Consider the following 72,089-nt stretch of genomic DNA (forward strand, 5'->3'; position numbering starts at 1 on the left):
GGCTGTGTCTCCTATGGCTTGTATGCTGTGAATCCGGTCAGATAATTCGTAGCTGGCACAGATCTTCCAGTGTTTGAATACTATTAGCCTAAGCCCAACCCAAGTGATGCAAGGATCACGTAGTGCGCTGATGTCACTGGACACGTGACGCTGAAGCAGGACAGCTTTGTTTGCCAAGGAAAGGCAACAGAGACTGGTGTAAAGAACCTGCAGAATATTGTGGACATTGTGGGTGTTCCGACTTGGATTGCACAGCCCATCGACTTACACATGTGTGTACCTTTAAACCATTCACGTCTGTAAGTGGTTTTTAACTGTTTCTCTTGTTGAATTAAAAAAACAGGCTTCGCTATGTGCTTTGCGCTTTCTTCCTTTTTCCTTTTCTCTTAGCATTTATCCGGACCTTTAGATTGGATCCTGTGAAGAGAGCTGCATCGCCCAATTTTTACCATTGTTTTGGTTCCATTTAGACATTATATTTACTGTATGCTGGACTTTATTTATTCATTGTGATGTTTTCTATGTGCGGGTAATCTATTTTGTACTTTGATAAATACGTTTACTATCAGTATATTCTATTTATATTTATTATACCCACCAGCGCATGAGCGATTGCTGATTTATTATATTAATTCACATGCTCTAGGGGTCCTTACCCCACACTTTGAGCATTTAACAATTTTATAATTTCCATCAACAGTTTGTGATCTTACAAAAACAAATATATCAAACTTTGTAATATACAAGTTTTTACATGCGGGTCCCCGGCTTCCTCCTGGCTGGGGTAGGGGGTGACAAAGTCCCGGGGGCAGTGTGCAAGGTGATCTCTAGAACGGTCCAGGCTGAGTACCTCCCTGGATCAAAGATCCCCTGCGACTGCTATCAAGCAGGTTTTTAAAGGCCTAATAATGAGGCAGGTGAGGAGATCAATTATGGCACCCTGCTTTAGAATTAACCTCCTCAGTGCTGTAGCAGGTTATGTAAGCAGGTTTCCCTATCTTACTTTGTTATGGGGATCCACCCTGTTACAGAGGATTTATTATTGCAGAGAACCTGACGGTTTGATTCTTTATCTAAACTGCGTTTACATTCCTGTTGATTACGGACTTTAGCTATTGAGCTTATACTCTGCTTTGATTGCACATGTAACTTGATTACTGGGTGTTGCTCTGGTGGTTGGGGATACAGGGTCAAGGGAAATATCTTGTCCGCACGGACCTGAGGGAACGGGCCTGAGGAAGGGGTCTTTTCCACAAAACTTTGCCCCTCTGACTACCCTCCCCCCATCGCATTTGTACCCCCCCATACCTTGTTTATTGTCTCCCCCACTTCCTGTCCCTGTGTTCCTTTTCCCTTATCACCTCTGTGAAGGGTCCATTATTATTTATCCGCTTGCCCTGCATCACTCTAAGTTTATTTGTATTATCTTGTGCTTGCATTAAATTATTAACTTTTTGACTTATACCCTGTTTTGATCATTTTTTCCGTAGTCAGTGAGTGCTGGAACTGTAGTTGATATTTGGATATTGATTTGGGGGGAATTTGGGCCCCCCCCCCTGTTCCTTGTGCACCTGCGCATTATTATTGTACTTATTTATTGAGTGCTGTCTATCATTTTTGTTCTGTCCTACTGTATTAAGTGGAAGGAGACAAATGAATCTGGGAAAGGATTGAGGATGCTACAATTGTAGCACTAACGAAGTGAAGAAAGTTGCTTAGCTCCATTTCGCAATGGCAGACCTGCTTTTTAAGAGGGTACTGCATATCACAAACTCTTTTAAATGTCATTGACTCCCATGTGTGATTTACAGATGCAGCGGCCATTATTTTAACAAATCACGGTGCCGTTTTCGTGTGCGCTGCTGTACTTCACGCGACATGAACACGGCCAATCGCCCCAGGCACACGTGTTTATCGTGGTTGCTTTGTTTGAATTTCATGGATTGTGTGCAATTAAATGCAATTAAATGAATGAATTGCAATGTGTACAGTACAGTGCTACTGTGTCAATTTCAGGTGTTTAACAGCCAGAACACTAAAATGACATTTTATGCACTTGCCTGAACTCGCTTCTTAAGGCTGTATGGTTGGAAGACATCCCGTGCCATGACATGGGTATTCCGAGGTATACACCGTGTGATTTGTTAAAACAATGGCCGCTGCATCTGTATATCATGTTAAAAAAAATGTCAGTACTGACTTACGGTAATTTTTTTATTACCATGATATTACAATCATATTGGTACTGTATATTGTCCAAGTCTACTTCAATGCAATGGAGACCTACTAGACATACAGTATTTCAGTGGCGGTCTGGTTGGGCTAATTGGTGCTGAAAGGGTTCAAATTAAATAAAAATTCTAATTAACTCTTCTGGAATAGAAAAAACTTCTGACTAATCCACAGCAACTTCCCCTCAGGTTGACCATGTAAGAGACGTGCAGACACACAACCAGGGAGACATATTTGGGGAAAATAACCCATAGCCTTTATTCAACCCCTTAGCTTTAAGAAATACAGTTTAAGGAAACACACAAATAAAATAAACAAGTTTATCCCTGCGTAAGAACACTCACTTTCCCAGTCCCTATCTGCAGGGCTGGGAGGATAGGCCTCTTGCCAACCTATGACCCCAAAGTCCAAAGAGGTACTTGTAATCAGGAGGCTCTTTCTGTCAGTTTCTGGGTTGTGTCCATTCGGGGGCCACCCTCTGGTGGATTCCAGAGTCCGATACCCCCTAGATATAGAGGATCTGTTTTTTTTTTTATATTTTGCTGGCAGCATAGTCCTTCTGTGCTCAAGAATACTGTTACTGTGAGTCTCTTGCTGGCAACACAGTCACTCTGTGCTCAAGAGATCCCCTGCAGTTCAAGCAGGAGACTTTTCTACCTGTCTGATGAGCCAGGGTGAAACTGGTTAATTGTCTGTAGCTGTAATTAACCAGCTCCCTGTTGTATTTCTTATGCCAATACATGCTTTCTATTGCAGCCCTTAGACAGTGGTTAAGGCCCTGTCACAGACCCATAACAAATGGACACAAGTGTCTCCCACCTCCAGATGGAGTCAGAGATACAAGAAGTCCCCAAATTGGATGCCCTCAGTCACCTTTAATGTAGTAATACAGCAAATAGTTATATAAATCATAGTAGTAGGAGCTCAGTCTCATGAATACTCTATTGCAGGGCATGTCAACAATAACAGAAAAAGTAGGAAGCGCAGTCAATAAGGGGTTGTGATCAAACTCAATATCTTTATTAAATAAACTTGTCCCAGGGAAAACCCTCTAGGACAACAACAATATAAAAATCAATACATGAATGGTAATTGAAGATAGTGCAGATGAAGTTGATGTGCGGTTACACTTAATGGGTCTCCAGGGGGTTAAAAACGGGAGTAGCCCGATGGATAGTCTCATCCTGCAAGCTGTGCACTGCCCGGGCAGGTTTAAGTGAAGAGCGGTACCCCAGGGTTGAGACAATGCTCGATACGCTCACCCTTACTCCACTGTTGATCCGTGGCGGTCCTGCAGTCCCTCAGGTCACGAAATCTGCTCCGGTGCAAACTGCTTGGATGTGCTGTAGCACGCGATACCACGTAGCCCTCCGGGTGTCCGGGACTGATGTCACTTCCGGCTGTGACGCACAGACCCTTCCCGGTAGTCTCTGGGCTTCGTCTCTCAGTGCTCCTCCTCCTGATGGTTGTCAATGACCATGTAAACAGGTATAACAGGTTTGATCAGCTGGAGCCCAGCGTGTGATGTTATCCGCTCCTCTCCACCGCACTGATAGAAAGCAAACACCCTATTGCTCCTCCTCCTACGCGTTTCACCAAAAGGCTTCGTCAGGGATATCGTTACACCATGTGCCATGATGTTTTATAGCAAAATTAATTGCAATAGCTCAATTACTCAATTAGTGTCATATTCAACTTTGATAATGGTCAAATAAATCCATTATCCAAACGGACTGGTGCAAATGATATACATGACTGGTTCATGTCACAAAAAGAAAAAACAAAAGGAAAAAACAATGATTGTACAAGAAACTAAATGTCATAAAAATTGATTACAATGTATTAAAAATATTGAGAAAATTATTTTAAAATTAGTGTTTTACAAAAAATAAATACATTCCTTTATAAATTGATTGAAGGTAGTCATTATTAAACAATTAAATTTATTGGTATGTGGTATTTATTTTTAATTTAGATAAATAATTGGAACACATTTTATAACCCACAAACATTTTTAAATGAATAGCTTGCTAACTTAATTACAAAAAATCAATACATAAAGTATATTCCTTCATACGTTGATTGGTGTTGGTCATTCTTAAACATTTGAATTCATTGGTATGTATTGTTCATTATTGATTCAGCTAAACAGTAAACACATTCTTAACCAACAAACATTTTCAAATGAATAGCTAACTAACTCAATTACGAAAAATCAATACTGTACATAAAATAGATAGTATATTAAACAATCGAAAAAAGAAGATTTAAACCATATAAAATCTGATAGAGAATAAGAATGATATCAACCTTTAATCAATTAAATGTATGGGTGTCAATTATTGGAAAGCTAAAAGATCCAACTCCTCATTTAGACCCACTGGACTCATCGTTTGTAATTTGAATATCCAGTAGGTCTCCTGTTTCCTAAGTTTTAAAAGTCTGTCACCCCTCATGGTTGTTTGACTAATGTGTTCAATGCCCACAATGGATAATCCTCCTACATCTTTATTATGGGCTGATAAAATATGGCGTGAAACCCCATGTCCAAGGAAACCTCTCAAAATGTTTCTCCTATGCTCAGTAAAACGTTCCTTTAAACTTCTCTTTGTGCGGCCTATATAATAAAGGCCGCATGGACAACTGAGCAGATAGACAACGTATGTTGTATTACAGTTAATGAACTGTTTTATTCTAAATTTTTCTCCTGTTACGTTAGATATAAACTCAGTACACTTATTTTTAATGTGTTTGCAGGTTAAACAATTAGTACGTCCACATTTATAACAGCCACCTGGGCATGACGGTAACCATGTGGTTTGGTCAGGTCCTGTTGCATTAAATCTGATTTTATTTTGTTTTAAAATAGTGGGGGCTAAAACATTCTTCAGGTTTCTCGCTCTTCTAAAAACAATCCCTGGTCTGTTTTGTAATGTTTTACCTATGATTGGATCATTTAATATGATCCCCCAATGTTTCGTGAGAATCTTTTTGATATCATTACAGGCCCCATTGTATTTAGTAATGAATAAACAGTTGTCTCCATCTTTGTGATCTGTGCTAACTAACTGGTCTGTTTGTTTAGGGATTTGTTTGTCTTGTATCAAGCACAGTCTATTTTGTCCCTTCACCTCTAAAAGTGCTGCATCTAGTCTATCCTTGCTATACCCTTTTGCTAAAAATTTCTTGTAAAGTGCGTCTGCTTGTTCAGTAAAATCCGACTCTTTTGAGCAGATCCTAAAAATTCTTAAAAATTGCCCATAGGGTATATTCTTGATCCAAGCCTTTGAGTGATTGCTAGTCCGCTCTAGATAACTGTTGGCATCAACTTTTTAAAAAAATGTTTTGGTTAAAATTTTGTCCCCCTCACTAAATAAAACAAGATCTAAAAAATTGATGGTGACTGGATGATGCTCATGGGCGAACTGTAGGTTTAATTCATTATTATTCAAATAGTTATAAAATTCTAAAAGCTCTTCTTGTGTGTCCTTCCATATTATTAAAAGGTCATCTATGAACCGTTTGTAAAAATAGATGTTATTAAAAAAAGGATTGTTCTGCCAAATGTTCTCTATCTCCTATTTGCCCATAAAAAGATTGGCAAAACTGGGGACAAATTTTGTCCCCATAGCTGTTCCGATTCTCTGAATATAAAATTTATCATCAAATAAAAAATAATTATTTTTTAAAATAAAATCTATACTTTTAATTATGAACGATCGTTGCTCATTACTCATAAAGGGGTCTTTTCTTAAAAAATAGTCAACTGCTTCTATTCCCTTCTCATGGATAATGCTTGTATAAAGTGCAGTGACATCACAGGTTACCCATATAAGATTGTCAGCCTATTTCATGTTCCCCAATAAATCTAAAATGTGTTTGGTGTCCCTTGTGTAAGATTTCAAGTTTTTACATGTATCTGAAGGAACGAATCAACAAATTCGGACAAATTTGAAGTAAGAGAGTTTATCCCTGAAAGAATCGGGCGACCTGGCAGGTTGATGAGGCTCTTATGAATCTTGGGTGGGTGGTACATTATTGGTGTACTAGGATTTTCCACATAAAGGAATTTGAACTCTGATTGATTCAGTACACCTTGCTGTTTCCCATCTTTTAATAAATGCATGAGGTTTTTTTGGAAGATAATCAGCGGGTCTGTTTTGAGAGTGGAGTATGACTCCTCATCCCCCAAAATTCTAGAGGCTTCAGACACATAATCAATTCTATCCTGTATTACTATCCCTCCACCTTTATCGGCTTGACGGATAATAATATTTTGATTATTTTTCAAATCAGCAACAGCTTTCACCTCTATTGATGTTAGGTTAGGTCTTGTTTTAGGGGGGTGCTCACAGAGGGTCTCCAAATCTTTCAAAACAAGATCAAAAAATACCTCTATATTCGGACCTTTAGATTGAGTTGGGTTAAAATTAGACCTAGGTTTTTTTTTTTTTTTTTTTTTTTTAACCCTGCTTCATTGCCCATATTCTTAGTAACATCCCATTTGGCGCTTTTACATTTTTTGTTTTTTCTTGTATATTGCAGGGCATGTGCCTGCGCTGCCTCCTCTTGCTCTCCTACTCTGCATGCTCCTCCACTTGTGCGCATCAGAAGATGACTGCGTGGCACCCTCAAAGTAAGATTTGGCAGAGGAGGGTTCTTGTGGAGGAGGAGGGCAAGAGGGGGGATATTGTGGGAAAGGGAAAATGTGGGGCTATTGAGGGGGGAGGGGGTAAGTTTGGGGAATATTGTGGGGGAGGATGGGCAGGTGGGGGGCTATTGTGGGGTGGGGCCTATGGTGGGGGAGGGGACATGTGGGGGCTTTTGTGGGGCTATTCTAGAGGAGGGGGCTGGTGTAGGACAGCAGGGAATTGTGGGGCTTATGTGGGATAGGGGGTATTGTGGGGGAGAGACAGAAGAAGGGATTGGGAGAGAGAGAGAAGGAATATAGAGAGAGAAAGATAGAAGGAATAGAGAAAAGGGAGAAGAGAGAGAGAAGGGTTTGGCGGGAGAGAGAAGTGTTTGGGGGTAGACTGAAAGGGTTTGAGGGGAGAGAAGGCAGTGGGGGGGGTAGATAGATATATGTGTGGGGAGAGAGAAAGAAGGATGGTGGGGAGAGAGAAAGGATGGGTGAGAGAGAGAAGAAAGGGGGTGAGAAGGAGAAGGGCCGTGGGAGAGAGAGAAGGGATGGGCTAGAGGAAGAAGGGATGGGGGGAGTGAGAGAGGGGATGGAGGGAGTGAGAGAAGGGATGGGGGAGAGAGTGATGGGATGGGAGAGAGAGAGAAGGGATGTGGGAGAAAGAAGTGTTGGGAAGGGGAGAGAGAGAGAAGGGATTGGGGAGAAGAGGGATGGGAAAGGGAGATAATGGATGGGGAAGAGAGGTAGATACAGTAAAGGTGAGATGGGGATGTAAGGTGGCCAGAGCCTGAATATGTCAACTGGGGCTTTATTTGCAGTTCTGGTATTAGAGCGGGTATCACCAACAGTTATCTCCTTTTGTGGAGATTGACCCCTTTTGAAGCACTTTAGTCTTTCCCTCATGACACACATACAGCTACACAGAGCTCTGTAAGACGACCATTACCTTACCTATTCAGGTGTTCATATTCAGGGTCTGGTCAGCTTACATCTAAGTGCTCCTTGCTTTGAACTACTGTTAATAACTATAACTTGGCCTATTATTGGTTATATGTTCTCATTGCTGCTCACCAGCATGGTTGCTGTGAGGTATCACTACTCCATTTATTTTATCTTATTTGGTACTAATAAAAGTGTTTTTAAAGTTTGATCAATCCATTTCACTATGTGTTTTCAGTGTAGCTCTTCCAATTGAGTATTCATGAAACTGAGCTCCTACTGTACTACAAGAATTAAACGACATTATAGGTGACTGAGTGCATCCAATTTGGGTACTTGTAACTCTCCCTCCACCTGGAGATGGGAGACACTTGTATATGTTTGCATTTACCTTTCCACTAGTACTCCCAACTACCATTCATATTATGTGTGCAGGTATCTCTGCTTCTGTTGTCCATAAAAATGCAAAAATCAGAATAACTCCCCCCCCCCCCCTTCCCGCACCCCAGAAACCTTTACAAATCTTCAGTAAGGTTTAGTCCATAGGCCCGATAGCCATCTTCAATCCATGTTTCTTGGTGACAGATCCTCAAAGTTGACTTCAGAAATAGATCATCTATTTCTTAAAGGTCAGTAATCTGTCTTCATTTCTTTAATCTTCTGTCTTCATTTTTTTAAGTTTAACGTGAGAGAAACATTTTCAGACATGAAGGGGTGTGGGCCCACTCAAAACCCCCCAACCCATTCTCACGACAGGTTGAAGCTGGAAACTGAGGGAGCAACAGCTCCCATATAGAAATGAAGAAGAGAAGAAAGAAGACGGATGGAAAAAGTTTGAAATATAAAGACAGATTACTGACCTTCAAGCAACAGATGATCCATTTCTGCAATTAACATTGAGGATGGCTCACCAAGGGACAGTGGTTTAGTGAGTATGTGAAGTAAATATATATGTGAGACATATTCATATTCAAGTCACAGTTGCACCTACCTGTATTGATAATTATCTATTAAAATACATTATTATTTTTCAATATTACAATCAGTATGATTTAGTTGATCATTCCCTAACCCCTGTCCTTTCCTTATACAGTATGTGAGACAAACAGCAAGCAGAGAACATTTACCTTCTGGAGAATTATACCTGCCTTACAAAACCTTTTCTACGCGAAAGAGCTTGACAATGGATCTAATAGGTCTAAAAAGCTGAAGATTTTATTTCACTTCAGCATTTACTGATTTTCCTCCACTGTTTACATGTTGATGTTTCTTGTTAAGATGAATTGCTTTGCAACTGCAGTATATTTTTTGTCACATTATACCTGAAGCAACTACGAATGTTATGCGCTTCTTTGTCTTCCTCCAATCTAAAGCTAACAATAAACCAAAATCTCACATTATTTCCAGTTTAATCCTACCCCGATCTTCACCGGTTTGTAAATGACACACAACTGTATGAATCCACACCAAACTTCCGATATGCAGCATAGTCCTAGGCGTCCAACCGTTTTATAGCAATCTTATTCTTGATGGCTGCTTAATATTTAAAAAAACAAAACTTTTCATAATCTCATCTAAATCAAACCCTTTAACATCACAGTCAATCCATCCAGTACTCCAAGCCCATCATTTAGGTGTCATATTTAACTCTTCTCTTTTATTCTGTCCTCACCTTGTAGCTATTATAGATCGTGTCATTTATTTACATAATGTATAACTTTGCTAAAATACAACCTCTTTCTTTTTCTCTGCTTCTAAAATGTAATTGCATACCCTCATTCTCTCCCATCTAGACTACTCCAACCTTCTCCTTAATGGTCTCCCAGTCTCACAGCTTTCTACCCATCATTCAATTTACTACTGTTTTAACCAGTCTTTAAATGTATATAGAAATATAAATATAGCTATCTTTAAAGTTACCAAAATGATTCGTTTTATTAATGCAAATAAGGCTCAGTAGAAAATAAATAATACGAATGAATCAATATGTTTAACATATCATATGTTCAACTCGGCAATGACCTATAAAATGAACATGAGAAATCCTGTGTATGTCAAATAAGTATTAAGTGCACTTTAATACTGGGATGCACCTTGATCTTCCCCAGCCTTTTTATACAGTATTAGTATTCTTTTTTTTTAAAGATCATAATTCAGATGTCGAAAAAAGAAACAAATTGTTCAATTCAGGTGATAAGCAGTGCAGGCCCCAATGAGATTGCAATATTGTTTTGTAATTACCTTAGGTGTGTCTCTGCAATAGATCCAAGTAACAGTTGCAGAGTGCCCACACCAACTTTTATTGTATATTGCTCTAGCTCTGAAAATAAATGCATTCATTTTCCTCTGACTTTGCACAAGTTCTTATAATGACGCAGGCAGTTACCTAGAAAAAACCCACAGCAGCGGGATGTGTTGTAGCAATAACAAGACTTAGTGTATCTAACTATACCAGAAAGACAGGAACCCAAAGTGTGGGCTGTCCTTGTCGCTCTGGCCCACAGGTACAGTACACAGCTCCTACAGAATCTTGTGGTGCTTGGAATTCAGTTTGCAAAGCTACAGATTTCTACAGCTCTCACTGCATGCAGGGGGTCTCTGCAACTTTGGCCAAGATCCACATAAGGGTGCTAGGCTTTAACATGCCTTTACTCCCAAATAAATGGGAGTAAAAGACTAGCGCCATGTTGTGGATCTTGGTTTTTGTATTCTTCCAGTGCAGACAGCAGTTCCTTAGTTGTCTGCATTTCAATAGAAAGCAGCTCATGGCTCTCTCACTTGGGCAAGGATTAAGAGACTGCATGCCTCTATCCTTTTCTATTATACCCAGTTGTCCTCTCCATTTTGTTACAATCACTTTCACTGGTTTAAGCAGGACGTGGGAAATCTCCAACCCATGATGTTTCCATGCAATCCCTCTGACGAGGATAATTAATCAATTTCATGAATGGGCAAATTCTTCTGAGTATGTTCACACAAGCTAGGTTCCAGGGGGATACTTTGAACAGGACACACCCTGGGTCTACTAATGAAAACCGCTTTCCAGGAAAATGACAGTGTCCCTTATGTACCCCTACATTAGCAAGGTAGGGGCTCCAATGTTACATGTTTTGTCTTGATGTATTTATCCTATCTATGTTATTGCACTATATTGTATTGTTCATAAAAATGGTAAAGCCCTAAATACATTGTTGGAACTATAAAACTATATTTATAAATATGTCTACAATATAAACATATTCCAATGTTCATTCTGTAAATAACTAAATACATGGCGAAAAGTATTTAAATTGTAACCTGCATACATATTAACACAATGTAAATATTTAACAACATGCACTTATTTAAAGGGATTATAGCTTCCTAACTGGAATATTCAATTAATCATACATAAATCAAGGTAAAAGCAACTGTAATTGCAACTTTTCCACTGTAAAATTGCATTTTTGATGTTGTACAAGATTAAACTATTGGCGTGGCAATTAACTTAAAACACCAGCATAACTGATGATATCACAAGGGGTGTAATACTATCTTCTCCCACTTTCCATTACTAGTTCTTTTACTACTGTACCAGACACGTTATCCGGTCCACACTTGACAATGGTTATTTTTAAAGTGACAAAGGTTGAGAAAGACTCATAGTCAAAAGCTTTCACAATTATTTTGCTACCTCAGGTATGCAGAAATATGGTATACAGTATATATTATAACTTTTTATCTTAACTTGGTCTCTTCACGATTTACTGAAGTGCTATCCCTCTGGTTACCTATACTCTTGTGATTATCTTTGAACAACGTACAAGGAAAACACTGACTGAGATGCTGTACTACAAAGCCGACTGCTATTCAGTAAGCCCCGATAAACTGGCCATAAGAGAAAAAATCCCCCGGGTTTTTTTGCCGGGAAAAAAACCCTGCCTAACGTGCGGCGATAAGCCACTTAGCTCTTAATACCGCTAAGGTAATGAAGGGGTTAATCCCTCCCGCTACCCACCCGGTAGGCCTAAACACCCATCCTTGGGGCTAATACCCCCTTCCCCAACCACAAAACAAAATACACACAACAGCCCTAATACCCACCTCCTAGGCCGCAAAAAAACATGGCAATTGAGATGTACAATGGGTACAAAAATGTCAATGCTGACTATAATAGCCAAATCATAATCCACTTTCTGGCTAACGGTGAGATATAAATGTATTATATATATTTCTCCTACTTCATATTTAACATTGATATGCTATAACCATTCTGCAATTGTGTTTTTGTAAGTACTTTGAGAAGCAGTAGGTTGTTTGATCTATGTAGCGATCAAAGGTCACGTTCACATAGTACCTAAAGTGAAGCTCCAATTGGAGCAGGGTTGCTATAATAACCTTGGACGCTACTAAGGCAGCCCCTGCTACTCCTATCACTCATCTGCCCCTGACAAACCTCTGTGCTGTACTCTGTATACTGAGGCTCGCGCAAGGTTGTATCCGGCTGGCTTAATGCACCGCTGTGTGCATGATTACTTCCATGTGTTACATTTGTTACATCTGGGTACTAAAATAAGGTTGAATAGAGCTGTATAGTGCAACTTATCTGCAACACAATAACATTGCGGAATGTCTGACAGTATAGTGTTCTATCTGGGTGATTATCTACCATATATTGTGTACATGTATTCTCTCACTTAACCTATAGATTATTCAACATATTGTCAGCCCTGTGTTATATTATGCCAATAGTTGTAGCCTAAGTGGGTCAGTTGCACAGAATCAATCCAACATACCACTCATCATTCATTGTTTTGTGTTTTACACTCCAGTGCAGTGCACTGCAAACTTTACTTACAGCTACTAGTGTTATTGTATTCCAAATAGACAAGAGTAAAATTATACAGTGATGTTAGAACTGTCCTATGACAGTGGTACCATTCCTGTATTTAAAAAAACAAAAACATGGCCAACATTTCAATAAATACACCTCCCCCCCACCAAACACATATCATACTGTAATGTGTAAAATAACTATTATCCATATATGGATAATAGATTATTTGCCCATTATTAAACACAACATAAGCCAGCCAGCATAATTAAAAAACGTTCTACTTACCCCTGCTAACATGAAGGTCATCCTCATCAGCATACTGCAGTGCCATGTCCTTCGATGCCAGCAATAATACATAAAAAATACAATCTAATGGCCCCTAACCCCTTAATCACCTTAGCGGTTAATAACCGCTAGAGTAATTAAGGGGTTAACCCACCCTGCCCCAGTACCCACCGGGAGGCCTAACCACCCATCCTGGTCCCACTATACCCATCCTGTACCCATTGAGTGGCATAGTAGTACATCATACCCATATAATATGGGCATGATAAGCTACTATAGCAGTCAATGGTCAACCTAATACATACAAAAGAATGAATGTCAAAAATACACAATAATAAAACAGATACAACAGGCACCTAAACACCTGGAAACAAAAATTAAAAGCACTAGCCAACCAAGAAATTAACTAAATAAAACCACTAGCCAGTCAATTAAAGAAATAAAACCACTAGGCAATCAATACAATAATTAAAACCACTATGCAATCAATTACATAAATCATACCACTAGCCAAAAAAACATGTAATACCTAAAAGCAGTAACCAACACAATAATTAATTCATACAACCACTAGGCAACACATTAATTAAAACCAGTAGTCACCAAAATACATCACTAAATAAAATCGCTAACCCATCTGTAAAAAGAAAATTCAGGCATCACAATTCAAATCAATTGAATCTAAACAATAAAAAGACATAGAAAATAAAACAGTCAATAGAACAAATGCATTTGCCAAAAAATGCATTGGCTCCCACTGTATTCATCTGCACCATAAACAGGCAGAGATTAATACTTTAAAAATAAAAGTACATACATTCAATATTTATCTCACCTTTAGAAGCGTTGGCCCTCCGAATCCTGAGGAATCAGCAAGCTATCGTACCGTGATGCCATTGAACACAACCCAACGCCATCCACAGTGAATATCTAGGACAGGTAACAAAATTCCATCATCTTCTTCCAACCACCTGAGGGCCCCCAAACACCCACGGGGATGACCTGGGACCCCCATAAACGCACAGGGACCAACCGTGGACACCATTGGGGACCACAGACACCCGCGAGGACCACCTGGAGGCCCATGGGGCCTAGCAAGGAACACTGAGGGCCCCCAGACACCCATGGGAACCCCCTAGGGAGCCCTGTGGGGCCTGCAGACATGTGTGGGGCCCACTCAGGGACCCCCACCGGCCTGTGGTATTAATCCTGTGTGTAAAAAAATAAATAATGGTTTTATGTGGGGGCACAGGGAGTGGATTGTGTATTGGTGGTTATTACATATTTTATTACTAGTGTATAAAATCACGTGACCGGGACATTTCAATGCATAGGAGATACCGGCACCCCATAACGGGGCCTCTATCTCGGGAAGCAGGGGCCCCCGGACATGAAAACAATGCTGTTCTGCTCCGGAGACCCCCTGCTCATCTACACAAGTAATAAGATTTTAATTAAAATATGTTTATTTCGGGTGAAATTATGCACAGAGAGAGGCGGCTCTCTCTCTCTGCAGCAGAAAGAACTCACCGGGTGAGCCCTTTTTGGATGGCAGATCATCTCGGCGCTGGCTACTCGCCATTTGTTGAAATGTTGCTATCACTGATATTCGGGGCTTTCTGCGTACCGTGATAGCGATGCTGTCCAAAATAGCACTTTAAAAACCCTGGTGATTTTATCGGACTTTACTGTATGAGGCCCTATATGAGATATTTGACTCACCTAATAAGAGACCTGGGTATAATTGCTTTATTTATTGCTGATGAAGAAATCTCTGTTCAGTACCCAGCACTTTTTATGATGAATTTCTAACCATAGGATGATGTTTGAAAAGACCCGTAGCACTGATTTTTCTTATTACTTATGCAGAAATATTGCTTAACTTCTCTGGCAATTGTGCTAAAAAATATATGTATTATTGCTCCATATATTGATCTCATGCCAAAATAAAATGTGAACTGCAACATTTTTTCATGTGTATCACTCTTTATAACTGGATACATTGTGGTCTATTATTTTTATTTTTTATTTTAGGTAGTTTATAAATTCTTTTTTTTTTTGCAGTTTGATATGTACATTCTTTAAATACCAGGTTCAGATATGTTATAACTTCTGAAAGAGGTACACTATGGCACAGAGGCTAGCTACAATGTAATCAATCATAATTGTTTATTTAATTTGAGATATTCTGCTCAGACCATCTTAACAAATGGTTAATTGAAGGAAGTTCTTTAAAAGGAATTGTAATAGGAGAATATGTATATTTCTAGGTAAGCTCTCACGACTTCAGTGGATATAGTGTTCAGTCCCTTATGCAGAAGCAATTTGTGCTTCCCATCTAGCATCAAATTTCTCATCATGATAGGTTTACATCCTATCATTTATTTTAGCATATATTTGTCAAAGGCAGGATTAAAAGATCATATGCACTATTATGAGCAGTATTTCATCAAAAGTACTTTTTCCATGCTATTTTCCAAGTAATTCTATTTAATTTTTTTAATAATAACATACATTGACCCCTGATGTCTTAATTTTCAACTACCATGAACGTTGCGCTGTCTTTTACCTACAGTATAAAATGGATATCATATAATTAACAGCAGTATAACATTCCAGGCACTGCCACAAGTCATTTTGTGGGAGAAAATTGATTGGGTCTCTATTCCAGAATAAAAAACGAGCAGTGTGCCTTGAATGTTGACAGGCAGTGCGATATGAATCCAGTCTTATCTCTGTGTTATTGCTCTTGCCAGTCACTATCTCACTATTAAGATAAAGCAAGTTACCTTACCGTGTTAAGCCGTTGATTGAAAGCCTGATAATGGCTTCTGGATTTTTCACAACAAATGCAATATTGTGCTGGCTACAGAAGAAGATGGATTAGTGTAATGGAAATTGATTTTTTTGGGGCTAGAAATAGTAAAACTGTTTTTATGCTTATCAGATCAAAATCTTACTGCACTCGTAAAATATTCTAGTAAAAGTATGTTTATTATTTTTTATTTGCCTTGATTCCAATTGTGTTTACTGTTTCATTTTGCATAGAGGCTTTTGCCTGTCTCTGTAATGTCTTTAACTACCCCATTCACTTAAGGTTGTTTATGTTATAAAAATGCACACATGTGGCTGCACTTAGCTTTTTCTATTTTTTTTAGAACTGCTACACCCAGCCTTGGAAGGACAGTCACTCTATTAAAACCCACAATAACATATTGGAGTTGAAGAAACACCTCTTTATCACACAGATAAATACAGGGTTAAAAAAATGGTGCTTCACTACACCTGTTTTCCACGGGAGACTGCTACACCTACTTTAACTTTGGGACCATCCCAGGATAGACTTCACGCATTTTGGATGGGTATGTTCGATGATGGCAACTTTCGAAGAAGAAAGAGAATGAATAGTAGACTTTCCTAAATCCATCCCTCCAATCTATCCCCACTCAATTACCTGCTCCAAGCAGAGTACTTACCCTAATACCATTACCAGTACGGACCAACCAACACTGAAAACAAGATGTACCTATATCCCAAGTACCTGCTTCCACCCAAGCACCTGCTCCAAACCAAGTACCTGCCTCCACCTGAATACCTGCCCCAATACCATCCAGTATGCACCAACCAACTCCGAAAACAAGATGAACCTATATCCCAACTACATGATTAACTTGAACATCAATGCACAGCACACTCCTTGCATCAACAGTGGTTCGCTGCCACCCAATTTTCAGGCCATGTACTGCACCGACACACTTTATTCGAGCAAATACCCAGTATGTACCTGGCAGATACCTGGAATGCGCCGCTCCTCACCTCTGACAAGCCCCGTTGCGTTTGCCTTCCCAGCCTGGGTTCATGCCTGGCTGACGGGCGGCTGATCTGTTAAATGATAATGATTAGGATTTATTAGGCTGCAATGCTTCGCATGTCTACCAGATGGCATAAATTCATGAATTGTAATGCAGTATATATATATATACTGTGCAGTATTTCAGCCAGCGGGAATAAAATGCTTCAATCCCTGCCTTGAAAATAACCCAATGCACTCGGGCAGAAAACAGTCACAAACCTCAATACACCCGGGTATACCCGAATTCGTGGGACTAGCCGAGCTCGAATAAAGTGTGTCGCCAGTGTATTATCAAGGTAAATATAAGTTGACAAAAGTTTACATACAGTAGTATACAGTACATTAGAAACTGTTATTCCCAAATAACCCGCATATGCATTACATAGACTATGCATGTGCTTACATAAAAAGATCTGTATATGTGGTCCATAGACCGCGTATGCATCTACTGTTGCGGTAGACTTTATTCTAACAAATCACAGGTTTGTCCCTGGCTTGTTCCTGGAATGCGACGCTGTTTACCCAGAGCATGCCGCGTTCCCAGCCAGGGGTCATGCCCGGCTGACGCGCGGTTGATATGTTAATTGATAATGGTTCAGGATTTAATAGGCTGCAATGCTTCGCGTGTCCGCCAGATGGCATAAATTCATGAATTGTAATGCAGTATATATATATATATATATATATATTTTTTTTTTTCTGTATAACAACAACCCCTATAACCCCTAACATACATTACTGTACACATACAGTACTGTATATGCACATCAATGATACTATAGGCCGGCGGGGGCGACATGTGTTTGCAGCAGAGAGAGATCCGCTGCTCTCTCTGCGCAAACATCGGCACATTAAAAATTATTTAAAATACATTTTTATTCATAGTGTAGATGTGCAGGGGGTCTCCGGAGCTGAACCGCATTGGTTTCAGGTCGGGGGGACCCCCTACTTCCCGAGATACAGCCCCCTTTATGAGGTGCCGGTATCCCTCTGCATTTAAAGGTCCCGATCACGTGACCGCGGCATGTAAACCAAGCAGAGGGATACCGGCACCCCCTAAAGGGGCCTGTATCTCGGGGAGCAGGGGGTCCCTGGACATAAAACCACAGCGGTTCAGCTCCGGAGACCCTCTGCACATCTACAGTATAAATAAAACACACACATCAATAAAGAATCGTTCCTTACCTTTGCGGCTATGTGCTATGGTAACGAAGCAGCATGAATGTATTTTTTAATAATATTGTACAGTGAGCAGGGGGTTTCCTGAGCCACAAATCAAAGCTCCTGCACAATATTATTAAAATACAGAAATGCTGCTTCATTACCATAGCTGATAGCCGCTAAGGCAATGAAGGGGTTAACCCACCGTGCCCGCTTTATTGTGGGTAGCGGGGGCGAGTGAAGGGGGTATTTGGCCCGTGGTGTGAGTTTAGGACTTGTGGGGGGGTTGCGGGTGCACTTAACCCCTTCACGACCGTAGCAGTTAATACCGCTACGGTCATGAAGGGGTTAACTCCTCCCGCTACCACCCGCAAGCCCTAAACAACCACCGCTGGGGCTAATACCCCCTACACCCACCCCCGCTACCCACAATAAAAAATTCACACACAGCAGCCGCCCAAAAAATAAATAAATAAATCTAAATAAATAAAGAAATACATGAATATAAATAAATAAATGTAAAATACATTTTTATTCACAGTGTACATGTGCAGGGGGTCTCCGGAGCTGAACCGCATTGGTTTCAGGTCAGGGGACACCCTGCTTCCTGAGATACAGACCCCTTTATGAGGTGCCGGTATCCCTCTGCATTTAAAGGTCCCGATCACGTGACCGCGGCATGTAAACAAAGCAGAGGGATACTGGCACCCCATAAAGGGGCCTGTATCTCTTGAAGCAGGGGGTCCCCGGACCTAAAACCACAGCGGTTCAGCTCCGGAGACCCTCTGCACATCTACAGTATAAATAAAACACACACATCAATAAAGAATCGTTCCTTACCTTTGTGGCTATATGCTACGGTAACAAAGCAGCATGAATGTATTTTTAATAATATTGTACAGAGAGCAGGGGGTTCCCTGAGCCAGAAATCAAAGCTCCTGCACAATATTATTAAAATACAGAAATGCTGCTTCATTACCATAGCTGATAGCCGCTAAGGCAATGAAGTGTTAAGGCAGAATAGCTTGTTTATTAGGGACATTTGTCCCCAATAAACATTGCAATAAACAACATACAGTACACCCCCTGTGTATTTAAAATACATAAACAACAATAAATACATTAAATACATATTTTTAATGTGTCTGTTAAACCTCCCTGCCTTGACTGTAATCTATGTAAGGCCCCCTCCCCCTAATGTGTCTGTTACACAGATTACAGTCAAGGCAGGAAAGTTTAAGCCCCCCTCCCCCTATTGTGTCTGTTAAATTTCCCTGCCGTGACTGTAATCTGTGTAAAGCCCCCTCCCCCTAATGTGTCTGTTTAATCTCCCTGGCCTGTGTTTCTGTGAGTGCAGTGTATGTAAATGTGGGGAGGGGGAGGGGGAGGGGGAGGGGGAGGGGGATCCCGTGTAAATATAATGCAGCGCCTCACTGCAAATGGCCCACCCCGTGAGGCCTAACCACCCACACTAACTACCCACTACCCACCTGCCCATGGCCCCTCCGCTACTGCAAAACAGGGACAAAAATTAAAACATCCAAAGTAATGTCCCTAACCCCTCAATCACCGCTACAGTCATTAAGGGGTTAACCCACCCTCACCCACCACTCGGGATGCCTACATACCCTCCCACACTAACCCCCCACCCCGTGAGGCCTAACCACCCTCACCCACTTCCCACAAGGGAGGCCTACCCACATACCGTTGGGGAACCCCCCCCACCCCCAGTACCCACAATAAAAATAATATAGTGACCCACAATAAACATCATTATATTTATTAAATACATTACCCACCCCCTGTGCCCCCCCATAAATACAAGATTTATCCTTTAACAAAAAGGGTTCATAACGCAGCCCCACGTGAGTCCCCGGTGAGCTGGCGGGGCACCTGCCAGACCTACAGGGTACCAGCAGCCCATTTCAAACAGGTTCTGGAGGCCTGCTGGTGGGTCCCGCCAGCACCATGGCACCCAGGTGGTCTCCTTGGGTCACCGTGGGCCACAATTGGGTCACCACGGTAGGCCCAAGGATGTCTGGGAGCCCCAGGTCAGACCCACAGGTGTCTGCGGGGCCTCGGGTGGTTCCCACAGGGGTCTGGGGAACTCACGGGTGCTCACTATGGGTCGGCGGTGCCCCCACAGAAGTGGGACCACACAGCTTCATCCCCGCAGACTACGGGTTATACAACTACCTTTGCTCCACCTCTGACTCCAATTGTAATCTATCACTGATGGATCATCAACAGGTATTATATGATACCCTAAAACCTGGTTTGAATAATTCGTGTAGCAAATTGTTTGCTTACCATAGATAAAAGAGGTTAATTGGGTGGGTAGTTTCAGTGTCATCAGTACTCTCCAATTCTTGAGATTTTTTAATTAAATTTTGGTTTATATTGCTAATCATGTTTTGTTAAAAATATTAGCAATAGATAATGGTTGATTCATTCTAGATAGTAAATAACTTGCTATTTTAATTTTTAAACATACATTTGTTTAGTATCACATGTTGTTCTAATAAATCAATTAATTTTCTCGAATTACTGTTCAAATAGGTACATCCATTATAACATAATTATATTACATTTATATCTTCTTTTAATACCATATGAGTTCTAAAATTCGCCAGAAATACAGTGCGGTCCTCATAACTTGTCCATTGTGTAGCACTAGTCATTGAATCATTGAATTGAATCATTGGACTAGTTCAAAGTGTGTCATTAATGTTTTAATTGTTTTATTATTTTTAATTATATATGCAAATGAACCTTTGCTATAAATACTGTGGGGATACAACCAATGGGAAACCCCTGAAGAAGTCATCATAGATCAGAGGAGGCACTATTCCCACTGAGAGCACTATTGTGGATTGAGAGGAACGCAGATTGTGAGAGGCTCAGCGAAACAGAACAGTGGATACATCTCTGGCTCCCTTGGTGGTGCAGCAGCTAGTAGCAGGCAAGCGAGGGCTCGGTTTCCTGAAGGGACTTCCGTTTTGCAGGACACCAGACCGGGTGAACGTCACTTCCGGTAGAAGGACACCGTGCACGAGAGGACACCATTGCTGGCTCGAACGCTACCACTGGCTTATGAGGGCCTATCTCATAACTGCATTTTAAAACCGTTATACTTGTGAGTGGGCATTTGTCTGTTTTTAATGTTCCATAAAATCATTGTTATACTTTAATGCACTAGGTGTGCGCCTGTTTTTTTCTCTTTTCTTTCATAGGTATCCTTAGGGAGTTGTGATCCCTTGCAAACGGGCTGCCTATACCTGGATGCATTCATCTGTGACTTTTAAGGTTTTAAAGGTTTTTTTTTTTTTTTACCATTTTGGAACATTTTTTACTATCATATATTTTTTCATATATACTGTATATATTTTTTTCTATTAATATCTTTGTCATGTATATTTGTATTAAAATCATTATTGTTATTATCTGTTTAATCTTAAAGCTACATAGGGTCTTTTTTATATGTTCGTACCTTAGCCACCCCATAGGTTGTATTAACACAGTTGACTACATACTCACGGTTAGGCAGGTTATTCCATTAGGCGCTCCTTTATTATTTCTGTTTTGTTTTGTCATATATATATATATATATATATATATATATATATATATATATATATATATATATATATATATATATATATACATATACACACACATGATGAACCAATATACAAATAAATGTAGAAGGGTTATCAAAACCAAACTGTACTACAAATAACACTTCTCCATACAGACACACTACATTTCAATGAATTTCCTTTAATAATCCTAACTGATCTTACAATCTAAATCATCAAATGCCAATGAAAAACCTCACATTCCAATCAATACATTGCATTTACATTGTATAAATGATGCATAAAATATATGCAACATATATATTCTGCAAATGAATGTTAACAATATCATTGCAAGCAAAATACAAATACCTCCAAACAAGTAAACTATTTTAACCAATCAAGTAAACAAAAATCAATTAGCAATCATTATTTACATCCCTAAACAATTAACAGTCCATCCTAAACAATGAAACAATTAACTAATTCACGCCTGGAGAAGAACAATTTAGCATGTGAAAAAATATAAGTACCAACCAGAATACAAACGTTAAAACCAAGGCTAATTCTGAACACAAGCACACAATACAATATCAACAATTACATCTATCTAATTTTAAAATACTTTAAACACACAATAAAGCATAGCAGCATAGACAAATTAATTTAAAACACATCAAATCAAGCTTTTAAAACAACATCATTTCTTACCCTGTATGTATATATCTCTCTAGACATATATACATACATTCATACAGTTGCAAGAAATTATATACCACAAAAAAAAAAATACACATGTTAAAAAAGCTTTTAAAAAAATTAACAAGTAAAATAAAATACTGTACATTTCTTGAGTTCACTTACCATTACTTGGCCCCACCGACTCCCGTTGCGCACCTTACTCATGAACCAATACACCAGGCACAGGAACCCATAAAATAATAAACCATAAAAAAATAAACATTACACTAAAAATCCAAATCAATCCACGGGTCTTCTACTTGTAATCCATCTTCATCTGTATTCTTCTTTCTTCTATCTTCTTCTGGGCGGGGTCGTCTTTCCTTCTTCGGCCACACCCTGGCCTTCTTCTTCTGTGGGAGGTCCTTCCTCCTCGGCGTCTGGCTTCAAAATGAGACGACATAGGCTTTTAAAGGCCTATGACGTCACATTTTCGTCATATGGTTCCCACGGCCCTGATTGGGCCATGAAAACCATGTGTTTTGGCCGATAAAAATAAAAATGATGACGTCACTTAAAGGCAATAAAAGCACAGCCAATCATAATGGCTTTGCTTTAATTGCCTTTAAGATGACGTCATTAAAAGAAACATGGCCGGCCTCACATGGTATGGTAGCCAATCAGAGCGTGGGAACTCCATCCCTACTCTGATTGGCTCTAGTATACCATGTGACAGAGGCTTGGGGGAGAAAGGATGTGACGTCATTGAAAGCCTGTCACAGGGTACTACAGCCAATCAGAGTAGGGATGGAGTCCACAGAAGAAAAAGGTGTGCGCTGTCCCAAGAAAAATCCTATAGTATTCAAAAACGATGGTATCCCTCTGCTGCTTCCACTGTTCCGTGATCAGCGGGGTTGAACCGGAACACATACAAAATGTCTGACTGATGAGGATGCCGATCTGTTGAACATTTCGCTGACCTGGATACTCATTTATTCTTACTTACATGTAAGTTATTTTATTGCCTTATTGTTTAATACATTTACAATGTTTCCTTACCTTGGTGCGCTCCTGTGCTTCTTTTCTTGGTCATTCTGTTCGCCGCCGGGGTCTTCCACCGGAGTTCGTTTTTTGGAGTGAGGGGATACACTTCAAGCCATAGGAGCAGCAAGAGGAGGGAGAAGAATTCATTTCTGCAACACTAGGAAGCAAGAGCGCGGACTGAACTTTCTTTGACCCATATTATATAGGCATGATGTACCCACTGTACCAATGAATTGGTGAAGGGTGGAGGTAGTTGCCTGGGGAGGATGGTTAGGTCTCCTGTGCTGGTTATTAACCACTGAGGTGATTAAGGGGCTAGGGAACATTAGAATGTATATTGCTATGTATTCTTTCTGGCAACGGAGGACATGGACCTGCAGTAAGCTGACGATGATGCCCTTCATATTGCAGGTGTAAGTAGAACGTTTTTTATTTACTTTATTTATGCTTCAGGCATAATGTTGTGTTTTATAATGGGCAAATAATCTATTATCCATATCTGGATAATAGTTCTTTTGCCCATTATTGTACTGTATGTGTTTTGGTTGGGGGGGTGTATTTATTGAAATGTAGGACATATTTTATTTTTTTACATACAGAAATGGTACAGCAGGCCAGCGGGTACCCACAAGGCCCACCCTAGGACCCCCGAATGCCCACGGGGACGAACCTGGGGCCCAACAGTGGTGGGGGCCCTGGGGACACGCAAGGACCACCTGCGGGCCCCTCAGACCCCTATGGGAACCATCCAAGGGCCCACATACACCCATGGGGATGACCAGGGGACCCCTAGACACCCACGGGGTTCACCTGGAGGCCACAGAGCCTAGCTGGGACCAGCATTGGGGATGCCATACACCCGTGGATACCCCCCGGGCTGCACTGTTGGACTTGTGGACACCCATGGGGACAACCCGGGGATCCCCATTGGCCTGTGGTATTAAGCCTGTGTGTAAAAAAATATTGGTTTTATGTGGGGACACAGGTGGGGTGTGTTGTGTCTTTGTATTTATTAAATATTTTAATGGTTTATTGGGGGCCTAGGAGGTGGGTAGTGGGGCTGTTGTGTGAATATTTTTTATTGTGGGTAGCGGGGGTGGGTGAAGGGGGTATTATCCCCAAGGATGGGTGTTTAGGCCTACCGGGTGGGTAGTGGGGGAGGGTGGGTTAACCCGTGTGGGTTAACCCCTTAATTACTATAGCGGTTACTAACCACTAAGGTGATTAAGGGGTTAGGGGACATTAGATTGTATTTGTTATTGTACTGCATTGTTTGTGGCAACGGAGGACATGGACGGTGTTAAGGGTGAGGACGGCCTTCATCGTGGCAGCCTGGCAGGGGTGAGTGCAAGATTTATTTACTTTATTTATGCTGCTTAATGTTGTATTTTAAATGGGCAAATGCGCTATTATCCATATCTGGATAATAGTAATTTTTGCCCATTACTGTACTGTAAGTCTTACGGGGGAGGGGGATGGATTTATGTTAAAGTATTGCTTATTTTTTGGGGGCACACCATTGGTACCGCAGGCCAGCGGGGACACCCAGACTCCCACGGGGATCACAGAGGGCCCCGGACTCCCACGGGTGTGACCCGGGGACAAACGTCGGCCTGTTGTATTAATGGTGTGTCGGAAAAAAGGTTAACAAATATTTTTTGATTGTGTTCACTTCTTTTGCACCTGCATTTAGCTGGTGCATTTTTCTGGCGTGTTTTTAAAGAACGATTGAGTTATCGCCGCTTAGAGAATCCCGTTGACTGGCAAAAAAACGCGCGTTTTGACGGTTTTTGCCTGATCAGACGTGTTTTGCTCACAGGCTGGAAAAATGCCTTTTAAGGCTGATAAAGCGCTGTTATCACTGCTTGTGAATCGAGGATCAGCCTGTATCAACCATAAAAGCCACTTTGCGCTCTTAAAAGCAGTTATCACAGCTTAGTGCATAACCCCCATTATGTCAGTTTTCAACAATTTTCCCAGTGGTACAAACAAGTGAACTTTGACGGCTCAAGGAGGAAGAGTGCGACACCCATAAATTTGAGGAGAGCTATTGTACACGAATTGAAGAAGACGTTTAAAATCCCTACTGCACAATTCAAGACCATCATAGATAGCATCAATGCACTTTTGCGGTATTGCAGGACTCTGGGCTGGAGTCTTCCGAGTGAAGAAGATGAATTTATGAACTAAATAAATAATACTTTACAGAAAATGTTTTTAATCTAATAAATACAGGTTTTCAGAAAATAATTTTAATTGAATACTTTATTGTAGTCATTGAATAATTCTTGTTTTCATTCTTGTATTGTAGGTTTGAAAGGCTGATGAAAACACGTGTTCATGCAGGAAACACATCAAGCGATACTGTCAGGTAATGAGCTATACTGTAATTAATGCACCCACAGTATTTTCTTCTCTAAATAACATTCTCACAATTATTTAACATTTGAAAGTAAAATAAACAGCATTAAGAAGATGTCAGTTGTCAGTTGAAGACATTTTTTATTATTTCAAAAATTACTATTGTTGTCATTGTTTAATTCTTGTTTTCCTTCATGTTTTGCAGGTTTGGCGGCGGATGAGCATCAAGCCTTGTTCATGTAGGAAACACATCCAGCGATATTGTAAATTCCTGCATCTATTTTTTACGGGCAATACCTGTAATACCCATACTGTGCATTCATTCAATACAGTTCTTACATACTCCTTACCTTGCATATGCAGCAATTCAGTTACACGGATATGCATTTCAACAAGGATCAATAGAAACATGCATGCACAGAAATTCAATTACACGCATATGCATTTCAGCGAGGATCAATAGAAACACGCATGCACAGAAATTCAATGACACACATATGCGTTACAACCAGGTTCCATTGAAAAGCACACGTACTATACAACACAATGTAATTCATGCACTACCCTACTGTATTTCTTCTTGATTATTAATATATCATTCTTATTTTACGGGTTAAAGTGACCAAGAGATAGCCCGAAGAAAATGCCTGTTGAGGAAGGCTGTACATTTGGAACAAGATTGAAGACATTTAAATACAGTATATGGGATATCATGTCATATCATACAAAATGATAGGTAATAAGGGACATGTTACAGTACATTGCATTTAGATTTGAAGACACTAGCGCCCCCTATATTCCTGTGGAGTATTGCAACCAACGCTAAAACTCAATTTTCCCACCCGTGACGCACTTGTGAGTCAGTTGTTAGCATCCAAAAAAACATTGGGGGACGCAGACGCAAACCACGAGACCCAGGCAAAAGTAAATGACCCTATATCTATATCTTAATTAGTAGCTGGAAACCACCACCTACTCACATAACCATTTATACAAAAATTAGCAACACTTTCCATAGCAAAACATCTCTCTAATACTGTGTTTACATGGTTGATTACCAGTACTTTAATGTTGTATAAGGAAATTATAGTCTCACTATTCCCTTTTGCATAGTGAAGTAACAATTGACATGCTATATACTATTAAACACAATTTTTTAGGTTTCTACTAATAGGATCATCATGAAAGTGAACTTTTCGGTAAGGCAGTTAGTGCTGTTTCATTCATTATATAATTAATTTCACTTTGGGATTTTTATAATCCGGAAGAGGTGGATATATTGTAGATTTTTTCCCATGCATTTATACCATAATTGTAACTTTTGCAGACGTTTTCTGGCTTTGGCTATAATGTATAAGCAAGTACTAAAACAATCAAACTTTCACTCTCTGACAATGTCCCCTCTGGTGGTAGTTAAAATGATTGAAAATGTTAGCTAAAACTGGAGTGTAAATTATGTGAATTTGTGGTGGATTTATATTCAGTTATCCAACATGTAGATACCTGAAATATGATTAACAAACTCATGTACAGAAGGCTCTCTAGCTAGATGACAAGACATTCACTGAGAAACCCAATTATGTGTAAACAGAAACTCTTGAATTTTCCCCTCTGGATTTGTGCTTCTGTTAGCTATGGATTTTCTTTCTCTTTTATTTTTTTCAACTTTAATATTTAATACATCTAAAGGTTGCTTTTTTATTGGGGAGTGCAGTCATTATCATCTCTTGGGATGCCCCTTTGATAGCATGCAATAGATTGTAAATTAAATTTATTGACAGTTTGTTATTCTTTGATCTGTTCTTTAAATTAATTAGATTGTTGTAATTCATAGAAAATATTATTTTCATAATCATTTCTCATTTGTGGTGCATATGTGTTATCATGCTGCAGTTTAAATTGTCACATTTTGTAAAGTAAACCTGTCGTGATAATAATATAAGACATATAACTAATAGTTATGTATATGCAGACATGTCAAGGATCTGAAACTCCAAGGGGTGAGACTGGGCACCATGCATGTGTGAGATCTGCGAGAGACTCTTCCTTGTCTTAGAGCAGAGGATCCATTTACGAGAAGAGGAGGGAACTATCTACCTCGGGTTGGGTAGTGATGTTTGTTGGTATGTAAATGATGTATGTGGGTGGGGCAATAACGTAAAAAGTAGAGTAATGACAAAAAGTAACTGAGTTGGAACTGTGTCGCTCTCTTTTCAGCACAATTTAGGACCAAAAAAAGAGTAGTAAAGATTAATATAAAATTGTCTTATGACTAGAGATAACATTTTATATGTTAATAATGTTGAAGATTGTGATTTTCTAGTACTCAAAGACTAATAATATATATATATATATATTTCATATATCAAGAGGCTAGGCAAAATATAAATAATAGTGCAGCAATGTGAACCTACCTAAATAAACATGTACGAACAACACTGAAGGGGCAACACAGAACAACAAGCACTGGGAAAATAAGGGAAGAGAAAGGAAAAAACAATAGGGAAATTGTGCCAAGTAAAAAAAATTAATAATAATTAAACCAAATAAATGATGATACGCTGGTGACTCCAAGCAGCTCTTCTCAGGGAAAACCAACTCCTTCAACGATCTACAAAACAAAAATAGAAAGCACGGGCTCCATAGCATAAATATGTAGAATAGGTTTAATGGTGAACAACAATAAAATGCAACTCACAAAAGTCGTTAGAAATTGCGCATGGATGAAACTGTCGCAAGGATCCTCAGTAATGTGGAAGCCAGTGCCTGTGTAATGGAGCCGGGTCCTCGTGGAGCTGCTGATGATGTTGTTCCTGCCTCCGGGTACGCATCAAGGTTCCCCCAGGCAATGGTGCTTGTAATACTTGTGGACATCACGGCTCCCTGTACTGCTCACAAAGAGATACTGTAAGGAATCCTTTGCGACGTGTTCCCTCCTTATCTGTTTTACCTCAGACCTCCACTCTGGCACCAGCGCGTGTGCGCACCCCCGCTCTGCTTACAGAGCGCGCACGCAGCTCTTCTAGAGTGCCACGGAGCTTAGCTCCACCCCCTCATATGCATTGTGCTTCTCTCTCACGCGGCGCGCACGTGTGACGACGTGCACCGTTCCCCATCTGCGTGGCAAGTACTTGGTTAGCCCACTTGTCTCCTGCAGTCAATCCTTGCCTCCACGGAGGCCACGCCTCCGCTCCGCCTCCTTTGCTACTGGTTCCTGTGTGCTACTTAAATGCTGCAGTTCAGCATAACCTTGCTGAGCATAACTTCTTGTAGCCTTGAGCTCCTACATCTGTTGTGCCTTGCTCCTTGTCCTGTGTTTTCTTGCAGTTAACCCTTCGTGTACCGACCCGGCTTGTCTTTGGAATCTCTCTGGCTTTTGACCTCGGAATACCCTTGACTCTGCTGATCTCTCCAACCCAGACCACGGCTATACGGACTTCAACGTTTCTGATCTCTCCAACCCCAGACCACGGGTAACGGACTTTGACTATTCTGAACTCTATATTCCAAGACCTCGGCAAGTATCGACTAACCCACTCTCTTCAACCCAGACCTGGCTACATTTGACAATCCGCCTGCCAGGCACGCTTATGCTCCCCATCTCAGTAGCGGGGTCCTGTCTTGCTCATGGACAGCGCAAGTGATACAGATACCTGGCACACAGCCCTCCAGCAAAAAAGACCCTACGCGTTTCGTCACATAGGCGTAGTGTGACTTTTTCAGGGATTAGATTGTGCAATAATCTTTATATAGTCCGTGGTTAATTACCAAACATTAATCCTTAATGGGATGGTGATCACATGAAAGTTGCAAAACATATGTCAAGGGGAGACTCCTGGAGCAGGTCGGATCTCTGTGTCCAGAACAGCGGGAGCAGGCAAAGGTTGTTGGGGTCATGGGCTGAGGTCGGTGGCAGACAGCAGACAGGAATGTCGTGGTCACACACAGAGGTTGGAGGCAGGCAGCAAGCAGGAACGTCGGGGTCACAAGCGGGGTTCGGCAAGAGGAAGGCAGTAGCAGGACAGGGGAGCAAGAACTGAGACTAGGGACTTAGACTAGGGAGCAATCAGGGACAAGTCAGATACACAAGCAATGGCCTTTAATTGCAAGGACAAGAACAGGAACAATAATCAAGAACAGACTGTGGCAGAGAAGTCCAGGGACACAAAACAAAGCAAAGGCAAGGGACAAACAGGAAACAGGAAACTATAAGGACAGAGGACAGAAGCAACAAGGAGACAGACAGAGCACACAGAAAACAGCAGCACACCCGGTGGACAGAAAAAGGAACTGGGAGGAGAGGGAGAACTAGGAAAACATATGTCAGGGCTATTTCCTGAAAACATGGCACACAAACGGGGGGAGAAAATAAAATGGAACAAAAAATGCACATAATATTAAAAAGATACATTACAGAGCTAAAACTTCAAGGAGCATGAATACAATACTGATATTGCCTAATGAATAAATACAAACAATAAAGGACAATAATATAGTGACCACATTATAAAATTCACATAATTATGCTAACTTGAAAATAAAAGACATCAATAGTACTAGCAATATTAAAGTTAAAATTAGATCAAATACATTAAGAGAAATATTAGCATGGCAGTATATTTATGTACATACATGCATATCCCATATGACTCACTACAGGGAGGAGATGATAACAACTAATAAATGCATAAACACAAATATAAGAAATATTTAAAGTGCTAAATGCATCAATAGTAATACATTAAATCCATTCAAATGGATACAGAAATATCATAATACAATTCACATGAACTTGTATGAATATATGAACAAAATAACATGTTATATATATAGGAAAAATAGGGAACACGATATGGAATCCTCATTAGTGACCCAATCTTGTACATTAATACAAAAAAATATATAATTAATTAGTTAGTCAGATTCTAATAGGAATATGAACAATAATATAAAATAGATGAATAAATGTAATGATCATTAGTTAATGTGTGTACAGAAATGTATACCTTTACATATGTATTAAATATATACAGTATGTGTACAAAATCTAATTATAATGTATTGTGTGACTAAAAATCAATTGATGTATTTAAATGTATGTATGATAAAGTAAATTGTAGAAAAACTATAAAATATTAATAATAAAAAATATATACTTCATGTAGCACCTTTTCCCCCACCCTAAGTGAGATGATGTAGCTACCGGTGTATTCTGGAGCTGGTGCATACCTGTGAGGTAGAACAGAAGGCCTGAGATCTCCGTGGTAGTATAGGGAGACATCAGGGCAGGCTATCAAGCATGGTTCGTGGGTCAGCGCAGTGCCTCCAGCCCAGGAGGATCCTGTTGCAGCCAGGATGAACCTCATAGTCAACTCTTCTAGGTATTCACACTCCAGACATCACACCATATAGGGTATAACTGGGGTTAATTGGGTACATCATAGATATTACATGTTCCATTCCCTGAAGGAAGTACCCTGGGCTTGAGGCCCTGAGCACCCCTCCTCAGCATACCTTCCCCCTAACAGGGCAAGACCTCAGCCCACTCCTGTCCTGGAGAGACTTACTGCTGTGTCCTCATAGCAGGAAGGGCAGCACAGAACTAACTCCAAGAACCATTGCTCTAACCTCAGAGTGAGACCCCCTCCTTCCCAGGTGAGGGGCTTGTAAGTCGGCCTCCTATCAGTTATAGGCCCCCCTTGCAATACCAGGCTACTCCTGAACTTTATTAGGTAACACACATATAACAATACAACCAGGCCCTGCAGGATTTGTTCCCAACACTGCCACTCTTTACTGGGACTTACAGTGTTAGAGGGGCCCAGATAATTAATAGCCAAAGGGGACTTGTATATGATTAGACCAAAAAGAGGATTGATGACAAATCAAGAATAGATAGTTTTAATACCCTACAAAAGGAGGAACATACAAATGGCAAAATTTGACTTTGACAAAGGGAAAGGAGGTTGAAGCACAAAACAAATGGTTCTAAATTAGTGTGCTGGTATCAAGATACTCATTGAATGCCACTGGTGACAAAGTGCCCTGGGTATAGATCCTATAGGTTTCCCTGAGACATTGCCTCTTGAATCTTTCCCCTCCCAATAAAGAGGGAGAAATGTGTTCTAACCCCATAATGGTTAGGGAGACCGGATCCCTATTGTGTTTTTTAGAAAAATGACGAGATAAACTTTGTGTCTGTTTTCCAGGAATTACATTTTTTCTATGCTCCAAAAACCTAGTGCTGAGTGCACGTATAGTGCGGCCCACTTACTGTGGACCGCAGGAACATGGAATCATGTAGACGACATAAGATGACAGGCAGTTAATGGTTCCCTTAATCTTATGTGTAGAATGGTTCGTAAATGCTGAAAACTAATCCATTGATACAAGATGCTTACAGGTGAGACACCGTCCTCTACCGCAGTGAGTTGCATTTTATTGCTATTCACCATTAAACCTATTTTACTGATTTATGCTATGGAGTCCACACTTTCTATTTTTGTTTTACACACGCATATACATATATATATGTAACGGTTTTTCTGAACCGGCCTGACCCACCCAATCTCACATTGGCCCCTGTGGTCTAACCGGTCCCCATTACAGTGTGGTAGTGTCTGGTGGTGCACCTGCTGGCAACAGGACTCCTGAGTCTCCCGCATGATGGTGTATGGGGAGGACCCGTCCAGACAGGCAGCTGAGGTAGTGTGCTGAGTCCTACCTAGTTCCAGTGCAGCGCCTCCACCTCATCAGGGTCCCTTCGGTCACTTGGGGATGGTCCTGGTGAGGAACTCCTCGGTGGTGTTCCTCTCTGTACATTCACTCCACACACGTACACGAGAGGGTGTTCGAATAAGAGCATCTTTATTGATTGAGGTGGGCTAGCTGCCCCACGCAGTAGAATCTCTAGCCACTCATCTTGAGCCAATGCTTCCCTTTGAAAGGTGAGCTCTCCTTTAATAGGGATTCCCTATCCCAGCCGGGATATCTCTATCCTGTTCCAGGTCCCTGGACACAGTCTCTTTACAGTTACTACAACATAACCAGTAACTCAGACTAGGATTGAAACTTGAACTCCTCCTCCTCTTAGCTGAACTTGTACTAGAACTACTTTTTGACACAGTGCTGTGCCTTATGTACGCTCTGGAAGCTGACACACCTCTGACATCACTAACCATGGAGTCAGAGCATGTGACCACTCCCATCCATACACAGGGCACCCCACCAGGGTGTGAGGGCAAACCTCCATAATTACTGCTGGCATGCCCACAACTTACCAGGCCTTACTGTCAGCAGGAGAGATGACTGTAGCCATTTTACATGACCGCTACATATATATTGTATAAAGGATGCTGTGCATTAAATACTACTGTGTCCTCTATGTTTCACACCTTTAGCAAGTGTCAGTTTATATTTTTACCTGAAGTCTATTAGCCAGCTCATACAGCCACATCCCACCACACCTAGAAATGAGTCATACATGTTTCTGAAATTAGCCATCTATATATATATATATATATATATATATATATATATATATATATATATATATATATATATATATATATATATATATATATATATATATACAAGTTGTGGTAATTTATGATTTTTTTTTACTGTGATCGCAGTATTCCAATGAATAAATATAATCTACAGTATTTAACCAAGCAAACAATCACCCTTAATATGATGAACAGCTTCTATGGCAAGAATATTACCCCAGTAGGTATTCAAACTAATTATGGTGTGTGTGTGCTAAGAAATATGTTGAGAAGCATAAATGTCTTAACAAATGTTAAAATATGTCACAAAGACAAATAATTTGTCAGAAACATATTTAATAACAGTTATTTTGCAGTTTGAAGAAATCATTATCCCTAAAAAATAAATATAGAAAAAAAACAATATTGGTAACCACTTTGCTTCCCCAAAAAATGATAACCGACTTGGTCGTATCTGACTTGCTGGAGGTTGGTTTGTGACACCATGTAAGCATCTTAATCCACGTCACAGTTGTGGCTCCACACGTGGTGTTAATGATGTGGCCTCATCTGATGGATTGGATGCTCCTCAGCACTGGTGGCATTGTGACGCTTGGTCTAATCGCCTCTATAGCCTGCATTAAAACTGCAAGAATTTAAGAACAAAATGGTGCAGTTTGACTTCAATGGTGTTCAAAGATGACATGACCCAGCGGTTATGCTTTCTCCATTCCCTGATTTGCCAAACTGTGTTCTGATTTTGTGCCTTGTGTATATTTATCATATGTTGCTGATATTGAAATATTGAGTTATCAAATATTTAGTCAGCATCAGCAGGGTGAGCCATAGATGGAGGGGCCACAACAGGAGTAGGTGGGGCCACAGCAGACAGGGACAATAGGAGGTAGGGCCACCGCATGTGGTGCAACAGATGCTGGGGCCAAAGCAAGCAGTTCCACAGATGGTAGGGTCACAGAAGGGAGGATCACAGAAGGTAGGGCCACAGATGACTTTGGACATGTAATATTAATAGTGTTTGATAGAAGTTTTCGAACAAAACATGCTTTTTACAATGATCCTAAATCAGAACTAAACTGTATTAAGGTTTTACACAATCCTTTACTCACATTCATATGATTGTGACCGGAGGCATGGTGAAGATAATAAATAAAGACTACATCGTCAAAACATTTTAAAATTGTATATAAATTACCATAAAACACATTAAACAATTGATACATAATTAAGTATTCTATTAAACCATATCACATCTCTTGGGTTCAAATTACCATAAAACACATTAAACAATTGATACATAATTAAGTATTCTATTAAACCATATCACATCTCTTGGGTTCAAATATCACCCATAACCTTACACCTGCTGTACAGACCAAAGTCTCTGAATGTCTCTCCGGTATATCATCCTGATGGCCCTCGTCCAACTCGAACTTAACATGTCATAAAAGGAGCTCCCCATACCCCCTCCCAAGCTGGCCCCAATGTCCCCTTCTATATTACTGTTGGCAGCCCTATCATATACCCAATATCACAAACACACTGCATAGGGGTCACACTTGACTCCTCCCTCACATTCTCCTCTCACATTCAAAATGTAGTTAAAACCTGTCGTTTTTTCCTCTGCAATATTGCAAAGATATGCACTTTCCTCTGTTGCCCTACTGCTAAAACTCTGACACAGGCCCTCATTCTCTCCCGTCTCGACTATTGTAACAATCTGATGTCCAGGCTTTCTGCCTCTCACTTGTCTTGCCTACAATCTATCCTAAACGTCGCTGCCAGAATCACGTTACTCTCTCCTAAATCTGTCTCAGCTTCTCCCCTGCTGAAATCCCTCTCCTGGCTTCCGATAAAATCCCGTATCACAAACACAAATCTTATCCTCACTTTTAAGGCTATACACTCTTCTTCCCCTCCTTACAGCTCAGCCTTAATCTTTCACTGTACACAATCCTGACTCTTGCATTCTGCTCAAGGATGTCTTTTCTGTAACCCTTTTGTATCTAAAGCTCTAAATATTTCTCACTCACTGCCCACATCTCTGGAATGCCCACCCCCTCAATATCCAACTAGCACCCTCTCTATCCACCTTTAAAACCCATCTTAAAACACACCACCTTAATGAAGCATGTGGGTAGCTCCGTGGCTGATACTATAAACTTCATATATCGACCTTGGGCCCTTGCAGACGCACTTACCAGAACACATTCCTACTGTCTCTATACCTACCACGTGTATTACTGCTGTGAAGTGTTATGTCTGTAGCACCTGTTCCCCCACCCGGAGTGAGATCATGCAGCTACCATGTGTTCTGGTGTGGTGCATACCCGTGAGATGAAACAGGGGGCCTTGAGAAACTCTGCGATGGTATGAGGAGAACTCAGGACAGGTTCTCAGTACTGGTCTTTCATGATGCAGCGCCTCCAGCCAGTGAGGATCCTCGTGCAGCCAGGATGATCCATACTGGCACTCAGATAATGTCTCAGTAAAATCAGCCATAAGATATAATCCAACTGAGTCTTTATTTATGCAGAATCATATTCAAACTAGTCATAACTCCTGGAGCAACACTCCATTTGGTGAAGGCCTGGTAGGCCCCATCCCAGGTCCCTTACCCCTGATGGTATATGGGGTAAGACATGCTCCCACTCCACAGGGGGAGGGGAGAGAGCCTTGACTTCTGGGAGAGTGTCAGATATGTACCCCAAGGGAGTGGCTTGTAACCCTGTCCCATAACAGGGCAGGTCTGATACTAACAGGCATCACATTTGGTGCATGTGACCCAGCCAGTATCCTCCCAAGGATGACACTCGGGTTGCAATAACAAGCTTATTGAATCTTATGAAAGACCTTTCCCTCACAAAGCCTGTACTTAACAGGACATATGCTGTTAGGGCCCAAATGAAAAATAGTAGCCGGAGGACTAGGCTATATCTACATTAATGGCACTATGCAAATAAAGTTATACATACATACATAAACTGTTGTAAGTCATTGCTACAAATATTGTACATCATTTTACATTTTAATTATTTTCTATGTGAATTAATATACATAGTTGATAAAGCACAAGTTAGAATGGTGATAATTTATATATTCTATTTTTGGGATAATGGGACAGTTCAAGCTTATTTTAGAGAGTTTGTCTAATTGTTACAGGGTCATGCCATTGGGATATTTGTTGTCAATGTGTTGGGTATCATAAGGACATTGTGAATATGTAATTGATAGACGGGGCAGACTGACAACCTGGGAGCTGGAAATCACTTCCATCATCAGACGTTCATGTGGGTCTAAATTAGCTCTTTAAGTGGACCATTCTGGAAGCCTTTGCATGGTAGACTTAACATAGGTAAGCACTAGGAGTACCGGACGGTTATAGCTTTTATTTATACTTAATTAGCACAGCTTCATTGTAACATAACACATATGCACGTTAAAGAAAGCTAACTCTTTTTATTGTGATGTGCATGCCCGGACTGCTCGGTTTGGGCATTGCACATGTGTAGAGCTGTGATTTAACGCATATGTGCATTCATTGATGATTACGTTTATTTGCGCTAATATGTTTAACACACACATGCGAAGGCCTCTTAACGTACTGTTATGCCAATGCTAATGGGACTACTAATGAAGATTGTTATTATATCAAATTAGCTTTGTTAATTCACATTCAACTAAGGGAAAATCATTTCATTAAACATTTTAATAACGGATCGTTAGGAGACCTGACTTCACCAAGCTTTGTTGATTTACACCTAAGTAAAGTGTTGTGTAGTTACATTAAACGTTTAGTTAAATTCATAAGCAGCTGTACCAGTACATGGAAACCTAATAGGGTTAAACATTACATGGGTAAATACTGATTATCATGTGTGATATACTGGGGTATAACCCCACATCCTCGTATATTGCCCCATAATTGATGCAACATTGGGAAAGTCACTTTGCATGGCCTCAGTGATATTTTACTATGGAAACTTCCACAAGAGTGTATAAAAGATTGTGCATATAGAGGGAGAAAAATTGATGCTGGGATGTTGAGTGAAGGAACAATGTGTGTGAAGAAGACGGATGAAGCTGCTGTGACTCCCAACCACGATACAGAGTGTAAACAAGATGCTGAAAGACAGCCCTGCCAAAGACTTACACATATACAAAAAGCTAAGTCCCCGGCGCTAATGAGTTAAAGTCCACAGTACCATGATCCAAAAGACAGTCCTTGATGGAAAAGACAGTACTGGCAATGGGTGGATTAACCAATACAGTTCAGAGTGGCTTTGATGGTCTTCAGAATGTACTCCAGATGGTCTCTGTAATAAATAAAAAAGACATACCAATTGCGCAGTATGTAAAGAACCACAGCCCTGACTAGGATGGAAACAACCCTAACTTACAAGAAAAGATCTTGTGCAATCAAGGGAGAGAATCTGAACTGCGCTGCGTGTCCACCTCTACATCCACGAACCCCACATGGTTGAAACGGGGTGATTTCCCTTGTACTTGGTGGTGCCCTCAGGAATCCAGCATGAGCCGCCACAGCAAGCGTGTAGAGAAATGAACACAGCCTAGTGTAAAAACGTACTTACACTTTATTACATAAAAACAAACATACTACCAACACTTACAATTCATATTGGTAGCGAATGTGGCCAACGGATGCTGTCCACAACCTGCTTCACTCCGGCTAAATCGGGGGACCCACACAGTTGTGCACTACTCGCCGATTGATGACGACAGCAGCGCGGGTCACTCTCGAGCGCCAGAAAGGTTCAGTAGTGGAGAGGCATAAACGTGGGATACTAAGCTCCTCCTCCCTATGCGTTTCGTGATGTTATGTCCCTTCCTCAGGGGATCCGTTGGCCACATTCGCTACCAATACGAATTGTAAGTGTTGGTAGTATGTTTGTTTTTATGTAATAAAGTGTAAGTACGTTTTTACACTACGCTGTGTTCATTTCTCTACACGCTTGCTGTGGCGGCTCATGCTGGATTCCTGAGGGCACCACCAAGTACAAGGGAAATCACCCCATTTCAACCACGTGGGGTTCGTGGATGTCGAGGTGGACACGCAGCGCAGTACAGATTCTCTCCGTTGATTGCACAAGATCTTTTCTTGTAAGTTAGGGTTGTTTCCATCCTTGTCAGGGTTGTTGTTCTTTACATACTGCGCAATTGGTGTGTCTTTTTTATTTATTACAGAGACCATCTGGAGTACATTCTGAAGACCATCAAAGCCACTCTGAACTGTATTGGTAAAACCACCCATTGCCAGGACTGTCTTTTCCATCAAGGACTGTCTTTTGGATCATGGTACTGTGGACTTTAACTCATTAGCGCCGGGGACTTAGCTTTTTGAATATGTGTATGTTATGTTAGATTTGGAACTGTCTATTGTTTGCTGTCCCCTTGGCAGCTGTTGTTTCACTTATTGTTATATCACGCACATTTTGTTTGATGTTAACTATCACAATCGCCAATTGGATCCAGCGCTGATAGAGAGCGTTATTAGTTAGTTTGTAGTCTATCCTGCCAAAGACTTGTTGATGCATCCTTGCGACCCTTATAGTCCTGGGCATGTCTTCAAAGATGAGACTTGGAGTATGTGGGATGCAGAACTCATCATGGTACATAATGTAATACTCTGTGTTTGTGTGTGTACTGTGCACTTATGACCATTTCAACATAAAAAATGGCAAAACAAGGTTTTAATTGCAAATAAAGCAGTGCTGGTTTCAATATCCATTAAACGGTATAACCTGCTCCTCGCATATTGAGTTAGGTCATATTGGAGATTCCAGGGCTTATCAAGGGCTTATTCTAAGTATCACTTTGCTCTGTTTTTTACAGAGTCAGAACTATATTTATAGAGAGAACTATATTTATTTGAAGAAAACAATTGCAGAGAAATTAGGGACATAGAAATGGAACCAGTACAAGTATATCCGGCCATCATGATGGAATGTTTGGGATTACTTGTGGGTATCGCACAGTTCAGGCTTTATGAAGAATCAACTATTGTACTGTTGCTTGCATTTTCTATGACATAGTACAAAAAGTGAATTTTTCTTTTTTTCCGATAAAAAGGTAAAAACAATATACAGGTACTGTACTTTTTTTTAAGTTACATACTATAATACAGTACAAGTACAGCAAAAATTCCATTAGAACCTCTATCTACCTCAGTAAACAGAATTTATTTTGTACATTTAGTTGTACCTATTTTAAATGGTGCACATTATCAACGGAAGTTCATGTAAAATGGGAAAGTTAGCCACACTTACTGTAGTTTGCAGGCCATGGATTAAAACACAAAGCTTTCAGAGAAGAGGTTAACAATATTTTGGATTGCAGTGCAGAGGCTAACACAATTATTAAAATGTTTGATAAAAAATGCACACAGCATTGACCCTTTTCCACTGCACCTGAACCAATCCCAACCAAGCTGTTTCTCCAAACTACAGCAGGGGGAAGAATGGGATCCCCCTCGAAAAGTCCCCAGCTATGGTGTGTCACCCAACACCAATTAAATTTCTCTGCAGATCATTGAGCCATGGGGTTTTCTTAATGCAAACAAAGCTATCCGTGGTTTGGTGGTTAAGCAAAGAAAACCTTGCTTGGCTCGTAAAGTTGCACACAGCGTGCAGTACACAACAGTACTTGGCTTTTATACACTGTACATGCACAGAGCTTGTAAATAAAAAAGTTAATATAGTATGTGAGCTTAGATACTGTAGTCTTTTGCATATATGTTCTATACTTGAACCACACTTGTATCGGTGTCGTGATGGTAAGGGTAAATGTGACTGGTTTTAATAAAAGTCAAGACCTTAATTACCCCTACCTGTTAATAATACATCTGTATTATGTGTAAATATATATTTAACACATGTATCCCCCCTCTGGGAGATACACAGCTTGTTACTGTCTCTGTGTGGGGCTGAGGCATACCTGTTGCTCCAGGAGAGCTGAGTGGATCTGTGGTGTAGTGAAGACCAGAACAGGCTTGTGATATCATCTGGTCCAGTGTCAGCTCCACCAGCTTCAGGGAACTCTGGTAGTACTGAGGAGGTCTCCATCTGAAACATTTTCCCATACACCTCCTCACTGGCTCAGTCAAGGCAGGTATATAATAGAAAATGGACTTTATTGCATCACTGCATAGATGTTATAACAGCGGGAACAATGTCTCAGAAGATTGCAGGCTTCTGGATGATGCATGCTCTTGAGTCTGGAGCCTTTAGATCTTATAGGCCAGCCATGAGGCCTGGCTGGCCTCTCTCTCCCAGCAGGGAGAGAGGGAATCCACATCCACCTCCTAAGGAAGAGGGGAGCTGACTCACTCACTAACCTTTGACTCTTCCCTTCAGAGGAACCAGAAGGGGCGGGCTCAAGGTCTGTACCTATACCAGATAGGCTGTTACCAGGCCATGAGTCACCACCAACTTCAGTCACTCAAAAGGGAGCAGGAGGCAGTTTCAAAAGCCCACAGATTAACCTGTCACTACCCAGACTGTATAGATATGTGTTGCCTAGTTCCAGCACTTCAGGGACCAGGGGTTAATTGTGTTTTTGGCTGAAAAGGGGTCTGTGATGCTTTGCATGTAGCTGTGTTTGTGTTGCCCTTCCCCCCACCAATCTGGGGCTGGTTCATATTGCAAACACCTGGGGGGGGGGGGGAACAGCTAGCTAGAGGAGATAAGGTCCACTCTTTGTTAGCTGTGAGCTGAGAGTTTTAGTTGTGAAGCAGATTTCATTTGGAGAAGCTGGGAAGCAGCTGGGAGAAGCTGTATGGACATTGCAGGAAGAAGAACAGGGAAAATCTATTTAAAGAGATCCCTGCACCTAGTTTATAGGGTACCCCAGTTTCCCAGTTGTAAGTAGGTGTGTTGTTTTGCTGTAAATAGTTGTGGATATTTCTTTTTCCAACAAATTCATTTTATAAACTCTGTTGTGTTTCTGTCTGGCGAATTGATCCCTGGTGTGTTTGTCCTGTTCTCCCATGACAGTGTTCTGTAAGTAGACAGAATACAGTATATTTCACGGATTATTTAGGAGGTAACATTGATTCAGGGATGCTGAGTAAATGAACATTGTGTGTGAAGACGATGGATGAAGCTGCTGTGACTTCCAACCACAAAACAGAGATACTTGTACAGAGCGTGTAAACAGTGAGGCTGAAGTAAATCCCAGGCAAGAAGAAGTGAAAAGTGCAGAAGAAGACAAGTCAAAGCCAAAGAAAAGTCAAATACCCCTAAACCCTTTTCTGATGCATCTTTGGCACCCTTAGCGTCCTTGGCATTTCATCTTAAAGATGAGACTGGGGGTATGTGGGACATGGAACCCATCCAGCTAAGTAAAGTAATTTTGTGTGTGTGTGTGTGTGTGTGTGTGTGTGTGTGTGTGTGTGTGTGTGTGTGCGTGTGCGTGTGCGTGTGCGTGCGTGCGTGTGCGTGCACTGTGCACTGTGCACTGTGCACTGTGCACTTATGGTCATGTGCACATAAAAAAGGCAAAACAAATATGTAAAAAATAATAACACTGTGGAAAATGCTGTAAAAAATCCTTTATTATACTTTATGAAAAGAGCAATCCTAATATAATCATTTTTATTTAATTATTTTGTGCTGTCAATAAACTTGTTTTCAGCATTGGTACACCGTAATCAGTAACAGTATTCTAAGCACTCTAGAGATTGCTGAAAAGGCGGCATGTGCCCCAGGGGAGGGTGTAATGAGGTTCAAGTGGTGATGCCTCTTGGGATTTTTTGTTGTTGTTGAATATATTGGAATCAGAGGATCTCTGGAGCTGATGTGCTTTAGTTTAAGCTCTCTCACCCCCTTTCCTCCCGATATATATTAATCGGTAGCAGTCCCGGCTGAACGTGTACGGTAGAGTATGTTTAATGGTACTGCATCCCATGGGCCAATAGGAAACCGTGACATCTTCCATCCTTTTGCCCCACATGATGCTTCAGCTTTAAACATGTGCTATACAGTACTGCATGTGATACCGGCATCACCTGGAGTGGAAACTAATGTGGTTCTGCTTCGGAGATCCCATGCTTCCCGCCTATTAAAAAACTAAATGAACGACACAGTTACACAGAAGGCTAGTAAATCAAATGACATGTTGCAATACTGATCTGTCGTCCCCCTCACCCTCCAATCAAGCGCTGGCTCGCCAGGCCCTGTAGCTGCAGGAAGGATTGGAAGGCCCCATGGCATTGTCTAGTTGATTCTCACCTCCCTCCCTCAGAGCGGAACTGTCTGAATTGGGTGTGAATTGTCCTCTGCCTGTGTGATAATCATGTACAGTACAAACTATTTGAATACATTCTTGCAATATATTGAATATATGCATTGTACTGAGCTATCATCACTCTGTCTGCCCTTTGCCTGTGCATGGGGTGATTCGTAACATGTCTGCTTAATATTTAGTGTACTGGCACATTTATACCTATATCCCCTTTGCCTGTCATTACATAGAATAATTGCAAATTTGAATAAACCATTTACACTACATCAGTTGTAGATGTGAGTCAGCTATTCCCAAAGGCATGCCTATTGTTGTTTAGACCACTGGGCCCAAGTTAGCTATGGGTAAGGCTTGAAGCACACAAAGCAGATCATGGAAAAGTCCATCTACAAAGAAATTGGGAGCACAATATTAACTGCATTCCCTTTAACTGGTCATGGTGCAGTTCAAGAGAAATGAATACAGTACATTTTGTTCAGTTCAATCAAAAATGAAACAAGGTAAACACTTATAGTACAATAGGTACAAAACAAATAACAAGAACGTAGTGGAAAAAATTATAACAACATAACATGCCTAACCCACGTCGCCTCTTCTCTGACTTTTACGCTCTACTCAGAACTGTTATCTATTTTTCTTCCCCCATTTCACCTCAGGACTTTTCTGACTATTTCAAGACAAAGGTGGATTCCATTCGATCTTGTTCTATACCTCCTCTTCCAAACTCTTCTCCTGCAGTCCTTGACACAGAGAAGAAAGTGTCAATGTTTCTTTCTTCCTCTCCCTCTTCCACTTGCCCTCTTGACCCCATTCTCTTCCATCAAACCTCATGCTTTCACTCTAACTCCTACATTTACACATTTTTTTAACTCCTTCTTCAGCTCTGTTACCTTTTCCACCTCTAAGCATGCATCAGTTATATCTTTACCACACAACAGCCAGCATGACCCTATCTGTCTCTATCGGCTTGTCACCCACCTGCTTTTTACCTCTAAACTCCTTCAATGGTGTAACAGGGTCTTATCCCTGTTAACAGGCTTGCCTCTAATCCAGCAGTGTGCTGGTTGATTGTACACCTGCAATCAACCACTCCACCTGCCTAATCACAGCTCTGTGAAAAAGCCTGTTCCCAGAAACAAGAAGGAGATTTTCCTCAGTACACAAGGGTGCTGACAAGAGGAAAGTAGAGAAGCTTGCACACAGAGGTCTTGAACAGAAAGGCTTTGCAGAGATCAATTCACCCAGACACCTATATTCCTGGACACAGGGGACCCAGGAACCTACCAGAGACTGACATGAAGGGCCACCTGCTTTAAGGTATCTCTTGAGACTTTGGGGAATAGGGTGGTAATGGGATTATCCCTCCAGCCTTGGAGAAAGGGACTGGGGAAGTAAGTTAGCCATTACACAGGGATAGGTGTTTGTTATTTTGTGTTTTTGTATATTTTGCCTGCATTAAGGAACAGGCTCAATAAAGCCAAGATATAATTTCACCCCAATCGGTCTCCATTATATGTACCTCTGAACACGTCTCTGACAAATGGTTTGTATTATTTTTCTTGCTCCATCTTCTTATCTCATATGCTCTCCTAGATCCTCTACAATCTGGTTTCCACACTGCTTACTCCACCGAAACAGCCCTCACCAAAATAACTAATCATCTGCATGTTACCAAAGACCAAGGTCATTGCACTGTGCTCAAATTACTCAACCTCTCTGCAGCCTTTGATACTCTGGACGACCCTCTCCATCACATTCTACATACTCTTGGTCTTTGTAGCAGAGCTCTATCCTAGATTTATTCTTACCTTTCCCATCATACTTTAAGCGTCTCATTCGCTAACTCCTCCTCTTCCGTTGATCTCTCTATGGGTGTACCCAAGACCTATTTTTTCTTTCTCTGGAGACCTATCAAAACACCACTTTTTAATGAAGCATTTGAGTATCTCCATTGGCTGATACTATACATCTCATATAGATTTAATATGTCCCCTTGCAGATGCACTTACCATAACACCCTCCTAATTACTTTCTCTGTAAGTCCTCCCTAATAACCACTTAGTTTGTAAGTTCTTTACAACAGGACTCCTTTTCCTGATGTCCACTTTTTAGTATGGAGCTCTTATTCCTATTATGTCCATATTATGCAAATTAGTATTACTGTTGTAAAGTGACATGTACATTGGGAGGTGCTATACCAATAAAGTTATTCATTCATATCATGGATAAAGTCTACTTCCAGGAGGACATTATAACTCAGCCGTCTCATACACCGGTCCATTTATATAATGTGTAACCTCTAGATAATATTCTACCTGGATGAAGCCCAAGGACATGGGTGGAATGCAAGTCGGCAATAATTTGACAATATGGTCAGAGTCAAGCCAGTTTTTCACCTTCAGTGCATTAGCATCCAACTGAATTGCAATGCACGTTAAATGCAAAGGTCTCTGTGGAAGGGAGCTGTGCAAAGAATTAAGAAGGTGGCAAGTACTTATATCCATTGTTGTGACTTTTACCAAAGATGAATGCTAATAAGAATTGTGGCACACCTGTTGAAATCAAAGAAATATGTGTTTGGGGACCATATCCAGGTCCATGTCAACGTCAGCCGCCTCTGGATATTTGTGACTCTTCTTCAGATGTTAAAAGTAATTATAATTGCTGGAAAGTGAATGTGAGGAGGCTGAAGACAAGTGGAATGACAGCAATAAGTGTGTACTGAATAATATGAGTACACTAAATATATTTATGACAAGATTTCAACTTTTCGGCTCTCCAAGGAGCCTTTCTCAAGACATCTTGAGAAAGGCTCCTTGGAGAGCCGAAATATTGACATATTGTAATAAGTATTTTCACATTTTCAACAAGTCCGGGAGTAATACATTATCTTTCTGAACCATATATTATATATACTTGTGAATAACAAATAAACGCCTTATTGCTGGTATAAAAGTGAAAAAGTAATAAATCAGTGAACGTAAATGTAATATTCTGTAATATTATGTGTGCAAACAGGTTATGTTTTTGTCATTCATACAATTAGTCCACTATGAAGGCATTGCAGCTATGAACAAAAGGTCCTTCCACCTTCCAAACAAAATCCTTCTAGACAACATAGGCAGAAAGCTTCCAATAGTGTAATATGTTTAATGGCTGTGTGTTTTTTCTATTCAAATTAAAGATACTGTATTACACTATTGGAAGTATTTTGTGCTGTGATGTCTTGTAGATGTAGCCATGTGTAAAATTGGTGTACAGATTTCTCTCATGCTGGCAGTAATCCTGGTAAATAGGCAGGGTTGCCAGTAACTATCATGGAGGTTTGCCCTGAAACCCTGGTGAAGTGTCATATGTAGCAAAGGAAGTGAAAGCATGTTTTGTGTCCACTGTTAGTGACACAGAGATGGGTCTTTTCTGGAGGCTATATACTACACAGAACTGCCTAAAGTTAGTGTGATTATTCATCCTGAGTGAAGTGTCTGCAGCAGTTCAAGTCTGTCTGTCAGAGAGTCAAGTGCAAGCTGATTACACACGGTGCCCAGGGACCTGGCAAAGCTGGTGGTCTCCCTTAGGGGAGAGGTGGGGATCAACTCAATTAAGAGAGGAGGAACCTTTTGCATGGAGTACCTCAACGAAATGAGCGGCTAAGTGTCGGCAGCTATGATGGGCAGTCTGCCACGTAACATGCTATTAAAGATGCCCTGGTTCAAGAGATCCTTCCTGAGTGAGTCTGGAGTTATTCTCCAGGAAGATGCACCAAGGAGTTCCCTGTCAGATACTCCTCCCTGCTACCATAGGGATACTGATGGGGTGGAGGCGCTGTACCAAATGTGAGTAGGACTCAGAACACTACCTCAGACGCCTGTCATGGTGATATTCCCCATTACCAACCAGCAGGAGACTCAGGAGTCCTGTTGCCAGCAGGTGAACCACAACACATGTAATTGGGACCAGATTACACCTACAGGGGCCAATATGAGATTGGGTGGGGGTCTGACGTTTACATTTTTGTAGACGTTGCTGAGATAACCTATCAACATGACAGGCTTTTGCTAGGCACACTGGGAAACAGGAGAGTGTATGCTGCCAGTCAGTGCTGTGGATGGGACGGGAAAGGTCTGGACGACTCGCAAAGCACACCCTAGTGCCTTGAAAGGAGTAAAGTGGGTCTGGAGACAGGGCTATAGCTGTTCAGGTCACCTTGAGGCAGCTAGTCGTAGGATGCCTGCGGGGATAGCCTGGTTAACCTGGGTCAGGAATTCTGAGATGATCTGTGTTAGTGATAGCCAACAGTAGGTTGACGCCCTAGTACTGCATGGGAGAAGCCAAAGTACTCTAGCCAGTAACCAGAACACTTACCACAGATCACATACTTGAGGAAGGTAGACACAGCATACAGTGAGAGAGTGAGCCTAGCCTGAGGTAGTAACATGAGTCAGACATACTTGGGATACATGTAGGTGGTGCACTGGCATTCTTTATTGCATTAAAATGGCGGCTGCCCAGCAGAGAGGAGCACCATGTGCGATAGCAAGTATCAAGTAAAGATGGCGACCACAAGTATTGAAGTTCCACACGGTGCACTAAGTCTAAGATGGCGGCCAGCGCCTGATGGAGAAAGCATACGTGGTGTGTGTACCACAGAAGAACAGACTACCGAAGTGACTTTGGCTAGTTTGCTATGGAGTGGCGCTAAAGCAGTGGCTGCGCCGTTTTTGTCCTGCCTAGGAACCCGGGGTGCTGCCCTGGATGAGAGTGTGGAGGACATTGTTATTAAGTGCGGGGTGGATGGAGAACCTGATTGCCAGGCGGTGATCACTACACAAACTACCTCAGCTGCTTATGTAAATGGCTGTGCAATCCAAGATGGCGGTTCCCTCTTACCTGGGAGACCGCGTGGGCCGATTGAAGAAAATTCTGGAAATTATGCTATTGCAAGGAGTTGGCCGGGATTGGCGCGAAGTAAAGAACCCCACCCTGCTGGGGGAAGTGGCGCGAAAGCTGTGGCCACACCCTCCTGGACTGTGACAGGCTCAGAGCCAATTCTAGGTCATCAAGTGAACCTGTGGGACCCTCCCTTAATATCTACCAGGGGGAGGGGTCCCTGTATCTGCGAATTACGAACCGAGTTGGCTGAGGGAGGAGCTGTATGTATGCTTCCTGCCCCTCAGTTGCGAGGAGCTGGTGAATAAGCAAGACCACTGTGCAAAGTGTCCCCTTTAACCAGTACGACTAAGAACGAGATGGACATTGCAGTACACCCCTATTCGTTGCCAGGAGGCTTCCTGGTAGTAAAGGCAGGTGACACAGAAACTTTGTGGTGCCTGTGCATGCAATACAGGTTGCCCGGCGGAGAAGCCAGCATCACGGCAAGGTGTCCCCAATGTGGCATACATTATTTGTGGGCCGTGCAGCCCTTTGTGCCTGGGCATGCCGCGGAGGCGGGAGGAGAGACAGCCAAGCTGACGGCTGGAGGTAAAAATGGAGAGAACTGATCCCGGAGAATGGGGATCGTTGCTGATGATCGCTACGGAGAAGAAAGAAATTGGGGCCTGCAACCGCAGTGAGAACCCGGAACCTCGCTGTCGGTCCCCTGCGGAAGTACCACTACCAGCATCGGAGTCTGCTTCGTCGGACGAAGAGCAAGCAAGCCCGACATCGGTGGTGATACGCCTACCGGCGGGCCACTACAGCGGTGCTGAGAAAGAACCAGCACTTACTTGTACTGCGGAGGAACCGAGTTCCGATGTACCACGATCACCTGCGCTGATGCGACCGGAGCGGATGAGTCCTACGGCCGTGGCGACTCCCAACGTGGAAGGAGAGGAGGACCCCATCCCAAGCTGACGGAGCGGTGAGACACCCCCTTACCCTCCACAGACGCCGATGGAGGCAACGGCGAAGGAAGGCCCAGCCAAGGCCCAAGCGGAGCAGCGGGAGGAACAATCACTTCCAGCGGCGGATGTCGTTCTGGAGGAAGAGGTTCCCGTGGGGAACCCAACCCAAGATGGCGGCACCTCGTCCCACAAGATCGATGATGTAACTTCCGGCGGACACAGCAGAACTGGTTGGAAGATGGCTCCGCCCTCGCGACCACCGTGCTGTACCAGGTCGTCTGGAGGAGAAAAGAGCAAGAGCTGTCAGGCCCTGCGGAAGCCTGGGAACCAGGAGACAGCACCGCAGAGGTATTGACAAATTGCAGATAGTGATGCCGCATCGCCAGCACACGTCCCCTTTTGCCCTGCCCCTGGCCATAGCTCAAACCCCTGTCCCTGTCACCTCCTTATCCGGGTCCCTATCGAGCCAAGGGTGGTCTGGGGAGTCCGGGATACTTCCGAGGAACGGACTGGGTCAAATCTGGACTGGGGGGATTGTTTTACTTCTGATGAAGGATCGTGGAGGGAAATGATTGCTTCTATGGTGTCATCGAGAACGAATTCGATGGATTGCAATGTCAATGTGAGGGGTAGGCCTAAACGCCTTGGGTCAGCATCTAGGTCCACAGGGACATCAGGAGTGTGTTCTGGGGGGGGAACCGGAGGAAAGTGAGATAACAGTTTCAGTAAAAGTGCAGGCTGTGGAGAAAGAAACTAGATGGTGGGCTCCTATGTTTGAGGGGTATGAGGCCTGGTTGGATCATACACAATTCATACTAATAAGGAGTGACAAAGTTGACCACTGGTGGGATGAGGGTGAGTACTCAGATGAGGAGCGCCTAGAAGAATTAAGGAAAAGATGGTACGATATTCAAAAGGGTCTAGTTACTCCCCGAGGGTCGTACATACTATATGACGTGGTTGCCACTGAGGAACCATTGTCATGGGTGCTGCCAGGCAGGGCAGGTAATAAGAAGCTTACCGCATCAGCAGGGCTGAGAGAGCAATAGTTGCCAGATACCAAAGGTCTCATGGTCTGGAATATCCGTTTGTACCTGAACCTCTCATGCAGGAGATAGAGGATAACAGGGATGCATGGCTGAGGGAGACTGTTGAGGATTACATTATGGCTAAATCGGGTCATGCACCATATAAGACAGAGGAGAGGATATCTTACCTTATGAGGGAATGGAGTGTTGGGCACAACATTTTCATGCATAGGATGGAGTATAGGCCAGAGAATGGGCCACCCAGATCTTACAGCGTTACAGTAATGGGAGGGAGGTGAAGAAACCTGACCCTAGGCATTATTACTAGATTAATTCTCCTATGGAGTGGTTCTACGTGTTGCTGTAACCAAACTGAATATGTAATTATGTTGATACAGAAGAAAATTTCTGTTGTAATAATATATTCCTATGCTATATATCTTGTTTATTGTTGCAGAGCTACCTGAAGGAAGGTTCCGCAAAATTAGATCCCAGCTGGGCCGTTGGGTTCCACCAGGGGGAGATTGTAGCCATGTGTAAAATTGGTGTACAGATCTCTCTCATGCTGGCAGTAATCCTGGTAAGTAGGCAGGGTTGCCAGTAACTATCATGGAGGTTTGCCCTGAAACCCTGGTGAAGTGTCATATGTAGCAAAGGAAGTGACAGCATGTTTTGTGTCCACTGTTAGTGACACAGAGGTGGGTCTTTTCTGGAGTCTATATATTGCACAGAACTGCTAAAAGTTAGTGTGATTATTCATCCTGAGTGAAGTGTCTGCAGCAGTTCAAGTCTGTCTGTCAGAGAGTCAAGTGCAAGCTGATTACACACTGTGTCCAGGGACCTGGCACAGCTGGTGGTCTCCCTTAGGCGAGAGGTGGAGAGCAACTCAATTAAGAGAGGAGGAACCTTCTGCATGGAGTACCTCAACGAAATGAGCGGCTAAGTGTCGGCCGCTATGATGGGCAGTCTGCCACGTAACATGCTATTAAGATGCCCTGGTTCAAGAGATCCTTCCTGAGTGAGTCTGGAGTTATTCCCCAGGAAGATGCACCAAGGAGTTCCCTGTCAGATACTCCTCCCTGCTGCCATAGGGATCCTGATGGGGTGGAGGCGCTGTACCAAATGTGAGTAGGACTCAGAACACTACCTCAGACGCCTGTCATGGTGATATTCCCCATTACCAACCAGCAGGAGACTCAGGAGTCCTGTTGCCAGCAGGTGAACCACAACACATGTAATTGGGACCAGATTACACCTACAGGGGCCAATATGAGATTGGGTGGGGGTCTGACGTTTACATTTTTGTAGACGTTGCTGAGATAACCTATCAACATGACAGGCTTTTGCTAGGCACACTGGGAAACAGGAGAGTGTATGCTGCCAGTCAGTGCTGTGGATGGGACGGGAAAGGTCTGGACGACTCGCAAAGCACACCCTAGTGCCTTGAAAGGAGTAAAGTGGGTCTGGAGACAGGGCTATAGCTGTTCAGGTCACCTTGAGGCAGCTAGTCGTAGGATGCCTGCGGGGATAGCCTGGTTAACCTGGGTCAGGAATTCTGAGATGATCTGTGTTAGTGATAGCCAACAGTAGGTTGACGCCCTAGTACTGCATGGGAGAAGCCAAAGTACTCTAGCCAGTAACCAGAACACTTACCACAGATCACATACTTGAGGAAGGTAGACACAGCATACAGTGAGAGAGTGAGCCTAGCCTGAGGTAGTAACATGAGTCAGACATACTTGGGATACATGTAGGTGGTGCACTGGCATTCTTTATTGCATTAAAATGGCGGCTGCCCAGCAGAGAGGAGCACCATGTGCGATAGCAAGTATCAAGTAAAGATGGCGACCACAAGTATTGAAGTTCCACACGGTGCACTAAGTCTAAGATGGCGGCCAGCGCCTGATGGAGAAAGCATACGTGGTGTGTGTACCACAGAAGAACAGACTACCGAAGTGACTTTGGCTAGTTTGCTATGGAGTGGCGCTAAAGCAGTGGCTGCGCCGTTTTTGTCCTGCCTAGGAACCCGGGGTGCTGCCCTGGATGAGAGTGTGGAGGACATTGTTATTAAGTGCGGGGTGGATGGAGAACCTGATTGCCAGGCGGTGATCACTACACAAACTACCTCAGCTGCTTATGTAAATGGCTGTGCAATCCAAGATGGCGGTTCCCTCTTACCTGGGAGACCGCGTGGGCCGATTGAAGAAAATTCTGGAAATTATGCTATTGCAAGGAGTTGGCCGGGATTGGCGCGAAGTAAAGAACCCCACCCTGCTGGGGGAAGTGGCGCGAAAGCTGTGGCCACACCCTCCTGGACTGTGACAGGCTCAGAGCCAATTCTAGGTCATCAAGTGAACCTGTGGGACCCTCCCTTAATATCTACCAGGGGGAGGGGTCCCTGTATCTGCGAATTACGAACCGAGTTGGCTGAGGGAGGAGCTGTATGTATGCTTCCTGCCCCTCAGTTGCGAGGAGCTGGTGAATAAGCAAGACCACTGTGCAAAGTGTCCCCTTTAACCAGTACGACTAAGAACGAGATGGACATTGCAGTACACCCCTATTCGTTGCCAGGAGGCTTCCTGGTAGTAAAGGCAGGTGACACAGAAACTTTGTGGTGCCTGTGCATGCAATACAGGTTGCCCGGCGGAGAAGCCAGCATCACGGCAAGGTGTCCCCAATGTGGCATACATTATTTGTGGGCCGTGCAGCCCTTTGTGCCTGGGCATGCCGCGGAGGCGGGAGGAGAGACAGCCAAGCTGACGGCTGGAGGTAAAAATGGAGAGAACTGATCCCGGAGAATGGGGATCGTTGCTGATGATCGCTACGGAGAAGAAAGAAATTGGGGCCTGCAACCGCAGTGAGAACCCGGAACCTCGCTGTCGGTCCCCTGCGGAAGTACCACTACCAGCATCGGAGTCTGCTTCGTCGGACGAAGAGCAAGCAAGCCCGACATCGGTGGTGATACGCCTACCGGCGGGCCACTACAGCGGTGCTGAGAAAGAACCAGCACTTACTTGTACTGCGGAGGAACCGAGTTCCGATGTACCACGATCACCTGCGCTGATGCGACCGGAGCGGATGAGTCCTACGGCCGTGGCGACTCCCAACGTGGAAGGAGAGGAGGACCCCATCCCAAGCTGACGGAGCGGTGAGACACCCCCTTACCCTCCACAGACGCCGATGGAGGCAACGGCGAAGGAAGGCCCAGCCAAGGCCCAAGCGGAGCAGCGGGAGGAACAATCACTTCCAGCGGCGGATGTCGTTCTGGAGGAAGAGGTTCCCGTGGGGAACCCAACCCAAGATGGCGGCACCTCGTCCCACAAGATCGATGATGTAACTTCCGGCGGACACAGCAGAACTGGTTGGAAGATGGCTCCGCCCTCGCGACCACCGTGCTGTACCAGGTCGTCTGGAGGAGAAAAGAGCAAGAGCTGTCAGGCCCTGCGGAAGCCTGGGAACCAGGAGACAGCACCGCAGAGGTATTGACAAATTGCAGATAGTGATGCCGCATCGCCAGCACACGTCCCCTTTTGCCCTGCCCCTGGCCATAGCTCAAACCCCTGTCCCTGTCACCTCCTTATCCGGGTCCCTATCGAGCCAAGGGTGGTCTGGGGAGTCCGGGATACTTCCGAGGAACGGACTGGGTCAAATCTGGACTGGGGGGATTGTTTTACTTCTGATGAAGGATCGTGGAGGGAAATGATTGCTTCTATGGTGTCATCGAGAACGAATTCGATGGATTGCAATGTCAATGTGAGGGGTAGGCCTAAACGCCTTGGGTCAGCATCTAGGTCCACAGGGACATCAGGAGTGTGTTCTGGGGGGGAACCGGAGGAAAGTGAGATAACAGTTTCAGTAAAAGTGCAGGCTGTGGAGAAAGAAACTAGATGGTGGGCTCCTATGTTTGAGGGGTATGAGGCCTGGTTGGATCATACACAATTCATACTAATAAGGAGTGACAAAGTTGACCACTGGTGGGATGAGGGTGAGTACTCAGATGAGGAGCGCCTAGAAGAATTAAGGAAAAGATGGTACGATATTCAAAAGGGTCTAGTTACTCCCCGAGGGTCGTACATACTATATGACGTGGTTGCCACTGAGGAACCATTGTCATGGGTGCTGCCAGGCAGGGCAGGTAATAAGAAGCTTACCGCATCAGCAGGGCTGAGAGAGCAATAGTTGCCAGATACCAAAGGTCTCATGGTCTGGAATATCCGTTTGTACCTGAACCTCTCATGCAGGAGATAGAGGATAACAGGGATGCATGGCTGAGGGAGACTGTTGAGGATTACATTATGGCTAAATCGGGTCATGCACCATATAAGACAGAGGAGAGGATATCTTACCTTATGAGGGAATGGAGTGTTGGGCACAACATTTTCATGCATAGGATGGAGTATAGGCCAGAGAATGGGCCACCCAGATCTTACAGCGTTACAGTAATGGGAGGGAGGTGAAGAAACCTGACCCTAGGCATTATTACTAGATTAATTCTCCTATGGAGTGGTTCTACGTGTTGCTGTAACCAAACTGAATATGTAATTATGTTGATACAGAAGAAAATTTCTGTTGTAATAATATATTCCTATGCTATATATCTTGTTTATTGTTGCAGAGCTACCTGAAGGAAGGTTCCGCAAAATTAGATCCCAGCTGGGCCGTTGGGTTCCACCAGGGGGAGATTGTAGCCATGTGTAAAATTGGTGTACAGATCTCTCTCATGCTGGCAGTAATCCTGGTAAGTAGGCAGGGTTGCCAGTAACTATCATGGAGGTTTGCCCTGAAACCCTGGTGAAGTGTCATATGTAGCAAAGGAAGTGACAGCATGTTTTGTGTCCACTGTTAGTGACACAGAGGTGGGTCTTTTCTGGAGTCTATATATTGCACAGAACTGCTAAAAGTTAGTGTGATTATTCATCCTGAGTGAAGTGTCTGCAGCAGTTCAAGTCTGTCTGTCAGAGAGTCAAGTGCAAGCTGATTACACACTGTGTCCAGGGACCTGGCACAGCTGGTGGTCTCCCTTAGGCGAGAGGTGGAGAGCAACTCAATTAAGAGAGGAGGAACCTTCTGCATGGAGTACCTCAACGAAATGAGCGGCTAAGTGTCGGCCGCTATGATGGGCAGTCTGCCACGTAACATGCTATTAAGATGCCCTGGTTCAAGAGATCCTTCCTGAGTGAGTCTGGAGTTATTCCCCAGGAAGATGCACCAAGGAGTTCCCTGTCAGATACTCCTCCCTGCTGCCATAGGGATCCTGATGGGGTGGAGGCGCTGTACCAAATGTGAGTAGGACTCAGAACACTACCTCAGACGCCTGTCATGGTGATATTCCCAATTACCAACCAGCGGGAAACTCAGGAGTCCTGTTACCAGCAGGTGCACCACAAAACACATACATGTAATTGGGAGCAGATTAAACCCACAGGGGCCAATATGAGATTGGGTGGGGGTCTGACCGTTGCATAGGATATGCATGTTTTTTATATTTTATTTTAGCATTTAGCATAGAATTTTAGCATGTTTGTTCTTTTAATAATATATATTTTTAATTATATTTTAGTATTTGTATTAATAAAGTATGATCTTGATGTTTTAGTTAACATTGTGTATGTTTTAACGCATTAACGAATGATTAGTGAGATTGTTAGCAACTACTGTGAGGTTGTTTTAAGGTCATTTGTATAAAAGATTGTTTCCATTATATAAAATTGCCTTTTCTATGGTGGGCAGATCTCGCTATATATTTCAACCTATAGCGATTCAGGGGCTGTCTTATCCTTAATTGTAATCAGCTGAGTTTAATTTAAATGAAGAGAGCTGTAGGGTATTTAAAATCGGCGCCTCCAGAGTGCTAGCATTACCCAGAAGAAGCCGACAGACTAGCAAAACGCATTGGGCTATTTGGACCCTGGAGGCCACCATACTACCTGACCGGAATTCCAGATTGCTGACGTCAGAGGTCCCGATCGATCTGCCAGTGAGAGCAGCAGACGGAGACTACAATACACGCAGGACGGGACCGGCGAGCAGCTGTTTATACTGGTGAAGGGTTGGAGTGCACCCCAAGTCACTCCTTGCTTACTACCATCGGGGTGATAGTGAATTGTCCTTTTCCCCATTTGTGTTCTTTGTCTATGGAGTAAATACGTTAATGCAACCATCCATTCCGCACTTGTGTTTCTTACCCACATGACATCTATCGTGGAGAGTTAAATCCTAATGCCTGGGTCCACGGAGTACTATGATATTTTGAATTAAGTGTTGGTATCAAGCCTCATTTTTGATTCACTTTATGTTTATTCACGTATATATTAACTATCAGTTTTCGCCACAGACACTATCCTTATTTCACTGTTACTTTATGCAGTTTGGACACTGCTAGTGCTTGGCTGCACCTGAATTGTGTTAATTGATTTTCACTAAATCACATGTTGTCACTTACATTTGTGTATGTACAGATATGTATTAGTTTTAGATTTTCACGGCTTAGCACAAGTATTTAAGTTTGCGCCTTAGTTCACATATATAAGAACAGCATTAGCAATGTTTTCCCACACATGTCCCAATTGCAGTAAAAGGGCACCCAGGTAATGATAGCACAATCAACCAAAATAGTTATTTGCTGTTCCTTTGGGTAATGAACTATATATGTATATATATTAAATACAAACATTGGCGAATTCTGGAAGCCCTGCTGCCAGAAAGGGGAATTCCTTTGGGTCAGAAGAAAAATTCTCAAATATCTATTCTAATGCTAAATTAAAACAAGTAAATACATACTGTACTGTATATATTTGGGGTGTATAGACTGTTTGGTATCTCAGTCACAATAATACTGTATCTCTCTGGGTCAGCAATCAGCAATGATTATGAGCTGTAATCAGAAAACATGCTAACCAGCAAATATTTAACACGGTACACAGGTGGTGGCATGTTTTGTCTTCAGTACCAGGTGGTTCTCACTCCTATAAAAAGCACACACGCAGAGTCTGAACGCATTATGCAATACTTACTGGTGATTTCTTATAACTGAATGTGGCATTCCCTTTCCATTTAAGGAGAAATTAGTTCATGGAACAGTTGGCACTGACAGGTAGAGATGTGACAAAAACAGAAGACTGAGAGCCCCAATGCTACATCCAACATGGCAAATCATATAGTTAAATACTTAGCTGTTTCTGTCTTATAAGTGAGGGTCACTTAGTTAAGTTCTTTGGCCAAAGCATGTTAAGTTTGCAAAAAACGTCAAGGTGTGCCCTGTTTTTTTTTTTAGCTTAAAGGGGTGTTGTGTGTGTGTTTGTATATTTTAATTGGTAAACAATTGTTTGGAGGTCTGGCACCTCTCCCTCCCTGTTTCCAAGCTCACCCAACCCACCTTTAAATGGCAAGTCTTGGGAGGTGGCTGTGAAAGACTATAAAGATTAATTCCTCTATCAAAGAGGTAAAGAGAATGCTCACAGAGATAATGTTAGGACATGGAAAAAGGAGAGAACACGTTGATGGGGTTTGAAAGTTAAATAATTTGGCCAACACATTATAAGCTAAGTGACCGTCACTTATGAGAGAAAAGCAGATGAGTATTTACTGTCTGATTTGTCATGTTCGATATAGTATTGGAGATTTCGGTCTTTTTTTTTTATATCTAGCCCCTCTTTCCCCCCCACCCCCCCTAATCGCAGATCAGGTTCCCTACGTGTTCTGGGGTCTGGTTAGATGTCTCTGTGTGGTGCATGCTGTGCTATAGTGAAAGAAAAAGGCGCTAGCACAAATAGTGATCACTAAAAGATAAAGTGAATATACTAAATCATCAAATGATGCAAACAATTGAATATTCAAAGACGTAAAAAACGTGACAATAATAAAATGAATTAAGACCCCCTGCTCAAACCCGTCTGGCAGGAACTGGTTTCTCTGGTCCCCAAGTATTAAAGTTTCGTTCGCAATCCCGGGGGAGCATATAATGGAAATAAAGCAAAAACAATCTAAGTGTAGACAATAAAACAATGTGAATTCAGTCTGTGGCTTTCTTGGCTCATATGTAAAGCCTACTCACAAGATCTCAGTATTTTACGGGCAACAGGGAGCAGTTAATGGACGACAAGAAGAGCTTCTGGTTCAGAGAGGATGAAGACCTCCAATCACAGCAAAATTATGCTGCATGAAAAAAGAAACATATCCATAGTGCAGACCAATCATAAAAAAACGTAACTTTATAGGGCTTCAAAAAATGCAAACTTACAATAAAAACTTTAAAATAACGCATATATCACAACAATGTGATGGAAGAGAATCGCTGTGAACACCTGGCTCACCCCCCGCCTCCGGTCCGCGATCGGTTCGTGAGACGCCTCCAAAGTCAGCTCTCTGCTTCCTGGTCTCTCTCCGAGGCGTTGCGTCACGTCACATCCGGTTGTTTCCGTCACGTCACTTTCGGTTTCAGGTTAGGGATCCGCAATCTCTGTCACTGCTTCTCTCCTCCTGTGGGCAGCTATCACTCTACGCGTTTCGCCAATCCGATGCGTGGCTTCGTCAGGAGTGTACCGCCCCCTCCCACCTAACATCTTTATATACCCTGCGCAATTGGCATAGATAAAAAACACCTATTTCTTCAGGTCTGCATTAATTAATATGAATAATAATCAATTAACATTTATATCATATGTAAAAAAATGGGACTTGAAAGGAAATATAGAAGTGATAGCATAATCACAAAAATAGTGATTGGTATATAGGCGAGTCAAAAAGGACAGGGAACGATTATTACATTGAGAAAAAAAAAAGGGGATAATGAAATATATCTAAAAAGCCAGTTAAAATCCTAGATAAAAAACATCAATATATGTATAAAAATGGATTGATAAAAAAGAAACTAGTGCAAAAAAAGGGGAACCAGTGTGTAAAGGGTGATACTAAACTGGGGGTCTCAAAGGAGTACAAAGATGGAAATGTAATGACTACACACCTTACATAATCTTGTTATATAATCCAATGAAAAATATACACAACAGTATATGGATACACATTTATCTCTGGGACATAATACAATGGAGGGGTAATGGGCAGAGGGAACACAGAATAAAAAAGGACCTACTGATCTACATATACAGGGCTAATAATTCTAATCTCCCTGCAAGGAACTGTGGAGACACAGAGAGGAACAAGGAAGGCATAATTAGTATCACAATCTAACTATTCACAGAAATGGTGCAATTTCTATTTCCATGTTGTGGCCTCTGGTGGAGAGAGTCCGCAACTTGTGTATCCAAAAAGATTTTCCCTTAATGAGTTCCAAATTGTGATCTCCCCCCCCCCCCGCCAGTGGCCTGGAATATGTTCTATGGCCATGTAGGTCAAACCTGCAGTGTCCTCCTGGTGTTTCTCCATAAAATGGTTGGATAGACTGTGCGTGGTAAGTTGTCTCTTGATGCTACTAAGATGTTCTATAATTCTGACCTTAACTGGTCTTTCAGTTTTCCCTACGTATTGTAGTTTACAAGGACACTCCAGAAGGTACACTACATGGTCCGCCCTACATGTTAGACAAGACTCTACTTTGAAACTCTCTTCTGTGTTGTTGGAGGAAAATTCTATTTTGTTAGTGGATTTAAATTGACATGCTCTGCATGTTTTACATACATAGAATCCTTTGTTGTGTTGCAACCAGTTTACAGATTTGGTTTTCCTTTTTAGAGTACTTGGTGCCAATTTGTCTTTCAAATTACATGCCTTCCTGAAAATTATGTTCGGATTCTCGGGAATTTCTCCCCCCAGAATGGGGTCATTCCTTAGAATGCCCCAATTTTTCGTTACGATCTTTCTAATTTCTTTAGCTTCCCCACTATAATTTGTAAGGAAAGCAAAATCTAGTTTAGTCTTTCTATCTAGATTTTTTGGTCTGGATTTTAAGAGATCCTCCCTATTTAATCAATCTACCTTCAACAAAGCCTCATCTATCTTGTCCTCTCTGTAACTTTTCTCAATGAATCTGTTCTTCAGTTTATTCGATTGAGACAAAAATGTTTCTCTTTCACTACAATTCCGTTTGATCCTTGAGAACTGACCAGATGGAACCCCATCCATCCACCTAGGATGATGACAACTGGTTCTCAAAATGTAATTATTTTTGTCAGTTTCTTTCAAATATGTTTTAGTTTTAATACTTCCTTCTTCTATGTAGATCTCTAGGTCTAAATAGTTCACTTGTTGGTTACTCGAGCTGTTTGTAAATCTCAGATTCATGTCGTTAATATTTATCCACAACAGGAAATTCTCTAGTTCCATCGGTCCCCCCCTCCATATTAAAAACACATCGTCGATGAAATGACGCCATAGGACCAGGCCCTCCCCAAGCCCACCATCTTGCCAGATCTTGTCCTCCTCCCAAGAGGCCATGAATAGGTTGGCGTAGCTTGGGGCGAACCCATGTGTTTTTAATATGGAGGGGGGACCGATGGAACTGTAGTGAAAGAGAAACATTTTTGTCTCAATCGAATAAACTGAAGAACAGATTAATTGAGAAAAGTTACAGAGAGGACAAGATAGATGAGGCTGTGTTGAAGGTAGATGGATTAAATAGGGAGGATCTCCTAAAACCCAGATCAAAAAATCTAGATAGAAAGACTAAACTAGATTTTGCTTTCCTTACAAATTATTGTGGGGAAGCTAAAGAAATTAGAAAGATCATAACGAAACATTGGGGCATTCTAAGGAATGACCCCATTCTGGGGGGAGAAATTCCCGAGAATCCGAACATAATTTTCAGGAAGGCATGTAATTTAAAAGACAAATTGGCACCAAGTACTCTAAAAAGGAAAACCAAATCTGTAAACTGGTTGCAACACAACAAAGGATTCTATGGATGTAAAACATGCAGAGCATGTCAATTCAAATCTGCTAACAAAATAGAATTTTCCTCCAACAACACAGGAGAGAGTTTCAAAGTAGAGTCTTGTCTAACATGTAGGTCGGACCATGTAGTGTACCTCCTGGAGTGTCCTTGTAAACTACAATACGTAGGGAAAACTGAAAGACCAGTTAGGGTCAGAATTATAGAACATCTTAGTAGCATCAAGAGAGCACTTACCATGCACAGTCTATCCAACCATTTTATGGAGAAACACCAGGGGGCACTGCAGGTTTGACCTACATGGCCATAGAACATATTCCAGGCCACTGGCGGGGGGAGAGATCGCAATTTGGAACTCATTAAGAGAGAATCTTTTGGATACACAAGTTGCGGACTCTCTCCCCCAGAGGCCTCAACATGGAAATAGAAATTGCACCATTTCTGTGAATAGTTAGATTGTGATACTAATTATGCCTTTCTTGTTCCTCTCTGTTGTCTCCACAGTTCCTTACAGGGCGATTAGAATTATTAGCCCTGTATATGTAGATCAGTAGGTGCTTTTTTATTCTGTGTTCCCTCTGCCCATTACCCCTCCATTGTATTATGTCCCAGAGATAAATGTGTATCCATATACTGTAGTGTATATTTTTCATTGGATTATATAACAAGATTATGTAAGGTGTGTAGTCATTATATTTACATCTTTGTACTCCTTTGAGACCCCCAGTGTAGTATCACCCTTTACACACTGGTTTCCCTTTTTTTGCACTAGTTTCTTTTTATCAATCCATTTTTTATACATATATTGATGTTTTTTATCTAGGATTTTAACTGGCTTTTTAGATATATTTCGTTATCCCCCTTTTTTTTCTCTATGTAAAAATCGTTCCCTGTCCTTTTTGACTCGCCTATATACCAATCACTATTTTTGTGATTATGCTATCACTTCTATATTTCCTTTCAAGTCCCATTTTTTTACATATGATATAAATGTTAATTGATTATTATTCATATTAATTAATGCAGACCTGAAGAAATAGGTGTTTTTTATCTATGCCAATTGCGCAGGGTATATAAAGATGTTAGGTGGGAGGGGGCGGTACACTCCTGACGAAGCCACGCATCGGATTGGCGAAACGCGTAGAGTGATAGCTGCCCACAGGAGGAGAGAAGCAGTGACAGAGATTGCGGATCCCTAACCTGAAACCGGAAGTGACGTGACGGAAACAACCGGATGTGACGTGACGCAACGCCTCGGAGAGAGACCAGGAAGCAGAGAGCTGACTGTGGAGGCATCTCACGAACCGATCGCGGACCAGAGGTGGGGGGTGAGCCAGGTGTTCACAGTGATTCTCTTCCATCATATTGTAGTGATATATGCGTTATTTTAAAGTTTTTATTGTAAGTTTGCATTTTTTGAAGCCCTATAAAGTTACGTTTTTTATGATTGGTCTGCACTATGGATATATTTCTTTTTTCATGCACCATCATTTTGCTGTGATTGGAGGTCTTCATCCTCTCTGAACTAGAAGCTCTTCTTGTCGTCCATTAACTGCTCCCTGTTGCCCGTAAAATACTGAGATCTTGTGAGTAGGCTGTACATATGAGCCAAGAAAGCCACAGACTGAATTCACGTTGTTTTATTGTCTACACTTAGATTGTTTTTGTTTTATTTCCCTTATATGCTCCCCCTGGATTGCGAACGAAACTCTGTGTGATGCATGCCTGCTGGCAACAGGAGGGCCTGAGTCTCCCGCGATGACATGAGGGATAACAGGAACAAGTTACTGGGGTGGATGCCTTCGTCTTTGTTCAATGGTGCAGCGCCTCCATCTATAGTAAGCCCCAGGAATGTGGGGTGGAATCCTTACCACAGAGATTCCCCACATGGATGAGAGATTCCAGTCTCACACAAGGATTATCTTTAAAGCAGCAGTCTCTTTATTCTCTTGGGCTGCAGCAGCAGCCGACAGGTACAGTTGATGCATTGTCCACTAACTGTTCTTCCTTGTGATGTCCCTGCCGCCACTCTGGACCAAAGGCATCCAGAGTGGGGCTAGCTCTTCCCTCACCCCCTAAGCAGGGTGAGAGGTATTTGGTCCACCTCACTAACTACAGCTATATCAGCTCTACTCATGAGCTGATCACTCCTCTCCTCACTAACACACTATCACTACTGTCAGACTGACAGAACACACTAAATAGGAAATGCACTGCTCTTTTATGATCTCTGCAGGCACCGCCCCTGTGTCTCTTGCTTTGACACAGGGTCAGGTGACCTGCCTCCACCACTCCGGGCAAGTGCTTGAAGTGGGGGAAACCCATGATAACTCCCGGCAACCTGCCCTTACCAGGGATTATACCAGGAGGAGGATAGAACTATAGCCCCATTTCTTACCAGGGCTACATATACATTGTCACAAACCCAATAGCACTCCTTTTTGACATATTGAAAATATATATGGTGTCTTTCGTCTGAGTTTTGAGCTGTCAGGGGTGTTGTGTGTGCATGCATGTGTGTGTGTGTGTGTGTGTGTGTGTGTGTGTGTATAGATGTGAGAAATGTTCAACTACTGTATGTTTGCAAATCAGGAAAAATTGTTCTTTTTATTTATTAAAAATATTTTTCCAAATCTTACAGTTTCGTCACATGTTTCCCAAGCCTTTTTTAAAAAAAAATCTGTTTTCAGGCCCTATAATAAAGCTTTTTCAAGAGAGTGAGAGAGAGGAAAACAGTGTTTGGCTTGAGCACTGATATTAGTGAATAATGATTAATAAACCAGTCAAAATGTAGTAAATATAGTACTGAATATGACTTTTTGTGGCTCTTTTTAAATACATATTATATATTACTAACAAAGGGGGTTTGGAGGACCAGTATTAACATTCTTGAAGTTAATGGCAGTTAACATTGATCAATCTCTCATCCCCATTATCAAAGTTTAGTATCTTCTCCCATGTGTTTGTATACTTAACATTTCATTTCAGACACATTTTGCTTTGAATTTTGTTGTTTTAGATAAAATCATGAAATATAAGGATAAGACATATTTAATAACAAATATTCAGTAAGAGAACAATAGAATGTTACAAAAATGCACATTAGTAGGTTCAGAACTTAGCAACACTGCAAAGTATTTTGTTTTGCTGTGTAATCAATCATCATAACTGGGTGTAAATTGTATAATGAATCATCTATAATGTCTGCACACTTCTTTACAACCTTTACATGCCAGCTCTTGGAAAATAGTTTTATGTAAAGTCAAATGTGTGCCCCAAATGATACAGTTATTTAAGGTTTACAAAAACCTTCATATGAAATATCTTGATTTAAGCAATCCTATATTATTTTCTTAAGTCTGAGACAGACACGCAATGTAGCAAAGAGCTGAAGAGGTTAAAGTGATATTTTACTAGCTTAGACTTTATCTGACAGTAGACTTTCATGGATGGAATTCTCTATCACATTCATCAATACCAACCCAGCGCTCATTCAATGCAATGCAGCAGCCCTGTTGGAATTTATCTATCCCAGTGCACTGATTACAAACTCCTAAATCAATACTTGTTCTCTGTTAGCTTGTTCCAGATATCAGCTACTGCTTTTGCGTAATAGGGGCTGCAAACAAAAAAAAACACGTTGGCTCTTCTTTCAAGATCTACATTCATAAAGCACAAACACATTTCTTCCACACTACTTTTAATTTCTTGCATTTATTATTAATTTAATGTCCAAATTATTTTTCTAAATGTCAGCGTTCATTATCTTATCTGCATTCCCTTTAAAGCTCTGATTATGTGGAAACATATTTACATATATGCTTTAGAGTGTAATTACTTTGCATAATTACTCTTTCAACACTAGCTATTTTACTAACTGTTACAACAACCATTAAAAGTCTATAATGCATTCAGCAATAAATATTTCCTTCCATGTATTTTCTGATTTAAGCAGAAAACCTGCAAATGACAATACAGTGCTTTAATGTATTATTATTTTTTTTTTAAAGCAGAGAAGCTTAGCCAAAGTACATAAATTGAAGGGTTTGCGGGTCAGGGTTATTATGGTACTGTGCTACTGTTGTATTATTTAATTGCTTCATTGTAAATTAATGCCTTCTGTGTATTTTAAAGTGAATCGCTGATTGCTCAGTATGTGGGCCCATCTCTAGGTAAATGATATAAGGCTATTTGTAAACTATTGTCTTTTATAAGGATCACAGGGGCGATTAACAAATCCCTGCTAATGTGTGACCATAGCTAGAGTGTGTTTGTTTTTTTACAGTGTTCAAGAAATTGACCTGCATAAAAAAATATTTGATAAAAGGTAATGGACCGTGGAACATATTTATTCTATCCTGATGAAACTTGCCAAAGCAAGTCCTGTTAACTGGTGATTAAAAATATGATGACATTTATTTATCCGAGACACTGTATCCCATTCATCTGCAGCATTGTCCCCTCTGAAGGTAACTTGCAGGGCTGTATTTCCTTCCCCCTGATGATTGCACATGGGAGCTCAATGGCCCTTTTAGGTCATCTTGATCATCAAGGGGATGGACAGTGTTATGTGCCCTGCCCCGGCACTTGATAATGTAGATGGCCTATATAAGGGCATTTGCTATATAGCCTCCCCTTATGATGTAGAGACCCATATAAGGGCATTTACATTATCTAGGGAGAAGGAAATATAGCACTGCATCTTCCCTTCAGCTGGGACATTTCGGCAGACGGAGAGCAGGAGAGATGGCTGCGTAGCTCATCTACAAGGTGAATATCGGTATTCTCTCCCTGCAGATAGCCAATTCAAGAGAAGGATTAACAATGCGGTCCATTCAAAAGCATGGACAACCACAGTAGTAATCCTTCTGGCCCGCCAAACTTGCTGTTGTAGCAACCGGGTGACCATGATCTGGCCACGGTTTTCCGCATTCTTTTCCCCTCCCACAAAGACAGTAAATCTTTCTACATCTGTAGGAAACAGATGCAATGGAGAAAGGGGAGCAGCTGCTTCAGGAAAAAGCATGCCACCCGTCAGATGCGGCCCCTCGAAACATTGCGTTCTCACTATGTTTCCGACACCCAGTCACACCAACAGGCGCTTCATCCAGGAGTAACTACACAGTCTACATCTTGTTTCTTTATACTACCATAATAATGAAAAACTAAAAACAAATGTGCACTGAATAAATTCATCAGCCAATCAATTGTTATCTAGAAAATAGCGAAATCCCCTGATTTACATTTAATTGTGATTTAATTAATGAATTAACATATATAAAACGTATATATTTAAAAAAAGTATAAAAGGATGCAGACGTTAGTGCAGAAAATAAAAATTAGGCAAAAAGAAATGCATAGATCTATATCATCAGTGACTATACAGCATACAGAAATATAGATATAAATTAAAGATATTCAGCAGCAATAATTGTATCAATCTATTATAATCGTTGGAATCAATCATGCAAATGATTTATAAAGATCAATCATGAAAATCAATTTTAAAAGATCAATTAAAAAAAGGCCTTACAATAGGTCCCAATCTGAGCTTAATCCCGAGGGAGATAACGTTCTCAATATGTAAATCCAATAGGCTGCTCAACAATCTAGGAGTCTGATCCTATCTCCCCCTCGACAGTGGGGGGAAGGAGCTCTTTCATTGCCAAAAAATTTACATTTTAAACCTCCATTAGGACAGAACAAAAAAATGTCAGACACAGTAAAGGATGGTTGATGTCCTTATTTCCTTTATAAGCCTACTGTATATGTTCCAATATCTGTGTTTTTGAGGTTCTACTAGTCAAACCTATATAGGACCTGGAACATCCACATTGTAGTTTATATACAACATAATCAAAGTCACAGTTTATGAATTACTTACTCTAATCATCTATAAGAAAAGTTTTTGTTCATAGAGTATGAGCATGCCTTGCAATCCTTGTAATATTTTATTATTTTTATGTCCAAGATAGAAGAAACTTGGAGACAGCGAGTTCCCCAAATTTGGACCTCTTTTAAAGACACATTTAGGACCAAGTGCCCCTGTTTCTCTCAGCACCGGAACCAACAGTACATGCCTATGTTTCTTTATAATGGATAGTATTTGTTGACTGTGTTTACTTCAACAGGTAACAAATAAAGTAAAAAAACAACAACAGATACTTTGTCTGGATAGTTCTTTTTCTTCTTATAAATACAACATATACTGTAGATGTATATTTATTTTGTAACAAGGTATTTCTTTTAATGTGGGAAACATCTTTTAAAATATCTCTAAGTTCTTTTTCTTTATAACCTCTTTCTATAAAGTGCCGATACAAATCAACAGCTCTAATCCTTAAGTCTGAATAATAATAACTGTGATAAAAACATTAAAACATGACCTTGTGGTATCACCTTTATCAAGGCTTTCGGGTGAAAATGATCAGCTCTAAGAAGACCATTCAATTTCCTGTACAAGTACGTTTGGACTTATAGAGACAAATTTACGTACTGTATAAAGGAAGATCTAAAAAAAAAATTATATGATGATAAGACACGCAGGTAAATATTACATTTAAAGTATTGTCATTCAAAAATGCTATACAGTTTGTAAAGTCGTGAAGTAGTAAAGCTGCGTAGGTGTGCTGTGCCAAACTATACCCTGTGAACTGTCTGATTAATCAATAACAGCTAATGCCGTCTGTCTGTCGATCTCCTTGCTCCTATGCACTTTTATAAACTCTAAAGGTAAAGAATCAATTACGGTTCAGAAAGATGATTTCAAAGATTCCCCACCTCTGCTCCCCACCCCCACTCAATAACTCCCCCAATACACACAATAAGCCCCCTGCTCCAATAAACATAATAACCCTTCTCGCACTCACACACGCTCTTGGTGGGAGGCCTCGCTGGAAGTTGCTCCCGACTTCCGGCGCTTGGGTGGGGCATACACTGGGCTGCAGCAGGGGATAGAGGCCCATTGCAGCTAGGGAGAGCCGGGGCGGGAGAGATGTCCCATTTCTCCCCCCCCCCCTATCGGCAGCCCTGGCTGGGACTAATTTAAATATACTTTGTATAGCCATGAACATATCTCCCAGGTTGGGTGTGCTCAATTTTCTTAGACGTCATCCCCATTGCCTGCGGCTGAGCGCGCTATGGCGTGCATGGCCCAAACAGATACAGCCCTCTATGGGGCTGGCCCCAGTCACTGCCTGTGCGCGCCTGCAGAAAGCGCGATGCGCGACCACCATTACCAAAAGACAAGAAATGTGTCTTTTGGCACGGCGGCCGAGCGCTGGCTACGTCATGGTGGCGGTTCATTACTTCACTTAAAAGGGTGCACATAGATGAGCCTGAATCACCATTCAATCCCAAAATTGCAGCAAAAGAGAAATCAACAGCACTTGATCAATTGTGAGTAAAAATATAAATGTATTCCATCAAGTACAAAAATGAATAAAATAGAGAATGTTTTAGACCAACACGGTCCTTTGTCAAGCGGTGGTAAAGCATATGGGCGAAACACGCGTTGGGTGCATGTCACGTCACAATACGTCTGAAGCTATTACGGATGGGGGAGAAGTGTATGGTAAATCTATTGCAGCATTAGGCAGTTCAGCAGAATGCCAGTCTAGTGCTGAGGGGAACCAGTAGCGTCTAAAAGATTGAATATATACATTAATCAGCCTGAAAATATAACTAGGAAAATGATAGAGATTGATCTATTAATACTTTCAAAAAGCATCTTCTGGCCTTTGGGTCTTCTACCTGTGCACTCAGACATAAAATTAATATTTAGGAAAAGCAGTCTCTGCTCCGAGAGCTTACAATCTAATTGGTAGGAGGAATATACAGATACAGTAGGAGGGAATACTGGTAAGTGCGTTTGCAAGGGGCCAAGCTTTATGTATCAGGTGTATAGTGTTAGCCACGGAGCTACTCGTATGCTTCATTAAGCAGGTGTATTTTATGGCGGTTTAAAGGTGGATAGAGAGGGTGCTAGTCGGGAATTGAGGGGAAGGGCATTCCAGAGATGTGGGCAGTCAGTGAGAAAGGTTTAAGGTGGGAGGGGGCTTTAGTTACAAAGGGGGTAGAGAGAAGACATCCTTGAGCAGAACGCAAGAGTAGTTTGGGCTGAGATGTAAGGAGGAGCAGAAGAGTGTACAGTAAAGTTTTAAAAGTGAGAAGGAGAATTGAGTGTGATGCGGGATTTGATCGGAAGCCAGGAGAGGGATTTCAGTAGGGAAGACGCTGAGACAGATTTAGGAAAAAGTAAAGTGATTCTGGTAGCAGCGTTTACGATAGATTGTAGGGGAGACAGGTGAGAGACAGGAAGGCCGGACAGCAGGAGGTTACAGTAATCGAGACAGGAGAGAATGAGGACCTGAGTTAGAGTTTTAGCAGTCGAGCAACAGAGAAAAGGGCGTATCTTTGTAATATTGCGGAGGAAAAAGCGACAGGTTTTAGAGACGATTTGAATGTGAGAGGAGAATGTGAGATGATAACTGTCGAGCTGTGTGGTAGACTTGATACTTTATTGCAGTGTGTTAGAAGAGCACACACACCCCTTTGATGGTAAAGATTATTTTATTCAAACAGTTGAAAATAAAACGAGAAAAATTCCCACTCACACTCTTGGGTGCTGTAATCCAGCATATAGACCCAGCGTTTACACCACAGACAACTACCCCCCAATAAACAGGGTACTCAGGTTTAACACTTTCATTGCCTTAGCGGCTAGCTGTTAAGGTTATTAAGCTGTTTTTATATCAATTTGAATACTAGTATGCGGGAGCAGGGGTTCTCCTGAGATGAACCGCATTGATTTCAGCCTCGGAACCCCCTGCTTCCTGAGTTACAGGCCCAGGTATGGGGTTGCGGTAGACTCATGCAATGTTTAAATCTCCCGTGTCACGTGACCGGGACATTTAAACACATAGGAGATACCGGAACACCATACCTGTATCTCTGGAAGCAGGGGATCCCTGCACCTGAAATTAATGCGGTTCAGCTCTGGAGACCCCCTGCTCCTGCGCACTAATATTAAAATTTTAATAAAAACACTGCGATCCCCTGTGAGAGCTGTGCAGGGAGAGGCGGGTCTCTCTATGCAGCTCAGATTGCGAGAAGATCGCAGGGGGGAACTTAGAAAAAAGCTGTGATCACATTACTGCTATGCCGAGCTGCATTGGCATTTTCCTACCTCACAGTTTGGGATGGTTTTAGATTCTTTCTGAATATCATGATAACACAAATGACAAGCCGTTCGATGGGGTCATGGCACATCGTTCGAGATAGCAGCAAAGTCTACAAAGCTACTAGAATAGGCCCCTTAGAGTTTTGTGACAGAATGCGAACCAATTATGAAACTGGAGTTAATCATGCAGTATTACAAACCATTTGAGCACTATAGCCTCTAAATATGGGCAAATCTTTGCCGACATTCGAATTCACTGTATATATGGCCACCACCTCACATCTGACTCACAGAAGTTTCTGAAATGAGACAGAGAGAGACCTACTATTAGAATCTCTCGCTTTCTTTTTCCAAAACTAAAACTCATACAGTATTTCAAGTTCTGGAACTTTGGGTCAAATCAAATGGATAAACATTCCAGAATCAAATGTCTAAACTAGGAACAAAGAAGTCCAGTGCAACATCCAATGTGACAAAAATACACAGTGAAATACCTATATATCTCTTGAAAAAGGGTCATTTAGTTAACCCTTTGGCCAAAGCGTATAAGCCTGCAAGCCACTTTCAAGGCATAACCATAATATCGCAACTGGGTCAAATCCTTATTTACCTCTTTAATTAGGAGAAGGATGGTCCTGGCATTGAACCTGTCGCAACCAGCTGCATGAAAAGAAAACCTGCTTACCTGGACAGTGGGGAGGGGCGAGCTTTAAACCCTGGATGGGAGGAGCCACTAACCTCAAAAACAGCTGAGACCAGCTGACAAAGTTAACAAACACACAGATACCCAGCAAGCTCTCATAAACCCCACAAAATTACCACAAAATATATATTATAGATATATATACACTAGGCCTGCACAACTCCAGTTCTCAAGGGCCACCAACAGGCCAGGTTTTGATTTGGGTAATTGATTTGGGTAATTTTTAGAAAGACTGAGCCACTAATTGAGCCAGCTGTGCTTAAGTAGGGATATCCTGAAAACCTGGCCTGTTGGCAGCCCTTGAGGACTGGAGTTGTGCAGGCCTGGTCTACACAGTCCCAGGAGGATGTTAAAACATTCTCACAAAGGATAAATGATGGTAGTTCCATAAGCATTCGCCCAATTTTTCGGTACTGTTGAGACAGCCTTCAAAAATCCATCTGTGAATCGAATTTTGTGCAAAGAATTTGCACTTGGAATGTTAACAGATTTGTCCATCTCTAATAGGTACTGCTGCTTAACCCATCATGTAATACTTACCCAAATCAAAGGTTGATGCACAGATGCTACAATAGGTGCAAAACACCTTGACCGAGATTTACTAAGGCCGGTCACACCCATACCATGCATTAAGTGCTATTGACTTGGATGGCAATTAATGCCGGATCGAGCTGCCGTGTGCAGCATCAGTACTTAGTGAATCTCTCCCTATGATTCATGCATATTACAAAATTAGCACCAACTAATACATAACCACCTACCAGTGATTTCATGTACAGTATACATTTTATAGAAGAAAATTGTCTTCTTCTATACTCGCTAAAACTACTCCCAGGTAATAGTTACTGAACAAAGCAAAATAATTTATTGTAATAAATTCAGTGAAATGCTTTGCTTGACATACAATAATGATGCATCCTTTAAATAATCTTTATCGCCATTTGTTTGCCATGTAGCAACTAACAAGCATGACAAACAAGAGGCAGAAACATTGAGACCATTAAACATGTACAGCAAATCATGGAATGCCACAATGTATTCAGCCTAACACAAGTGTTGCATTTTCATTTCTTGGTTAGAATCATCTCATGTTTCAGTACATGGAAAGTCAAATGTAATTGAACAAGGAAACAACAAAATGAATGTTCTTTACTAAGGACAAATATTATGCAATATAAAAGGAGTCTAATGCTTAGTACAGCATTTATTTATTTTTAAACCATTGCTTTCATATAATTTTCTCCATGGATTAGCATTTGAATCTCCTTCAAATACCATTCTTTCAGTATTCATCTCTTTTTAAACAAGCTCAGTGCAATTAGCTGAATGTAAAATGTTTGGTTTCTTTTCAAGCAAAGTCATTGCTTACACAACCTATTCAACAGCTTTCTGTCAAATGCTTTGGGCCTTTTCTATATTCACTAAGGCGGATTTCTGATCCGGCCTTTGGGGTAAATCTATATACAGTAAGCCAAAGCGACTATTCAGGCCATTTGCAGTTAATAACCCCTATAGACGTCAGTGGGAATTTTCAGGCAAAAAAGGCCAGTGAATTGTACACTATTTTAAATTAGACCCTTAGACTATAAGAAGTACACTGTACTAATAACTAAGGATGGGTAATTCAGGATCCTCAAAATTAAAAAAAAAAAACCTGAACCTGGGGGTTTGCCCTTCATAAACCTGAAATATCCTAAACATTGATGATTGGTTTAATCCAGACTGCACGCTCAAAATTAGGGGCCCGAATTGGAGACAGAATGAAATCAAAACATATTCCTACCTCAGATTTACATTTCCCCCCAAAATGACGCCCTCCTTGCAGGTTCCTGCCTCCTTGGTGCAGATGTATGAACCACAGGGTTTAACTGTAGATCCATTCGAGACTTCCTCTGTATACTTGCTGGCCCCACCTTCTCTGATACCAGGGAACTAATTATCAGAGCAAGTAGGATGGCCAGGAGACAGAGGAAGCCTTGGAGCTTCAATTAACCCCAGCAGGCCCTACAGCTGTCATTCTTTTCCTAACCTATGTGACTCTCTTCCACCGATGCCACTCACTCCCACCCATGTTGCACTCACCCCATGTCACTCTATGCCCCTTATGTCACTCGCTCCAAATGTTACTCTCTTTCT

Source organism: Ascaphus truei, chromosome 5 (genome assembly GCF_040206685.1).
Source record: "Ascaphus truei isolate aAscTru1 chromosome 5, aAscTru1.hap1, whole genome shotgun sequence".
Classification (NCBI taxonomy): domain Eukaryota; kingdom Metazoa; phylum Chordata; class Amphibia; order Anura; family Ascaphidae; genus Ascaphus; species Ascaphus truei.